Genomic DNA, 62,575 nt, shown 5'->3' on the forward strand with positions numbered 1-62,575 from the left:
AAAGCCTTGACCTTCCTAAGAAGCCAAGCTAATTCTCGGCCCCGATCTAATTCTGATTCATATTTTAAGCTTAGCATATCGGCTTGAACTGCTAGGGTTTGCAAATGGTCGGCTACTTCCCGTACTTGAGTCACAACTTCGCCCATGATGTGATCTCTATCTCTAATCTGACCTTAAGAGCGTTAGAATTGCTTTTTCCAGTGTTCATTGTTCGTTTCTAGAAGTTCAACTCGAAGTTCACAATTTTGCAGTGCGATCCCAAGCTCTTCTATCTTTCTCTTCAATCTTATTTACACTTAATTTCAACTCAATTGTAGTTGCGACTATGATATTGACGTAGTGACCTTTTTAGTTCTGCTACCCGGGCTCTTAATCCAACCTTTTCATTTCGACTTTCTAACAAATCCCTTTCTATAGCATCTTCTCGAACTTGAGCATCTTGGAATTCATTTTCCCACTAATCAGCTCTAATCTTTTCTTCTTTGATCTCTTGCCGCCATTGCTCCGATGTTTTACCCAACCCGTCAATCCTTATCGACAAGCGTAGCTTCTTATAATATGTTTTTAGACTGTCTAAGTCTTCCTCAGGCTTGTTCTTTCCTTTTTTCATTTTCTCGGCTTCTAACTTTGGGACGTTGACGTCTAAACCTAGCTGCATCTTTTTCTCTTCCAACTATTCTATCTTTTTCTCCAGCCCCGAACTCCTCTTTTCAAAGTATTGCTTTATGATTTCCAACTCAGACGGGATTACTTGTAAGTGTTCTTCCATTGGCCGAGTGTTTTCTTGATTTGACACAGGGTCACTGTCATTGACTCTTTTAGCTCACCACCAATCATTCGGGGGTCGTCATGGGATTTATGGCAAATCTTTTCATTCTATGAGTTTGGTTTCAAGCGTTTGATACTTTACGAACCTTCTTGTAATTATCACCTTTGTATGCAAACCCGCACTGAGCCAACCCTTGCGTTACCGGTATGAACTGCCTCGATCTACACTATCTTAATACAAGTAGAGGAGCGTATCTAGTAGCTCCCCATATCCCAAGTAGAAGGACCTAGTCGAAGTCTCCACATTGGTACAAAATCTCATTAGGGATCATCCAATGGGCTCTCCATTCAATGTCTTCGTCTTGGAGACATTGGAGAATTGCCATCCACTTTTGTCTCTTTGAAGTAGCCATGAATTCTTTCAATGGAGAGTAGGTCTCAGAGAATACTCGATAAGATACATTTTCTACCTTTCAAAAGTGTATGTGAAACCAGGCTAGCAAGAGTTGTGCACACCTAATAAACCTTCATTCACCCGCTCTTCGGGATGCACTTAAAGATCAAAAAGTTTCAGCCAAAATTATCAGGACGGTCGTGACCTTTTTTTCAAGCCGGTCAAATATATCTAAAACTGCATCATCAATATGCCCTAGTGCTTTGGGGAAAATAACCAACCCATAAATACTCAAAGTGAAGACATCGACCCTTTTCTTCATATCCAAATGTGCAATTATCAAATCCCGCAAACTTTTCTAAGGGATACATTTACTATCTTCCTTTTTGATTAATCCGGGCCGCGACCCATTGCTCACTCATCCCCGTTATGCTCATTAGCATCTTTAAGAAAGTAAGGACGTTGGTGGCTCTAGAATAAGCTTTGTCAGCTTGGATCCTCAGGCAACAAAGCAGAGTTGTGTACTCTTCTACGGTGGGCACCAAATCTACCTTCCCAAAAGTAAAGTAGCTATAGGCGGGATTTTAATACTAAGCAAGAGCTTGGAATAAATGCTTATCTACTTTGACATCGAGTAGATAAGGCAAATCACCATAGTTAAAGTATAATAGCTATTTGGTTTCGTCATCCCATTGGTCTCATACCTCTTTCAACTCTTGGAGATTATTCTGAGTCACACTGATGTGAGTGAAATCCCATAATTCTGACATATATCCCTCCGTCAGGCTATCACCCTTCTTTTGTTGTGTCTTCTCGGACCATATCCGAACAGCCACACTGTCTTCCACTTTATCAAGAAATCCTTTTTCCATGACAAGCTCTCTATTTAGCAACTGAACATGAATCAACGCCTTTTTCTATGATGAAAATGCAATGCAATCACAGCCAAAACAAAACAAGTCTGTACATTTCATACAAATCTAGAATTCAAAGCAAGAAATAATAAATAGAACACCTAATTGGGTGACCACTAGAGGTTCGGTATGGTTCTACCTAGGGTAGGCTCTTAGGGCTCATTATATGCGATTCGGTTCTAAAGTAAGGGTACCTGAACCGGTAGATTCCTCAATTCTCACCCATTATAGGCTCATACAGACCGAGTTCAGTTTAGGGAAATACATTTCCCTATGGCTATACGGAGATGAAGATCTCACGAGGACATAGGTACGGATATATCCCGAAAGCGATCCACTATCCTATACAAAGGTAAAGACCTCACGAAGGAATAGCTTCTCACTCCCACTTAAGACGAGCAAAATCAAACGAGTATGCAATGCAATATGCAGAAATCACACGCAAAAAAACTTCCGAACGGGTAAAATAGATATACTAGATCGCTATATAACCCGATAGATCAAAGACAAAACATGAAGGATGAAATGCAATAAAGTGATCGTAAATTTAAACCAAATTATCAATTTTCAACAAAAAGACCAAAAGTAATCAACTCGCAGCTTGACTCTTTTATTTTGTCCCCATTGGAGTCGCTAAGCTGTCGAAACCTTTTTTTTAAATCGACTTATATTTTGAAAACAAAAATAGAGTCACTACCAATCCTTTTTATGAGGTGTGATCGGATCACCTCGTAATTTGATCGTTTTAATAAAAGGTTTGATTTACTAAAACAACAATTTTTGGTCTACAAAATTCAGAAAATGGTTTCGAGAGTCAGTTACGTACGAGGAAGGATTAGCACCCTCGTGACGCCCAAAATTGGTACCTAGTTGATTACTTGATGTCTTTAGTGTCGAAAATTAAAATTTTGAAGAGAATTTAAAATACGATCCCTTATTAAGACATTACTTAACTAAATTAATTTTCACGAAAATGAGCTTATTTCAAGTTAATCGAGAAGGAAGGATCATGTCTCGTAAGTTAGGACACAATACCTTAAATCCTCAAAAACGAGAACAAATGCCAAAATCTTGTTTTTTTTATTTATTTTAAAGTAGATATACAACTATCTCGGTTTTAGAAAGAAGTCATATTCCGTAAGTTAAGAACATGACCTTTCTAATTCCAAAATAATGAACATTGCCTTGGTTTTGAATATTTTATATGCATTAGATAAAACGAGTGTAACTTTTAAAAGCGAAGTATATTTAATTTATTTGGGCATAATGCAAAAGCGGATAAATGTATTTTAACGAGAAGGCACGATGATTAGTAAAATAAGGTAAAATAATGGAGGTGAAGAAATGAAATAATGACATAAATAAATAGATGAATAAAGAAAATAAATAAAAATATAAAATAAAATGTCATACTCATGAGTAATAATAAAGCGAGATACAATGAAAGTGCAATATCAATTAATAACGAAGATATCATGTCGTGATTGAATAATGAAATAATAATCATGATAATAAGGGCATATATATATATATATATATATATATAAATGCTTAATGAAAAGGAAATATAAGTAATATCATATTTAAATATTTAAAAAGTAAAAGAATAATAAATAAATAGATAAAACAAATATAAATAATATTAAATTTAAGTCTTTAAAAAGTAAAAGAACAATATATAAATATAATAAATAAAACAAATATATATAATATTAAATTTAAGTATTTAAAAAAGTAAAAGAATAATAAAAAAATAAAAAAATAGATAAAACGAATATAAAAGGATGAAATTAATTGAATGAAGGACTAAATTGAAATTTAAATGAAATTAAAGGTATAAATTATAATAAATTAAATAATAAAATCGAATAAAGGACTAAAGTGAAATACGCGTAAAGGAGGAGGAACTAACTGGGAAATTATTCTCTGTCCCAAAATGCGTTGTTCCTTAAGGGACCGAATTGAAACAAAATCAAAATCATAGGGTAGAAATTAAAAAACAAAAAAGGACTGGATTGAAAAAAAATTAAAAAGCGGAAGGACAAAATGTGCTATTAGACCCCTTTTAAAAACACGCAGATCCTGCTGGGTCGGGTTGGGTCAGATCGGGTCGGTCTCCAAAAAGACGCCGTTTTGGGAGCCTATATAAACCAAAAATTTTAGAAAAATTTCATTTCCTTCATGCCTTTTTAAAAAAAGTCGTACCTTTTTGTTTTCTCTTTGAAAGCAACCGAGAATCCAGCCTAGGGTGAGTCCCACATCAGCCACCGATCACCGGCGAAGGACTCTGCCGTCCTCGGTGGTCGGAAAACACCAAAAAGCCTCCCTTTTAAAGCTCATTTTCTGTAGAATGTAGATCAGAGACCAAAATCCTTGAAAGCCTGATCAAACTCTGCGAAGAAATAGAGAAACGTTTCGTTTCTCTCCCTTTCCAGCGCGAAGGAGGTAAAAACCTTCCCTTTTTCTTTTTGTTTTATGTTTTTTATATATAAATAAATGATTCGGAAAAAAAAATCAATCCCTTTGAAATCTTGTGTTTTGTTGTTTTAAATTTTGATTGCTTTTTTTGGTATTTTCTCTTTTTTTTTATGGATTTTTAATTTCAAAAAAAATCTCCTTAACAATTTGTTCTTTTTTTAGGCTTTTATAGCCGATTACACTATTATTTATCTATTTCTCTACTGTTTCGTACTTGTTGTTGCGTGTTTCTTCTTCTTTGTAGGTGGTTGACGGTGGCAGAGAAATTGGTGCGGCGCTGACGTGGGAAGAAGTGTCGGGGCACAGGTTAGATTAGGGTTTCTAGTTCTGAACAGCTTAGGTGTTTGGGACATTTGGGCCGTTAGGTTTTTTTTATTTGGTCTTTTGGGTTTGTAATTTTGGGCCTGTAATTTGGGCAAGTATTGTAACTAGACTTTGGACTTTAATATTTTGTTTTATTTATTTTATTTTTGGTTTTTTTTTGCTTGGTTTGGGCCCAGGCAAAATTGGGCTTTCACATAATCAATTATTTCATGCAAACAGTGAAGATTACACATGGTATTTGTGCAGAAATTGAAAGAATTGCAAGGACTTTTATTTGGGGAAGATTGTTGTCAACCTCAGTCTAATGGAGGGATTGGAATTCGACGCCTAAAAGAACAAAATGACTCGTTCATACTTAAGTTGGGTTTTAATCTCCTTACAAACAAGCATGATTTATGGGTTAGAGTTCTCCAATCCAAATATAAGTTTTTTGAGACAATTATGGATGACGTTTCACGAAGTAACTGCTCGTTCATTTGGTATTCACTAACAAAGGTTTGGCCTCTGCTTCGCCAAAGCCTCCTCTGGTTTGTTGGAGATGGATCCATTGTGAAATTTTGGACAGACAACTGGTTAACGGATTTTGGACCTCTTCTTAATTACTGTTGTTTCCCTTCTCTCATTAACAATTCTATCACTTTGAATGAGATTTTTTCCACGTATGGAGAATGGAACTGGGATTATCTACGATGTTTTATTGATAAAAATTTTATTTCGCATATTGCGAAAATTCTAGCGTCTAATCCCTTGGTTGGATAGGATACACTTATTTCTAGGTGGTCTCTAAATGGTGTCTATACAGTAAAGTCAGCTTACAATATGCTCTTAAATAATTCTCTTAATCCTCAATATGACAAATGAAAGTCAGTATGGAAGCTTGACGGCCCCCAATGGATTCGTCAATTCTTTTGGCTAGTCTTGAAGGATTGCCTTTTAACTAATTTAGAGCGATATAAAAGAGATTTCTGAGGATCCTTCTTGCGTGATTTGCGGATTTGTTGAAGAGTCATGTATTCACGTCCTAAGAAATTGCCAACACGCTAAGGAAGTTTGGAAATAGATTCTCCCTTCGAACCTCTTTACCCAATTTTTCTCATACTTTTTGCATGATTGAATCTTGGAAAATTTAAGAAATGCACTCGGTCTAGATTTCCAAGACGTGTCCTAGTCATTCTATTTTGACATTGTTTGTTGGAGACTTTGGAAACAAAGAAATTTTAAGATTTTTCATGATGTTCCTTCGAATTCAGCCAATGTCATCCAATCTTCGTGGTGTTAGGCAAGGTGCATTAAGATGAGAATAGAGATGATCGAGATACCTTCTAGCAATAGTAGTCAGGATTGTAGATGGCTACCACTAGCTACTGGCTTTTTTAAATTGAATGTCGATGGCACACGCAACCCATCTTCGGGCCTAACTTATTTGGCAGCCGTCGCAAGAGATGAACATGGTAAATGGTTATGGGGATTTGGGAGAAATATTGGTAGGTACAGTGTTGAACAGGCTGAGCTTTGGGCCATTTATGATGGGTTACAAAATGCATGGAGTGTCAAATGGAAAGAAGTTATAGTACAGACTGACTGTCATACAGCTGTCAAAGATATCCTTGGTGGCCTTAAGAGATGTACGAATAGAGACTTGGTCTTGAGAATTCAAGAACTAAGCAAGCGTGATTGGTGTGCGATCATCAAACAAATTCTAAGAAATGCGAATTTTGCACTCCGCATATTGGCAAGCCTAATGAAGGAGTTCCCGTTTGATCCACGAGTATTTCATGCCCCTAGCTAAAGTTGCTGATCAAATTCATTTATATATAGACTCTTTATTTTCAACTTCAAATGTTATTTCTGTTAGATTGTAATTGATTTTATCATTTTCTTACCAAAAAAAATTGGAGTGAGAAAGAGAAAAAGGAAACAAAAATAGAGGTATTTAATCATTACCTATTTTTCAAATATTGAATTTTGTTTTAAAGAGATGCCACTTTGAAATGCAAATTGATATTTCTAAGGTAAACGGGTAAACTACGGAAATAGTCACATTTGTTTGTCTCTGGTCACATTTTAGTTACTCATGTTTGAAATGTTACATTTAGTCACTTAAGATATCGTGTTGTAATATTTTTCACTGAGGGTTAATTTTCGTTAACGATGTAACGATAAGCTGATGTGGCACGTTATCATTTCAAACGAAAATTTTAGGTTAAATTATACAATTGATCCCTCTATTTTTTTCGTTTTTAGCAATTTAATTTTTTTTTCTTTTATGTTCTTTGAGCTTTCATTTTTTCTTTATTTTCCATTCTCTTCTCCTTCTCCCTCTATTTTTCTCCCTTCTCCATTTCTTTTAACGTAGTTTTTCTATGTTTTCCATTTGTTAAAACTAGTCCCTATACTTTTATCTTTTTGAACAATTTAATTTTTTCTCTTTATTTCTTTATTTTTCTTTTCTTCTTCCTCTTTATTTTTCTCTCTTCTCGTATTTTTCCTTTGTAGAATTATAATCTTTGCCCACCAAATAAACCAAGTCCTTATTTCTTTCACATGATTCCTAAATTGAATTTCACTCAAAACCGAATATCAATCATTTTAATCAAATCTCGATTTGAATATAACCTAATTTTGAAACTAATATTGGATCTAACTAATGAATATAAAAACCACATCTTTAATCAAATCTAAACATAAATTGAATTCTTTATATTCAAAAAAATTTTTGTTTCCAAACTTTTACAGGATCGTGAAGATTATTCATTTTCTTTTATTTTATTTTTTGATGAATAAAATTAAGAAAATGATAAAATTAATCTAAACCTTCTTGGATATTCCCAAGCAAGCTTTATTGGAAACAGAACATGGATGAACCGAATGGAGAAAGGGAACATGGAACCAAACTGGTTTAGGTAAAATTGAGGGTAAGTTTCGTATGGTGGTTGTTTTAGTTATTGAAAGTGTAAAGTTTGTTTGAAGAATTCGTGAAACAACGTGGTTTCGAGAGGGCGAGAATGTTGTAGGTGAGATAGATAAGGTGGTTATGGGGGTTGGTTAGGAGGTTAAGGGAACGAGCTCGGGAAACTTTGTTGAGGGTGGACTACAATAAGCAAATTGGCGAGGTCTTCGAGTGAGGCAAGCTTGTGGACTAAGTCATTAAGAAATTCAAATTGGTTCGTTAATGTAACAACCTAATTTAGGACCTAGTCGAAACAGTGGTTTCGGGACCATAAATCCGAAGAGAAAAAATTTTATTATCATTATATTTTTATGGCCTACAATTTCACGAAAAGATTTTACGAAAATTTCTTTCGAAAATTTTGACGTTTGGGCACTCAATTTAGTCAAAAGGACTACATCGTAAAAAGTACAAAAGTTGAGTTCTACATATTAGAGGTGTCCAATTGTTATGAAATTTTAAATTGGAGGTCCTTAAATGGGAATTAGACCATTGGTTAAATTGTGGACAAAAATGGATATGAGATAAGTGAAATAGGATATTTTTAAGTGAAGGGTATTTTAGTCATTTAGTTATTAAAATGAATTAAAAACAAAATTAAAAGTCAATTTTTGTCCATCTTCAAGCTAGTGTTGGATCGCCTGCACCCCTACGGGGCAGCGAAAAAATTAAAAATTCGGCGATCCTAACCACGGATCCATGTGTGAGGAACGAATCGGGGTGATAAAGGTTACGAAATTACCGAATGTTTATTCTGAGTAGACAGCAACACCTCAACAACGAGTAGTCTGATCTGCTATCGAACCAAGCCGCAATCTATCGTGACCCCGGCATCTACGTAATCCACCCAGTTGATTATGAACGGAAGGAATCCCCAAAATAGTTTTTGGAAAGAATTTTCTTTGACGGCTGCTAGACCCAAGCAAAGAAAAAATGAGATTCTTATATATCTTTTTTTTAGTGTTTCTAGAAATTAAAATAAATATAATAATATTTTAAACTGAAAATTATAATTACATTAATTATAATATAATTTTGGTAAACCATATATTTATTTGAATTTATATACTAACAAAATTCATGTTCTCATAATGCGTACAACAACCTTGTACATAATGCGTTCGATATTTGATTACCTAATTAAATTAATTCTATAATTAATTTAATTCAAGCGACAACCAAACACAATACCAACTATGTTTTATTCCGTTCATTTCAATTATAGGGTGTGACCCTGTAGGTTCCTATAACGTTAGCAGTAATACTAGAAAGATTCCAATGTTACAAACAATGAGTGGCATCTAACAATGCATCATTGCTACCTAAGTCACAAGAAATCATGATTCGATATAACCTTTTTATGATTAACCTTTTATGCAATAATCCTTTGGTCCTTTATCTCTGGATTGGACACAAGTCATGGAATAGTCACACTTGCATAGTCCATTCCATGTTCCTTGATATCTTAAGCAGACTACGATATACAAATAAGCATGACATCTCATATCAACTTATTTGAGCATGGCCATGCATTTCTAATCTCACTTAATCAAGTGGCCTAAGATATTACTCCAATTATGTAGGAGGGGCTTATCCTATCTCGATCAACCATATCCCTCTACATAGATCGTGGTATATCCAACATCAACATTTATAGAACAACCAGTTATGGTGTACGTTTGATCGTATCAAAATATACAACTCACGATATTGGGATTATGATGATCTCAAGTCTAAGGATCATATACATACTAATCACTATGACTAATATTGTGACAATTACATAATAATCCAAGAAACATACTCATAATGGGTCAGTCCAATATGTTGTTCTCTAACACACATATTCATGCATCGATTCTGACATTCCATATCAATGATAACTCTTTATCATCAACCAACTACATGTTAGTCTTAATGCATTATCGTTGTCCTATCCAACAATAATACTTGACTAAGGAACTTTTAAGAATAATCATATTATTCTTAGGACATTATTATAAAACAGTTTATTTATACACATAGAAAAGAAACTGAAATAATAATGGTAACGCCTTATATTAATAAACATGATAAATCAAGTATGTTATTACAACCATCTCATGATTGATCTTTGGGCATACTCTAACAGCTAGGGCCGAATTTTACAAGGGGGGAAGCCATAGTTAGGGTTTTCAAGCTTCCAAGCTCCATAGTAAGTGATCCCAAGCCTCGTTTTTAATGTTCTTTACGTTTTTGGAGTCCCGGTAACTTGATTTAGCTTATTCTAGCAATAATTTAACCTAGGGTTCATATTTGGAAAAATACCCATAGGTGAAATGTGTTTATTTTTATGTTTTATGGTAGAATATGAAGCTTGGAATTATGTTGAACAACTTTTGCTAAGCGATTTTAAGTGAAAACGAGTAAAACGACATAATCGGTAAAAATACCTAATGTTCATAAGTAAGTGTTAGAGTGGGAATTTGATGTTACCATAGAGGGGAAAAATTTTCAGCATGTCATAAAACATAAGAATAAGGGATGAAGTTTAATTTCCGAGCTTTGGGACAAAAGTGGAAATATACAAAAGTTTAGGGGTAAAATCGTAATTTTGCAAAAATTGAGTCGAGGATTGTTTTGATAAATGTGAATATTAAACAAGGTAAATTTGATATTATAGATCAAGAAGAACGTGGAATCAATCTCAATCGGGGAAAGGAAAAGATTGTAGACTAAATTGCAAATTTACTATATTTTGCACCGAGGTAAGTTTGTATGTGAATAATGCATTGTTTTAATTTTATTTAATATATTGTTGAGATATGATTGAATATAGAATAAATATTTGATAAAGATTACAAAAAATGTGGTTAAATTTGAAAAAATTGGTAAAATGTTGTAAAATAAGGTTCCTGATTGAACACTCGGATTAGATCGGGATTCATTGAATGTAAGGGGTTGCTAAGTGCAGATTCCCCGAAACTCTGATCAAAAAGGGGTTGCTAAGTGCAGATTCCCCGAAACTCTAATCTAAAAAGGGTTGCTAAGTGTAGATTCCCTGAGAGGTTGCTAAGTGCTAATTCCCCGAATTGTTGATTCTAAAGGTGGTTGCTAAGTGTTGATTCCACTGTATCCTTGATTGTAAAAGGGGTTACTATGTGCTGATTCCCTATATCACTGAATATAAGGTGGTTGCTAAGTGTTGATTCCATCGAGTAACGGTTAATATTCCGAAGTGTTCATCGGGGAAATTGGACAAGTGAAAGTACATGTGAAATGGATAAGATTATGTGATGATTATTGGGTTCGATATTTAATCGACCTTTGAGTAAGATGATATGAAGTATTAAAACTATTAAAGAGTAAATTTAGAAATAAAACAGTTTTGAACAACAGCAATTGTGTAACTTTGAAAAATCACCAAAAATAGTGGAAATTGAATTAGGGGTTTGATAAGATATGAAATTAAAGCTGAATGAATATATTTTCACATAAAGGAAACAGAATAAGCAAAAGAGTTAAATATTTTGAGATATTTGAATTTTAGTGAGATAGGGTTAGAATGATTTCAAAATTTCCTATTCTAATTTTGGAAAATCACTAAAATTGTACAAAAATAATTATGGTTTGTAATTTACATTATTACATTTCTCAATGAATCTATTTTCAAGAGAAATAAACGGAAACATCATTTGAATTTTGTACAAAGAGATAATTAATTTTTAGTTAAGAGGGGTCAGAGCTGTTGAGCAGTGAAATAGGGGAAACTTTAAAGAATAAATTATACTAATTGGCTAAACCAAAAATTCTAAATATTTTATGGTAAGAATATATTGTGTCTAGTTTCAGGGAAAATTTACGGATCTTAATTTGGAGTTCTGTAGCTCCGGATAAAAATAATTTAGTGACTGTGACGCGAATAAACGACCTTCTGGAACTTGAATAAATAGTGAATTTATGTGTGATTAAGATTATATTATCTATGGAAACATGCTAGAAAGTTGTTTATTAATTACATACTTACTTACTAAGATATATGCTTACTCCTCTTTCTTTTCCCTTGTTTTATAGTGTTACCAATTCAGCTCGGAATTCAAAAATAGTCGAGAACTCATCTACACTATCCACAACTTTTGGTATTTTGTAATCAATATTTCTAAATTATGGCATGTATAGAAGACTTGATTTTGATGTTATATGTTACAAAGTATTTAGCCTAAATGTTAGTATATGTTATTTGATAAATTATTTTATACAATGCTAATGATGATAGTTAAAATGTTAAGTATGATTTAAATATATTTGAGAATATAAATGTTGGTTGAAACATTGGAATTGGCTGGGTTACGATCTGAAAATTTGCAGGTGAGGTTACATATTTATAAAGGAGATTATGTCAAATTTTCGTAAAAAAAATGTAGTGCCCGTGTTCCTCGCCAGAGCGGAGTATGAGGTATTACTAGAACACAAACACTTGTTATCGTTCAACTGAATTTTTTACGAAAATTTTGACATAATCCTTTATAAATAAATTTACAACATAAATCAATATTTAAACATTTAAGATCTATCATAAATACAATTTCAATTCTCACCATAAAATTTTAAAAATGTTTAGCCAATTAAAGTTTATTTTTTTCAAATTATAAAACAGGAATTATAAATTATTTTATTAAAATTAAAATGATGTTTCTATTCTATTTCTCTTGAAAATAGAACTCATTAATAAATTTAACCATGTAACTTCAAAACAAAACCATAATTATTTGATGTACAATTAAATGATTTTCAAAATCAAAAGATTTCAAAATTCGACCTGTTCAAATTCAAATTTTCAGATTACAATTCAATGATTCACATTTTTCAATCAATTCAAATCAGAATTCAATTTTTGAGAATTCAGCCTTGCCTTACATTCAATGAATCAGGTCTAATCAATGTTCAATTGAGACACATTTCAATTTATTCCATTGCTCATACATGAATCTATAATATCAAATTGTTTAATATTCAATATTTTACCTAATTGCATCATTTTTATTTTATGTTTTCAGAACAAAGGACTTTGAAAAGAATTTTGCAAAATTTAGATGTTGGGGTGACTCAAAGAACATTAAAAATGGGCTTGGGATCACTACTATGGGCTCCCCTTGTAAAATTCAGCCCTAACTTGAAGATGGACAAAATTGGCTTTTAACTTTGTTTTTAATTCATTTTAATCACTAAATGACTAAAATACCCTTCACTTAAAAATATCCTATTTCACTTATCTCATGTCCATTTTTGTCCACAATTTAACCAATGGTCTAATTCCCATTTAAGGACCTCCAATTTAAAATTTCATAACAATTGGACACCTCTAACATGTAGAACTCAACTTTTGTATTTTTTACAATTTAGTCCTTTTGACTAAATTGAGTGCCCAAACATCAAAAACTCAAACGAAATTTTCACGAAATCTTTCTGTGAAATTTTAGGCCAAAAAAATATAATGATAATAAATTTTTTCCTCGTCGGATTTGTGGTCCCGAAACCACTGTTCCGACTAGGCCCTAAATCGGGCTGTTACAGTTAAAGCGATGATGGATGACGAGGGTTTGTAATTGTGGGGTGAGAATATACAAAACAAGTTTTATTTTGGTTCTAGCTTTCGCATTTTCTTATTTCATAAACATAAAAAGGTTCCAACAAATGGAAATTATAGAAAAACTATGTTAAAAGATATAGAAAAGGGAGGAAAACAGAGGGAGAAACATAAGAGAATAGAAAATGAATGAAAAAAGGAATGTTAAAAGAACATAAAAGAAAAAAATCAGATTGCTCAAAACAATAAAATATTGGGGAGCAATTGTATAATTTAACCTAAAATTTTTGTTTGAAATGATGATTTAACATGCCACGTCAGCTTATCGTTACAATATTAACGACAATTAACGGCTCAGTGACTAAAATGTTACAACACGTTAACATAAGTGACAAAAATATAACATTTCAAACATATGTGACTAAAATGTAAATTGAGGTAAACAAAAATGACTATTTTAGTAGTTTACCCTAAGGTAAACTACTTAATTGGTCACTCAATTTTTAGAGTGTTTTCATATTGGTCATTCAAAATGAAATCCTTACAAATTGGTCATCCTACCTTTAAGGCACTTTCATTTTATTCTTGGAAAATATATTTTTAAGTATTGATTGGAGTGAAAAATCAAGGGTTAAAGTGAAAACGGTAGAAACTAAAATATAACAAAAATTTGTCAAAATTTAATTGTTTAAATTTAAATTTCAATATTAAAATTCAAAATTATTGTAACAAATAGAAATTTAAGTTTTGTAGACAAATATTAAATATGAGTTATTTGAGTTAATTTTAAAATTTAAAATTTTAAAAGAGATTAAAGTAATTCATTTTAATATTATTGTAACAAATTTTTGACATTATTAATAAATAAATTTTTTCAACTATTTTTCAATTTATTTTAATGGGATAAACAAGTACAAATTGATAATTTTGTATATTATTTTAATTTCTACTACTTTTCTCTTTAATCTTTAATTTTTTTAAAACTCAATCAATACTTAAAAAAGATATTTATTGGGTGACCAAAATGAATGCGACCTAAAAGTTGGATGACCAAAATAATAGTGTAAACATGATGTGGCGTGTAAAGTTATCCGCCGTTAAAGATTTAATGCTTGAGTGACTAAAACGAAAGTTCTCTAAAAGTTGAGTGACCAAATTGCAAGGATTTCATTTTAAATGACCAAAATAAAAGTACCATAAAAGTTGGGTGACCAACTAGATAATTTATCTTATTTTATAACATCCAAGTTTACTTTCGTTTAACTATTTACTTCTTTAAAAGAAATTACTTCTTCGCTTTAAAATTAAGGTCTAATTATGCTTTCAATCCTTGAATGTCTCATATATTTGAAATTTAATCGGGATTTCTCGGTTGGGATCGAAAAAACAATACCACTCATTCATTATCAAATTGACCTTGATTTTTTATTATATTTTATGGATTTATATAGTTTATTTTATAATGTTTTAAAATTTTAAATATATCTTTAGATTTTTATACATATTTTTATGGATTTTGTATTTTTCTTTTTTCTATAATTTCTAAAAATTATATATAATTGATAAAATGAAATTTATACGTATTCGAAAAAATTAGTTTTTTTTATTAAAATTACCCCAATTCAGTTGAACTAAATAAATAAAAATTCCACTATCAATATATCAATTATAAGACACATTACGATTTCTTCAACTCGTTTGTAGAATTCGTCAAATCACGATTTTTTTGTCTTTGTCAAGAAATGGTAGTTTTGTAATTCGCTCATCAGCATTGGTCTTCTGTCTCCTACAACTATTAACAAAGCATGTTTCAATCTGATAAAAACACGTGCCATTCTATCATTGGTTTGACTTGTAAAAAGTCAAATCACTTGGCCTGTCAGGTTTCAGCTCATCGTAAAAAACCACGTCTCCTTTGACCACCAAGATCCAATAAAAATCCAACAAACAAAATTCCGTTCTCGATGAGCGTGAGCGCACGGGATAATGACCTCGTAAAAGTTGTTCGACAGCGACGGTTACGTTGTTGGGGAGTCACACGTTCATTCGTTAAAATCTTCCAATGAACGACGGCTACGCGTCACAATATGATTCAGACACGTGGAGATCGCTTTGCTTTTCGCTCCCACTTTCCATTTTCCTCTTGTCTTCTTCTGAAACCTTTAAACTCCATCCAAAGGTCATTACTGTAGCATAGAATAGTGGTATGATTCTTTTCGTTGTCAGTTATGAATAATTGGTCTATTTTTTAATCCACTCCCTCCACTTTAATTTAATAAAATTTGGTTCTTCTACTTTACACCAATTGAGAAGTTTGTTGGCTTGTTGGTAAATATCTGAAATAAGACTGCTAGCTTTCGCTAATTTATTCCACATAAATGGTTAAATATTGATTTTTAGGTTGGAGATTTAACGGCAATGTTTAACAAAGTTACTCAACTAGGGGTGAGTTTGGATAGGTAGTGTATTTATCTGCGGTTAGTGTAAAATTAACGGTGGCGGTGAGATTAGATACTGTAGCAATATTATAGTGTGAGACAAAAAGTAGGCTAAACACACCACACCGTACCCAATCGCCCATCCAAACATCCTAAATTTTAACAAATTAAAGTTGAGGATCTACATCCTAAATTTTCACAGGTGAAATTTATAATTAAACCATCCCAATCTCCACTTATTATAATTCCTACTTCCCCTCTGTCTTTTCTTAAACCTCTAAACTCCATCGAAAGGTCAATTACTGTAGTATAGAATAGTGGTATTGTTCTTTTCGTCGTTAGTTATAAATAATTGGTTTAATCTTGAATTTCGGCCATCCACTTTGTGGAAATTGAAAAATTAGTCCCTCTATTTTATTTTGACAAAATTTGATCATCCTATTTTTTAAAGCTATTGCTAAGTATAGGAACACGATTGTTGATTTTTGCTAATTTATCTGGCAACCAAGATTACAATAAATTTATTTTTTAGTTTAAAAGTACAACTATAAATACAACAACAAAATACATGTTTGATCAATTAAAATTAGAATAAACTTAATACAAAACATAATTGACTAAAAATCGGATCATATCCAAATCTATACCATAATTAATTTAGACAGGGCTCACAAATTAAACCCGGGAGAAAACCTACACATGACATTTTTTCACATGAGGAACTTGAATCTAAACACTTAAAGTCTTTAAATCTCAACTTTTACCGAATTTTGTGGAGACTTTATTGGCAAATGTAACTTTGGTTAATCAACTGATTGGATAAATGCCCTTGGATGTTGTTTAAACTGTACTAAGCACGTGATAGTCACGCCCCCTTAGTAGGTGATCAGACGCCACTCTCGACTCCTAATCGATGAGGCGTTTCTATTTTGTGAAATTTCGTCTTCGACATTCGAACTCTTGACAAAATTGAGAAATAAAATCCCAACTTGACCAAGAAACAATATCAACTGATTGAAGAATTCATCAATTTTAAATAAAATGACACTTCGAAAATTTATCTAGAAGGAACCAATCTCCCTTAATTGTATGTATATAAGTGGAAAAAAGACTTTGAGATGTTGGAACATTTTCATATACAATAAATAAATGGGTGTAATTAATCAAAAGTTATATTATTTGATTTTTAAAAAGATTTACAACTATTTAAATAATATTATTTGAATAGTTATAATATTAAATAAATAATTATTTGTTTATCTTAAAGACATTATTATTCGAGAAAGACACATATTGAAAGATGTCTCTATGAAGAGATATGACAATTCCTATAAATAATAATGATATTTCATTTGGAAATCACACCAACAAATTCTAATATTCTTTATTTCCTTCATTTATTTTTTAATATTATTAGATTATTCTATAAATTCTTACTGCAAAAATCCTTTATAGAAATTGAATTTCTTGTCATACATTGCTCAGTGTGCAGTGGGTTATTATCGTCAGTACAAAACGTAAATAGCCGTTGGCTTCATTGTATTCTCGAGGTTAATTTGCTTTGAACTCATTTGCACACCGAAAATAAGTGGGGACGAATATAACCTTAAAGATAGTGACTTAATACACGCCTTAGAGTCTTTTCCTATTTTTTCTTTTTTTTGTTCAAGTTCTGTTTGTATATTCAATATTTTCTTCACCAAAAATTTGTACTAACATGAGTATCCAAATGTGCGTTCCAAAAGTTGATAATATTTAAACAAAAATTATAAATTAAAAGATTCTTGTAGTTTTAAGAAAAAAGAAAAGGAAAGAGGGGTTGGATGGTGGCCAACACATATGACATATCCAAAGTTGTCAACACGTGAGAGGGAGACGAAAGCATAAACTATAATAACTTAAACTTTATAATAATTGCCAAGTGTTTGCTAATAATAAAATAACGTTTGTAGAATATTGTTAAGATCGAAACAAAAAGGATTCCTTTACTTAGGTTTTTTTTTTTTTAATTTAAGAAAAGGTCAATTATAGTTTTAACCGTGTTTATAAGTAATGTTAAGATCGAATCAGACTGATCGATCAAATAAAAATTAATTTTTAATTTGACGTATTTTTATCTTTATTTTTTATTTTTTAATTCATTTGAAAATAATTTTTAAATCAATTCGGTTATAATTTATTGTTAAATTAAATAAATCAAAAACCAAATTTATTTATTTGATAAAAAAACCTCCAAAATTATTTATGTGATATTGAAAAAATCTGGACCGTAAAGTGTACGCTCGCGCACTCGAGACGTGGCAAAGCTACGGATACTTTATTACATAAAAATAATAATGAAACAGCCAACAGACTGGTTTTGGATTCCAGGAATCCCCCAATAATTGTTGGCTGGGCCAATGGGAGGATGCCAAGTGTATAGTTTGTTATAGTTCAGTTGGATGCGGTGAATTGGCAGGCAGCGGAGGAATAAGCTAAATTAGCCAGCCGAGATCAGCCGGCTATTTGACTTGGCTTGAGTCTGAAATGTGGCAAGTATTTACATATATTTAATTCAGATATTCTGGAATATTCAAATTCAGATATTTTAATTAAGTACGAGTAAATGTGAATACTGATAATCAGATATTCATTATTTTAATTCGTTTTATTTTTGTAGATAATTATCTAGATTTAAATTTGAATATTTGCATCCAATACTCGTGATATGTTTGGAAATTTACTTATTAATTTAATTTTGATGTAATTACTCGCAATGATATAATTGTGTCATATTCAAATAATTGTTATAATTAACAAGTTTCACCAAACACAATCCAATTCTTGCAGCGAGTTGATAATTTGAGGAATTCCATTGTCCATTAGCCACAATAGTATATTTTTTAAAGCTGTAATTACACACTGCAAGACAAACACAATTATAAAATTAGAATTTTTTTATAATTACAAGATAGGATAATTGTTACCTTAATAATTATAATTTCTCACAATTACCATAAGAGATCTAAATTAGATGTATTCATAAGGTAGGCCGACTCAATTTTTAAAAAATTCCAAGCCTAAACTTGACATTGACTTGCCAAAATAGAAAAATGAGCAGGATCATATAACATAGGTAGAAAAATTTAAATCTAAACCCGACAAAAATCGAGTTAGGCGGCATGAATACTTTTACTCCAAGCACACCCTAAAATTTAAAATATACACTTACTAAGGCTCCGTTTGTTTCACTGAAAATGACTTATGGAAAATGATGGAAAATGACTTACTTTTCTAGAAAAGCTAATATTTTCTGGTGTTTGGATGAATCTGTGTAAAATATTTTCTTTTGTTTGGCAGGTTCTTTAAAAATATTTCATAAAAGTCGTTTTTAATTAAACAAACATACATTTGAGATTTTTTTAAATTTTTTCATTGTTTAATTGAGTTTATTTTATATCTATAAATTTATATTTTACATTATTTTTACATATATTAAAAATATTTTGTTAAATTTAGGTTCATTGCAACGATTATTTTTAGTTACATGACTACCAACTGAGTATTTTTTATATAAAGATGTGACTTTAACAAATTTGACAAAAAAATCAACAATGTCAACAATTAGACTTAATTTTCAAATCGAAAAGTAGAGGACTAAATTCTTGAAAATAAAAGTACAAAACTAAATTGCAAATTTGTGAAGAGTATATAGACTTATGACATATTTTAACATTTATACTACAAAACATTTATTATTAATATATTTATAATTGTAATAAATATTTAGTATTAAAATATTAATATTGATATTTTCAATAATATGTGAATAATATTATTTAAAATTATTATTTTAAAATTTACTATTAAAATAAAATTTAAATATTAAATACTTTATTAAAAATAATAAATTATATTAATTATATTAATAATTTATTATATGACTAAATATAAATAATTAAATACGTATGTTAATAATATTAAAAATATAGTATTTTATATTAATATTTTAAATATTTTTAAAAGTAAAAATAAATTTTATTATCAATATAATAATATTAAACTTGATTTAAGTTGTTAATTTTTATATAAAAGTAGATTTATCTATTAATGAGCTCTTTTCCGAAAAATGACTTACGCTTTTTAAAAGGGTAAGTCATTTTACAAGGAAAAAAGCTTATTTTCCGTTGACCTGTAAGTCATTTTCAATTGACCAAGCTATTTTCTGTGAAACAAACACAGGAAAATGTAGAAAATATTTTCCGTAAAACCTTTTACATGTAAACAAACGGACCCTAAATATAGGTTAGAATATTCAGCAAATAATTTAATTAATTTAAATTTAAATAATAAACTAAGTGAAAATTTAAATCAAAATTTTTAAAAATCTCAAGCGGTATCCTCCCATGTGGCAAGGGGTCCCATTCAAAATTGTCATTTAATATGGAAAGTAAGCCGATATAACCGTCAGCTCAAGCGGGGCAGCTGCTCAACGAGAAGTAGAAACAGCGGAGCCGAAAACATTTTGGCGGCTTGCAAAAAGCTTTGAAAACGCCACACGCCACGGTAATCTTTTCGCCTCGGCCACTCGTTTTTTCCAGCTTAGCCGTCAAGGCCGAGGGGGGAGACTATTGAATTCACATTTTTACCCTCCAAAATTCGACTTTCAAGACAACGTCGCTTTCAACAAAAAGAGTGCATTGTCCAAATCAGGAAGTGTTCGAGTCCTTCAAGGCTCCACCAGTCGCTCCTTCACTAACTATTGAGGCTATTTTTGGGATTCCAATTTTTTCAACAAATTTTATTTATTTATTTATAATAATCTTATTCATAAAAGACAAAATATAATAATTAAAAATTAGGTCATCCTTTTTGGCAACGAGAAAAACTAGAGCCTGGCCCTGGCCCGAATCAAATAAAACTTTTCCCCTTTAATTGCTTTTTAATCCCAAATTATGATTTGGATTTTAAATTAATCATTAACTTTTAAAATATTTTAATTAAGTCCTCAATGTATTAATATTATCTCAATTAAGTTCTTCTGTATAAGGAACTGCTCAAATATGATGTTGAACATAGTTAAAAAAACGTGAGTAAACTTCTAGACATATTTATGCCTCTTTCATCGATATTTTTAAATATGACGTGTTTAAAAAATACAATTTTAGTAAAATTTAAAAGGTTATTTTTACTGCTGATATTAATAATTTTAATGACCTAATTAAAATATTTGAAAATTTGAAAATAATTTAGAATCTAAACCGAGACATCAAATGCAATTAACCCATATATTTACATAAATGTATCATATTGTTTTTCTTTTAATTTTATAAATTCTTCGTATTATTTTTAAGAATTATTATTTGACACACTAATATATACTAATTTTTTAATACACCGATTAAATAAATTTACTTATTTTTAATATTTTTGATAAAGCTTAATATTAATTACATAAATTTTATTTTTATTATATTATGCAAAATTACCAGATCCATGTTTCCTCGTCTCTGTCTCTCTCTCTCTCTTTATTTTTACAAAATTTTCAATTCATTTTTATCATTTTCATTTTCTCCATTTCGTCCCTCTTTTTTCTCATTATTCACGCTCTTGATAGACTTCTCTCCTTCCTTCCTACCAAACTTTTCGTTTTCTTTTTTTTTTCTGTTTCGAAGATACTCTCCAGTTTTCTCAACATGTCTTTAGTAGCAGCTTCTCAGATCCTTCAGTTTGCTCCAAATTTTGATTCCTTCACGGTATATCTACAGATTCCTCTTCCTTTCCTTCAGGTTTAATCCTTTTGCTGCTATTTTATTCACTGTTTATTGTTTTATTCCATTGAATTTTTCTCTCAATTTTGATTGTCTAACTTGTTACCTCTTTTTACACGGTAATTTTGCTTTCAGATTCCTTATTGTTTCAATTCTTTCAGGATATAATCATTCAAAGAAAGGAATATGGTTAATTTTCTTTGTTTTGGTCTTTTTGCGTAGTTTTAATCTTGATAGGAAGTTAATTATGCAAGCTGAACTGAAAACTAATCTGGGTTTTCTTTTTTCTTACAATTTATTCCGTTTACTTAACTATTTTCTAGTAGCTTGTTCTATTGGCAGCTGCTGTTTTGTTCTTACTGCTTTTTTGCAGGATCCCGGAATTTTTTTTTCTTATTTTTTTTCTTTTATTTGAGTGATTCCATTTGTTTTTTGAAGTTTAGTTCTTATGTTATTTGTGTAGTTTCAGATCTACTGTTTAAGATGAAAGTTTGGCTGTTGTTCTTGTGATGTAAATGGTCTTGAAAGATTTTTTCAATTAACTTTGTTCTTTTTCATCCTTGGTCTATATTTCTTGGTCTATGTCAGTGGCTTCTTTGTTCAGATACATCATACAAGTTCTTTGAAGGTATTATGGATATTAGATTAACTTTTATAGAGTATATGATGGTATTGATTTCTAATTTCAAGTGATATTGGGTTGTAATTGATAAAACATGTTGCTGGTCACCAAATTTTACCATCTAATGACGAAATCTATGATATTGGTTCTCAATTCTCAACCATGGTGTTGATTTCTTATTTACCACTTAGGACAGTTGTTAGTTGAGGTGATAGCCGCCTCGCTCCCATAAGGGTGAGGACACAAGTTTGGATCCCACTTGTTGAGAGGGTTTTACTTTAAACACTCCTGGCCTGTTTGGGATTAGTTTCAAGTCCAATGTAACTTGGGCATACCCAGAGTTCACACCAAAAAAAGGAGTTCCTATAATTTATAAGTCCTTACCTGTCCATGATTTCTGAGGGTCATTTTGGCAGTTTTGATAGGCACATAGATATTGAATTTGTTGTTAGTGCTGCTTAAAATGAACCGTTCGTTACTATGTTCAATCTATTTTGCTATGTACTAGACGTTGCGTTGCGTTGTGTTGACATTGCCTTGTATAACTTCCTCTGGTTTAAGCTTTGATGTTAAGACTGTCTAATTAACGCTATTGATTTGTTATTACTTGAGTGTGATATACTTAAATGGCTTTCAATTGGGACCTGATTGTGTTACTTCAATTGTTTTTGCTTGTCAGGGTTAATGAAGCTGATCTGTCTGTTGACCAGGAGCACAAGACGCTTCATATGTCTGTTTTCATCCACTTTGAATGTTCTTATAAAAGGATTTTATCCTAGAAACGTTGTCAGATACATCAGTTGCTACTAAGCTTTTACACGATTGAAGTCTGAACAGTTACAGTAGATACTTGATAAAATGGACCGTGCAGATACATCGGGGTTTGTAAGCGGAGGAGGAATGCCTTTGGAATTTCTTCTGTTTCTTAATCTGTTTATGATATGTATACCAGTTAGTAGTATGTACTAAAGACTTGTTTTCTGTAAGTTGTGCCTACGTCCTTTACCTTAGTGTTATAGTTCACAGCCTCTATGGATTTGAATACAAATGTACGGTTCTCTCATGTGTCTGAACTCTCGAAAAATGAAAATTTTGGGGATACCACTCTGCGCCTGAACTTTCTTGGTCATGGAGGAAGCAACAAGGCCGGATTTGGAAGTACTCAAAGCGATCTTCATGTTGATCTTTCAAGTGCACCTGATGATGGCTGCAGGTTGGTTCTGGGGTTGGGTCCAACTCCTAGTGTATACTGCAATGATTATCACAATGTTGGCCTCAACAAGAACAAATCGACAGCAGCTTTATTCACACCAGGTTTATCACCTGAGGATAACTCTATCCTAAAACTTGGTCTTTCTGGAGGGACGAAGGGAAGTATGAATCTGTTGGAACGTTCTTTGTCAACTGAGACTGATGTTAGTGTGCATTTTTCAAATCAGTTTTCTGCAGAAGGTAGTCAACTTTCAATACCTTTTGTTGATGAGGGTTCTACTTCGGCCAAGAAATCTGGTGGCTATATGCCATCACTCCTCTTGGCTCCAAGAATGGATAGTGGGAAAGCTTCGGTGCAGACACACGAACTATTCCAATTTGGAGCTAAATCTCATTCTCATCAGTTTCATCTGAGTTGTGAGCACTCTACTCAGACAGATTTCTCTGTAGACACAATCTCTGAGCAGACCACCACTATTACGTCTTCCGATTACCGAACTAGCAATTCGAAGAAATGCAAGTTTGCTGGTTGCTTTAAAGGAGCAAGAGGGGCAACTGGTCTTTGTATTGGTCATGGAGGCGGACAACGATGCCAAAAAGCAGGGTGTAACAAGGGTGCTGAGAGCCGAACTGTCTTCTGTAAGGCTCATGGTGGAGGGAGGAGGTGCCAGCACTTGGGTTGCACTAAAAGTGCTGAGGGGAAGACCGATTTTTGCATCGCACATGGTGGAGGCAGACGATGTGGGTTTTCTGGAGGTTGCACAAAGGCTGCACGAGGTAAATCAGGGCTTTGCATTAGGCATGGTGGGGGAAAAAGGTGTAAGGTGGAAGGTTGCACACGCAGCGCTGAAGGACAGGCTGGTTTGTGCATATCTCATGGTGGTGGTCGTCGTTGCCAGTTCCCTGCATGTACTAAGGGTGCTCAGGGGAGTACCATGTTTTGCAAGGCTCATGGCGGTGGAAAACGATGTATATTTGCTGGGTGTACCAAAGGGGCTGAAGGGAGCACACCATTGTGCAAAGGACATGGCGGGGGAAAGCGTTGCCTCTACAATGGTGGTGGCATTTGTCCCAAGAGTGTGCATGGAGGCACCAACTTTTGTGTTGCTCATGGAGGTGGGAAAAGGTGTGTAGTGCCAGGATGCACAAAGAGTGCACGCGGTCGCACCGACTGCTGTGTCAGGCATGGTGGTGGAAAACGGTGCAAGTTCGAGAATTGCGGCAAGAGTGCCCAAGGAAGCACGGATTTATGCAAGGCCCATGGTGGGGGCAAAAGATGCTCCTGGGGAGAAGGCAAATGCGAGAAATTTGCAAGGGGCAGGAGTGGTCTATGTGCAGCTCACAGTAGCATGTTGCAAGAGAGGCAGGCAAGCAAGGGAGGGCTCATTGCACCTGGAGTTTTCCATGGTCTTGTATCGGCAACATCAACCACAGGAAGCAGCTCCAACAACTATCACTCATCTTCAGGCAATAGTGTCATTTCTGATTGCATCGATTCACCAGACAAGCCAGTGGAAAGGCAACAACTCATACCTCCACAGGTATTGGTTCCACTATCTATGAAGTCATCAGCCTCATACTCAAGCTTCTTGAGTTCCGAGCAGCAAGATGAAGGAATAAACAGGCATGGCAATCACATTGCCGGGGGTGTTGGTAACACAAGCTTCGACTTCTTGATCCCAGAGGGGAGGGTCCATGGCGGGGGTCTCATGTCATTACTTGGTGGAAATCTGAAGAACCCCATTGATAGAATTTGAAGTCCAAATTTACTTTGGAATGAAGAAACCTATTGTGGATTTTAAGTTAATTATTCAACTGTGGAATTGTTTATAAGATCTGGTGGTTGTAGAGAGACTCGGTATATATAGTCGTGTGTTGATTAATAGTGGTATCATTGTCACGGTATTGGTTTACAGCATTGGCCAATGATGCATGGCTGCTGTACTCTTTTTTTTTTTAGTTCATAATTGTTGTAATTAGACCATGGTTATATTTTCTGTCATTCATCTATTGTTTGTGTTGTTGGTGGTGAGGTTATTCTCTTTGTCCCTGTAATTGTTTTCACTTGGCATGACGGCTATCCTATTGAAAGAAGATGAGTGCAATAAGGGTCTGCTAATAATACCATGTATTATCTGATAATCGAATAGGTTCTTTATTTTGGTTTAAATTCTGTGAAGATTCGTTTAATTGTTGGATTTATAATTAAAAAAATGTTATATTTAAAATAAAGGTATCCAACCATCACCTTCTTTTGTCACTCAGTTATGAAAAGTTACGGAATAATCACTTAATTATTAGTATTTTTTATCACTTAACTATAAAAGTTACAAAATTGTCCTCAACTATTCAATTTTGTCTTTTTTATCACCAGCTAACATAAAAATGAAAACACCCAAAAATCTAAAATACTTGACCAAAAGACAAAATTGAATAGTTGAGTGACTATTTTGTAACTTTTCATAGTTAGTGACTAAAAAGAAAATTACTAATAGTTAGATGACCATTTAGTAATTTTTAGAATTGGATGACAAAAAAAATCATAATTGAATGACTACTAAAATTATTTACCCTTCAAATAATTTGAAATGCTGTAATCTTAAATGAAATTTTCAAATGATTTTAGTGAAGAGAAAATTATCTCATATAGACTAATCAAGTATTGGATTGTGGATACATATAATAAGAATTATCCTTTTATTGTGAGGACAATATTCACTCTCTAAGCGAAAATATAGACTAATGATTGAATTAATTTTTAAATAAGAAAAAAATTAAGTTTCAACTTTTTTTGCAAGGGTTTAAATCTTAAATTTTAAAATAAATATAGGCATAATAATAAATTTAGCATAATATTTATTTATTTGATGATTTTGACTTCAACATTTAAAATTTAGTCAAACTATTTTGTTTTGGAAGAAAAATTTACTGAATTGTTAAAATTTTAATAGTACCAATGTGATAATCAACGTAAATTTCAATATCGAAATGGATAATGTTTTTAAAATTTGTTGAATTATTTAATAAATTTTATTTTTTTAATTTTTATAAAGTACACTTGCACAATTAGTAGGTATGAGAAAATTAATGTCAAATCCCCAAGGACAAATGATTTATTTACCCATTCAAAATAGTTTACGCGACGAACTGTTTTTAACAGTATATATCATTTCTTCTTACGAAGTCCGAAAAGAGATTGTTGAAGTCGTCCAACACATTGCCAATTGAATTATCATTAAAATTTTTACAGTCAATCAAAAGGCAATTAGACTAAATTAAAAAAAAACAAAAAAAATTCAATCCAAAGGCAATATGAGATGTTTTGTACTTTTTGCTGAGTTGGACTGTGGCACTTGTTTTCGCTCCTTCCTTCTCCTAACACATAACAGTATATAAAGGGAAAACACAGCATTCAATTCTCAGGTCACTCACTCTGCGAAACTCTCTTTGTTCTCTTAAATTTCCAAAAATGAATTTCAAAAAATGAGAGTTAAAAAAAAAAAAAACACTCCATATGATTAGCGCTTTGCATTCAGCCATTCAAGATTAATCCTATTTCACTCTTTGCCACGTTCTCTTGCAACATCTTCTCCTTTTAGGTAATTTTCTTTTTACTTCGATTTTTCTTTCAATTTTCGTTTCTTATAATGCGGATTCTTTTGTTTGATATATAAATTCTTCTGCTGATGTTTTAGTTTCGAAATCGAATCGGTCAGAGTTGCTTTCGTTTTTTTTTTTTGAATATTTGAAGTTTGATCATTAATTTCACTTTGATTTTCTGTATTATAGAATGTTCTTGATCGTTTGCTCATTTTCTTTTCTCTGTTTTGAGATCGTCGAGTTTTTATCCTTTGTTGTTATTTTCCTTCATTTTTTACAATTTTTTATGAAGAATTTTTAATTTCAGCGAGGAGTATTATTCAATTCAACCGATGGATTCCACTTTGTAGCGTAAAACAGAACACAGATCATAAACTCTTTTGGCAGGAATTTGAAATTAAAAATCTGTTTCGAAAAAAAATAAAGTAGTATCTTACCATCGGTATCCATGAGAAATGAAAATTAGAATGCAATTAGTTATTTATATAGGGATAATCTTTATCTCGGTCCGTTCAGTAGTACCAAGACCTTGGAATGTAAAATGTTTTTAAATGGTTTTGAATTGAAGAAACCAATTAGAAAATTTGTTAGGAGGATAGCAATTTCTAGTAGCAGAGAATTCTAAATTTCCATAATAATCTACATTTTGTTTTTGCTGATAGTTGATGACCGATCAATACAAAAAACGCAGGGATTGAAACTCAATGGACTCATTCTACAAGGAAAGCAACAAACTTAACGTACTAAACAGCAATATTCCTAAGCTGATGCTTCCAGCAAGAAGCCGCACCAACTACTATTCGTCACCGGAGAACCTCATTAAGTACCTGCGTTCTAATTCTCTGTCCAGTAGCGGGAACAACAGCTCCTCGGGAAAAAGCAGCTTCAGATCATCGGTTTCGCCACAGTCGGAGAAGACACCGGTGAAGGTGGTGGAGGAGGATGTGCTCGTCATGGACGGAGTTCTCGTTGCTTCTGATACTAACATTGCAGGATCCGGCTCCTCTTCTTCTCCGGGAAGTGTTGGCTTCTACAAATCAGAGATTTGCAGGACTTGGGAGGAGTTTGGCCATTGCCGATATGGATCCAAGTGTCAGGTATATTTCTCTCTGCATTGTCTAATTTGTTTGGAATTCGGATTGATCAAATTGTGATTTTAGTCACTCTACTGTGATCAAATTTGATATTTAGTCTTATTACTCATTAGTAGCTTAAATGGTTAATACTTTTTTCAACTCAATCTGTTGATATAAAATTTTTTTGTGTTGGAAGGGGTATTTTTTTTTAAAAAAAAATATCTTCATTTAACTAATGTAGTTTTTAGTGTTAACTACTTGGATTAAGTTATGCAAAAGTAAATTCTTTTAAAAATAGAGATTAAATTTTAAAATTGAATATAGTATAGGATAAAATTATAATTTTACGTGTTTGTAGCAAGGTATTTGTTTAATAGCTGTGTCTTCATTTTGGAACATAAGGTCGTTAGCCTTGTGATGTTTATAGATTCTAATAGTGTCAATATTTTCTTTTAACTCGTTAATGTGGAACCTTTATGCAAATGAAGAGGTTAAATGTCCCAGACTTTCAGCATAATTTTTAGGATAGAAGGATGAGAATAGGGATCATAAAACTTAAATTATTCAATGAATTTTGAATTAATTTATTTCGAAAGGATAATTATTTTATACATAGTTAATAGAGTAAAAAACTTCACAAGTGAGTTTAGGTTGATTTATAGTATAATAAAATAATTATTTTAGACTTGTTTGTAGAGTTTTTTTAACCCCGTAGGCAATGGATTATCCTATTTGAATATGATGAATATTTGGTAGATTTGCAGGATATTTTTTATTTCACAAGTAGATGTGTCTTTTTTAATATTTATTTTCTTAATATTTTACTATATACAAATGTTAATTCTTTGGTCTTGCTTATGGAGTCTAAAACTCCACTAAGAATGTACCAACTATTTTTCCTTTCGAATATAGTGATTTTTTAACTAGTGAATTTTTTTACTAGTTGATGTTAAGCAATTTTGGTAATCATTTGTCTTACCCTACTTTATTATACAATATTACTATTTTAACTTTATATATGTGCAACTATTAAAAGATAAAATTGTTACAAAAAAATCTTATATTTATGTTTAAATATTTGTTTTCTTTTGTAAAAATATTAAAAATAATTATCAAGAAGCAATATTAGGTGAGATCAAATTGAAGGGGATGAATGTACATTCATGAAAGAGAGTGATTTCACTATTAAACCTCTATAGTGGAACGGGAAAGAAGAGCGTTGGATTTGGTGCATAGCTCTTAATATTCGTTGTCATTGTCTAGGTAAAAGTAATCGATAATTTAGTGTATTTGAAATGTAAGAATCTATCTGTGGCAACGGTTTCGGGGAGACTGAAGTACTACAGTTTTTTGTTTCCATTTTTGAGTGGTGATAAATTTGGTCGATTTTCATTTGTTGACTTTGGTTACTGATCTCTGTCTCTAGTGTTCTTTTCGTGAAAAAATAGATTGAGAAAGCTATAAGTCAAAGCTAATGTGCATGTAGTTTGGAACTAGCACAGCTTTAAAGTCATTAGATGCCAACAGAATAAGAGGCGCCATCTTCTAGTACTAGCTGCAGCAAAGGAATCGACTTTAAAAACCTTCTATTTCAGTTCCCATGTTCTTGCTGAGAAAATACAAGCTAGTGAGCTGTACAATTCTCACTTATATTGTGAGTATTGACCTCTTCCAGTTGAAGATGTTATCAAAACTGACTTTTCATAAGCTGATCCAACGACCCCAAATTTCTGTTTCAGATTTATCCCTTCTTAAAAAGTATTTCATTTTGGTCTAATTATGCTCTCTGTCCCTTTCTTTCTACTCTTTTGATTTATTTATTGAAGTCCTGTGGATATCATTGTCAAAAGACTTCTGGGATAATGTGTGTTCTTTTTTTAAAAAAAGTTATTCATGCAGCCAATTTAAAGGAAAAAAAATCAACTTCCCCTCTTTCATTTTGAATTAGTGTTAAAAAACTTTACAGCCCAAAATTCAGAATTAAAAACTTTAGAATTTTATATTCAACATTTTCTTTACATGATGAAGGTCTCTCAAGTGTAATGTATTGTTCCATTACACTTAACAATTGTTGATTCTATATTCAATATTTTATTTACTTATTTGATTTTCTACGAGTATAAGATTTAATCAAAAATGCCACATGATCCAATTTAATAGAAGTCTTTGACAATCTTATCAATGAGTTTAACTAAATTCCTAGGATTAAAATAGAGTGACTGAAGTTTAAATATGGAAGATTAGAGGGATTGGCTGCATAGTTTGGCCTTCATTTTTCAATAATTTACGAAGGAAGCCTTTTATTTTATTTTATTTTATTTTGTAGTTTGCACATGGAAAAGAAGAGGTACGCCCCAGTTGTTTCTCATTCAGAAGCAAACCCGAGGTTAGCATCTATGAAATATCATGTTAAATATTCTTATACCAAATCGTTGATAGTGCTCTAAACTAGTACAAGCTCTTTGTGTATTTATGTGTTTCTCACTGAGTTGTTTAGGCACAAATGTACAAGTCATATGCAAGCACATATGGCTCGATATCCCGTCCTTTGAATCCGATCCGGGAAACTGCAGCAACCATAGCCCAAAAGGAATCATCTACCAGACCTGATTACACAAACCAGAGATCCAGCTCCACCATGAAACCTGGAAACACCCCCTTGACCACCAACATCGCAATGAAACCGAAAACCGAAAAGGCCTCCGCCTCCACAATCGGACCTTATACAAGTGCCACTAATGGATCTTATTGGTCACCGCAAGATGATGGCATTAATGTTACCTTGCCATCATCCTCCCCTGGCAAAACCCTGTCCAGAGCGGACATCGATGCATACATTGACAGTGTTCTCTATGGTCCTACTACAAGGAGGAGATTGCCAGTGTTTTCTGCCTTTAGCCCACAGTAATGTTTCTCAACTTCGGATCAATAAGGTTAGCCAAACTCAAACATTTTCTTCTTGTTTGTACCAAGCATTAGAGGCAAGAGGCTTTTCATATATAATGGATAAGGTAGAATTTACAAAACCAATTTAGTCCACATATAATTTCACATGGCTTGAAAGGTCTATTTAGTTTTTGGGTTAATTGTACTAGATGTCCCTAACTATTAAACTTCAAAACATTCAAATTGAATCATCGAATTACACAGTATAATTCTAATTAGAATATTCATTGAATCTTCAAATTAAAATATAATTCTAATCAAAATATTCCATTATCAGTTTAGTTGTCAACTTTGACGTTTAAAGTCGACTTGAACCTAATGTGTTTAAAAATATTTATTAATTTATGTGTATTTATAAAAGGAATCCGTAAATCCAAATTCACATTTAATATCAAAATTGATTGTTAAAATGATAGAAAAACTTGATTGAAATGATATGTTAATATGATAACTTATGTTTTAAAGTTTTTGATTAATACAAAATAATGTGCTTAGAATTATTTACTAAAATAATATGAATTTTAGTAAATTTAATTCCAATTTGTCACAATTGGTGGCAATTTGAGAATCTTGAGCCCCAGATTGTCATCTCGAGGTGGTATCAGACATCTCTAGGTGGTATCTAACAAGATAAAGAATCTTTATCACATTGGGACCTCAAATTGCCTCCATTTCAACATAAAAAATATAAAAATTCAAGCTACTATTAAAAGTATAATATTTTGGTAAAAAATTTGAACTTCATATTATTTTGGTAAATAATAATTACTTACATAATATTTTAATAAAAAAACCCTCTTTATTCATTTTAGTTGATAGTATATATTCAATTTTCTGCTCATTGTCACCTAATAGCTCAGTATTCAAAACTCATTAAATCTTTTAAAATAATCCACATTTCACTAATTATAATAGCAATGGTTAAGCACTGATTTATCCGTCCAAGTTTGAAGGTTTGTTTGAAACATAAGAGGATTTAGATAAAAACGTGAGGATTGAAAATGGAATAGGACAAAAAATTTGACCTGTTTAAAATATAAATCAAGTTTCAACTCCAATATTTAAGGTCATGACCCGACCCTGTATGTTTTATGCCTTTATAGTCTATAGTTTTATTTTATTTTTATATACTATGAAATTTATATAATACAAAATTAAATATATAATAATAGGTGGAAGTACTTGTCAAGTCCCTATATTATATAGGGGCCGAATTACATTAGTCCATCTAGTATTAAATGGATCAATTTAATCTTTGTACTATAAAAAAGAATCAAATATGACCAAATTTTAATAGAGTTAAATATTGGTTGTTTAGCTGATTGAGTCTTAGCTCGATTGGCATGGGCATTATTGCCAATGCAAGAGGATGTGAGTTTGAGTGTACTGAAGCGCATTATCCTCCTATTTATGGGTTAGAGAGGGGCTATGGGTAATTCTAGGTATTGTGTAAAAAAAATTAAAACCTATAATGAAATTGTTCAGAAAAAAAATTAGTTGTTTAAAAATACCATTTCTTGTTTAGCGAGTTAATGTTTTAAAAGTTTTATGGTTTTGTGTATAAAATCTTTTGCTTGGAGTTGAACTATAAATGAAAAATATAATTTCCTTGTCAATTTTCAAACAGTAAATGTTAATTCTGTTACAATTTGGTCTTAATTAATTCTTTTTAATAGTTTAGAGATTAAATTGATCCATTTAATAGTAAAAGGACTAATTTAATCGATCACTATAATAGGAGAACTTAGCAAGTACTTTCACCTATAATAGTATATAATAAATATGGGTTGACTAGAACAAAATTTTGAGCCTATATTTTAGGCCAAATAAGGATAAAAAATATAAAATGTGCTAATATCATATATATATATATATATATATGACCAATCCGAACCTATCTTGATCTGACTCATAAATACCTTTAATTCTAACTATCTTATAATTAACTTGATTTGGAGATCTTTTTGAGTTATAAACTGGAGGTCTTACTCTTTGCAATTTACATATTTAATTTAGGAATAAATTATATTAGAATCAACCTAAAACAAATAAAATAAAGTCATGTAACACCCCACACCCGACTCGGTTGTTGGATTCGAATGTATGATATCATGTTACATTAAAGAAGTAACTCAAGCTATCTTATTACAAAATTACAAAATTCGATTCAATTAAATTACCAATCATATTCATACATAAACATTCACAACATTTAATATTCAAATTCATCATTTACAGAGTTATACAATGTCAAATTTAGAATTAGGGCTCAAATTCAAACTCAATTATCAAATTTCAGTGTTACTTCTCGAGACAAAAGCTCATCATGTCTCGAGACTTGGTCTCGAGGCAAACCTCTCCTGTATTCTTATTTTAATTTTGATGTTTGAATGTCTCGAGACAAAGGGTTTAGGGCAAAAATAATTTAACTTCAATGTGCCATTATATCGTGACAAATGCTACTCTACCTCGAGACATAAGTCAAGTTGTCTTAAGACCTATAAAGTTGATCTTGAGACCAAGACTAATGTAACATCTCATATGATAAACTTTATTCTTAGAATCTCGATACATATTCTTCCTAAAATTGGCTTAGAATGAATGTTTCAAAGTGACTAAATCATAACCAAAACTTCTTCAAACATACCTAAACATTAAACAAACTCAAATCAACCAATTGACATATGCAAAATGCAATTCAACATCATCAAACCATAGCAATTCCAAGCATAAAAGCATAACCAATTAAATTGCATATTCAAGCCTACAAGAACAAGCATAATTAACTTTCAAATTTGAGAATGAAATTCAACTAAAAGACCTTATAAACCAAATTACCACATATATCGAAACATTAACTTAACACCAAGCCATAAACAACTTAGGTACATATAACTAAAATACATATATACATACAAAAGAGGCCATATATAGAACAATATCAGATTAAATTAATATCAGCTAGGTAACAAGATGTTGCTCGAGTTGAGTTCTTGAGTTGGATGCTTGACCGCTCCTAATTATGTCAACTCTCGTCTGAGACCTGTGCACGAAAATAAACATGAGTATTGAATACTCAATAATACTAATATAATTCAAATACAATGTAATAAGGTTAAACTAAAGCACATATATAGAACAATATCAAATACATTATTGTATACTACTTTTAACTCATCACATCATTTTTCAACTTTCTTATTCATTTCTTATTTCAATATCAATTTCAATTCTTACTCATTTTGGCCTTTATTAACTGATAATAGACATTAGGACAGATACTCGAATCAATGTAACGATTAGTCCACGGCCCTCTGGGAATTAAGACTATTTGATTTTGCCATCCCGGGTTGCCTGACAACAATGACTTTTAGTATTTACCCCATGACCCTTTAAGAATTGGGACTGCTCATGACCCTTTGGGAATGGGAGCCAGTAAATCACTGTACTGATAACCCTATGGCATGCCAACTACATCCGAACTATATTTAACATCGTTTAACGGGACAATAACATCACAATCACCATTGTAATACATGTCATCATAATATCAATGTCTCACCATTGTAAACTTAAAACGTGCATAAATTAAATCATCTTGATATCTAAGTTTTTCCAAGGTTTCCAACAATGAAACTTAATTAAAATTTCATCAATTACAAAATCTAAAATATGGTTCACTAATACCTAACATCCTTTATCAAGAATCTACTAAAATTTCAAAGGAAGGCTTACCCAATTCTTGTATATAGCTCACGGCAAGGTTGAAAACTTCAACAATATTTCTTTCTTTTCTTTCTTTGTGTAGCCGTGTGAAGAAGAAGATGAAAATGGTTTTTTTATCTTTCATCTTTGCTTTTCTAATTATAAAATATTTAATTCAATAATATAACATCTAACGGCCATGTTTGTTTTGGTAATAATTAGTGGTGATCAATGGTGGAGATCATATCTATCTACTAACTCCATTTAATTATGGGTTAATTATATTCAAGGACTTGAATAATTTCCTAATTCAATTCTCATTCATTTTGACCACTATGCAATGTAGTCCCTGTACTTTTATAAACAACTTAATTTATTTAGTTACTATTTGCTTCTATTTGTTTTATAGCTAAATCCATTAAATTTTAGCTAATTTCATTTCTTAATCCGTATTCGACTCGTAACTTTCTAAATTCAGTCCAAAATTTTTTTCTACACTAACGGAAATCAGGCTGTAACAAATCATGTCATTAAAGTTTAAACACATAAAAATTTTATTATAATCCATATACAATTTTCTCTTAAATTATATTATTTATAAAATAAATTACTAAAAGGAACTTTCTCTTAATATGAAATTTCAAAGAATTATCCATATATTTGGATTAGAATATCTATTATCCGAATCTACTTTGATTTTACAAGTAATAAATTCGAATTCAAATATAAAAATATATTGTGAAATTAAATTAAATATTTAATGAATTTTACGGATATTCAATCTACTACCCTACTTTAATCACTTATGGTAAGATTTGAAACTTTAGAGCTTTGATTTTCCCTTTTTTTCTTTTTTCTTTTTAAATTAAACCAATGTGTAATTGAGTTGGATTCAGTTTCAGCTCAAAGGTTTCATCTTTTAACTCTATACTTCAACATCACTTCTTTTTTAATGGCTTAAAAGAGAAATTGATTAGTAACTTAACAGCGCATGCTATTCAATTTAATCATGCATTCACGTTGACTATATATATAGGAATGATGATGATTTTAACCCTCTCTTTTTTTCATTGAGTTTTAGTTCGATTAGGATGGGTATTGTTATCAATACAAGAGTATGTGAGAAATGCATTATCCTCCTATTTATATATTGTGTCGAAAAAAAAACAAATACGATCAGAACCTATAATGAAATTGTTCAAAAAAATTTTATAACATTATTTGCTGTTGTATGAAATTGCATATTTAACAAATAATTGTGACAAAATTATTACCCTCGCTTTAAAAAGTGGAACAATATTACTTTGTTTGTGAAGCCAGGAAACAAACGTAGTCGTCTAATTTGAACATCTTTTTCAATCTTTTAAACTCATTATGGCTGGGAGCAGTTCTCCTTCATTATACATATTGAATATGATAAAATGAAAAATTTTATCTGATTCAAATCCAAATATTCGACTTGATTTTATTAAATTCGTTCCGATTATTACTTAAATATATTCACTATCACAATTATCGAATTTTTATTTAATTTCTAGTTTTTATAGTATAAAAATAAATTTTGACCTTTAAATTAGTAAATAAACTTCAAAATGCTATATAAAAATATTTTTAAAAGAATTTAAAACCAATAAATCAACAATATTTTTATAACTAGACTAATGTTAAGACAAGTCAGTCACCAGTTCTCAATTTGGTCGGACCAATTAATCAACTAATTTAATTAAATAAATTATTAAAAGTTCATTAAAATAAATCTATTAAAAAATCTAATTTAATTAAATTTTTTTAATTTGCAATCGATTCATATCGATTCACAGTTTAATTCTATTTTCTAGATTAATATATTTACTGATTTTTTATTTGATCTACCAATCCGATTCTAACAATCTTGTAAACGGAACGGATTTAAACCAATAAAATTCGATTAGATTATTTTTGATATTTTATTCCATTTAAAAAAGAAATCAAAATACTACAAAATAAACCATAAATTTAGCTCAAAACCAATTCAAATCACATCCACCAGTGAAAGCAGGAAAAAGTGGCATCTCCACAATCCACAGCCCACATTAATTTGTTGTGAGTGAGTGAAAGAGAGATGATGCATGACATCAGATATGCAGTCATCAATAAATATATATCTTTCACTAAATAATATTTTAAGAATTTTTAAATTATTTTCACTAATTTAAAAATAAAATATTTATTTCTATATCATAAAATTACAATTAATTATATATTAAATAAAAAATAGAATTTTGTTCAGTTTCGATTAATAGCTATTTTTAAACTTGCATTCCATAAACTGTTCAACCATCTCGGTTTTGGTTAAACTTTATTTTTTCGATTTTCTTACTCAACCCAAAGCTACGCCTTTGTATTCAAGATGATAAATTATGGGTTAAATTATGCTATTGGTACTTGTACTATACGTAAGTTCTGGATTTAATCTCTATACTTTAATTTGATCATTTTTGCCTATATCTTTATAATTTTTAAAGGATTAAATCAAAATTTTATCATTTTGGAAGGGCAAAATGCAATTTTATAATTATTAATTTAAAATTTTATAAATTATAAAAAGACGTAAATAGAAAATTTTTCATTTTAAAAGGTCGAGGTACCTCCTAACCTCCTGAATTCCCCACTGCACTATTGTTGTAGTAAAAAGATGACTCACTAACCAATAAGGGTTTACAAACAATAATTGCATTTTCTCCAGCCACTTGAGGCCAAGGAACGTAGCCTATGCTTCTTTATCAAAAACCATTACTGTCACTAAACATGAAGCACTAATTCTTTTACTATGGGTTTGAATTTTCATTTAGTTATTATTATTTATAATTCTCTTGGTGGGTAAAAGAGCAAGCTTGAGGGACCTAGTAGTGGCATGTAAATGATGTAATGAAAAGAATAATTTATGGATGTAATTTAATTGAGGCTATTCAATGTAGTCAAGATGTGGAAAGCTCATCAAGTAATGGAAGTGGTTTGATATGCATCTAATGTAACAGTACCTGACTTTAAGGCTCATCATACAATTTCATGTTATATGTATTGATGTTCTCTTTGAAATTAGTATAGATTTTGTTATACTTCTAATCCAAGTATAACATGTTGTAATATGAGAATTGATTAGAGAGACACCCGCAAATAATTTTATGTTTTTGCACTATTCGAATAGTCACTTAATAATCGACTATCATTGTGCCTTGTACACCCTACGAGAATTAGCATTCATCCTTAACTACCCAAGAGGATCCTCTGCTAAGCCATCCTCTATTAACGGATACACTCTCCTTAAAGAGGAAATCACCCAGAAATCATTGTACCCTAAATTGAATACCTTAACTTGGTCCCAATTGGGCCCTCCAAAGCCTGCTAAGTCGCATAATTGGATAAGAACCCTCACTTCTTCTATAAATACTCTAAGATACTACTCAATAGAAAGACTCATCCCCACTTAAACACCTTCAACCATCTCTACACATTTAATAATAAGAGAAAATCTTGAATTAGATCAATCATGAATCACATGTAGGGTTGATTTTATAAATTTTGGACGATGGATTGACTCCTAATCTTTTAATACCGACTTTAAGTATAAATATACTGTCTCATGCAATCTAACACCAACAATATATAGTTAGAAAGCACGGTTTGTCCTTTTCTAGTCTAACTACAAAAAGGAAGCTTGCTAGACAACTAGTTAATTAATTATAAATATAAAACTTAGTCTTCGATTTTAAAATGGCCCTCCAAATTACGTGTGTGGAGATGTATCACTCATTAGGGCTATTCAAGTTCCTATATGATTTTGTCTTCTTTTGAGTCTGGACTCTACACCCACCATTTTGATATAAATATATATGAAAATTTAATTATATACCATCATCATCATCATCCTCGTCAGCTAATCATTAAAAGCAGCTTATCTCTCCATTACAGTAAATGGAAAACCATAAAACATTTGATTTTCCTTCATTATCAAGTTAACCAGCTACATTTATAGATTGAGCTAGGCTTAACTTCAATAATTTTTTCCCCCGAAGCCCGAGTTGACTCAACTAGAGTCTTAAAACCCAAATTCTATCGTATGAAAAAAAGTAAATACATGTCATTGCCTAAATAATCAATTCTACCTTCTATATCCCAAATCTGGCCGAATCTAAAATGTTACATTAATAAATTAAAATTTTTTATAATATTTATTTTTTTTAAAATGATCTAGTTCCGAAATCGAAAAACCAAAGACTTAATAAAAATTTGTCACGACTTATTAGTTGGAGAAATTTGACATACAAGAACGTACAAAACCATCTTGAAATTGACTTTAGTTACTTGCTTTGCAAAATGCATAATCTTATTTAGAACCTTGCAACGGAAAACTTACAGATTTGTTTAATTTTACAACTTGCTCGTTTAATTCAAATTATCAGAAAATCATACCAACTTTAAATAACTAATTAAAAATATTTAGTAAAGCTCAAATACCAAAGTTAAAGTCCAAAAATAGTCCAACAGTCTATAAAATCCAGAAAAAAAGTTTTCATAAAGTTTAATTCTATAAACCGAACCAAGCTCCTGAGCGTCGCTAAATTTTAAGTCTGAGGATCATCTGAAAAATGTTAAACAAACAAAGTGAGGTAAAAAGCCTATTGTGTGACTTGGCCCACAAACACAAATCACATCAAAACATGCTTTAATGAATATATCAAAATAGACATATAAGAAATTTCACATGTGTAAATGCATATATCAGAACAGAGCATATTCTACCCCCATCCGCTACACACCACTCCGACCAACCAGTCACACCAATTAGGGCTATAAGAACCCATCCATCCATTACACCGCAATGTGGTCGTATGTCACTCAGAAAGTTTACAGCTGTGCTACCAGAATATATATTGCGGGTATACCGCAAGAATTGCAGTAAAACTGTCAAATACGCACTTCCTCCATCACATATCCATAACCCACCCTAATGCATGTGCATAGTCATAAACGGATTCAGGTATATTAGAGTGTCATACTCAGAGGTATTGTGCTTATTTAGGAGTAATACAGATCATAACATGCCAATATCGTATACAATAATACAGATCAGATATGCCAATATAACTAAGCATGCTTTCCAAAATTATACAAACATCATTAACATACTAGAAAATCCTAATCGGATGCTTTGTTACCTTCTTTTCGAACCTACAACCTAAAGCACAGCCCAAACAAATTTGCTGGGAATAGGCCCACACGATCTAAACCATTGGGCCCGTGTGGATCACACGGCAAACCACACGCCCGTGTCCCTTACACAGCCGTGTGACGCTATTTTTCAATTTTAAATTTTCATAAAAAATTCAAATTTTTGTGACTGTTTTGGTGTTTTCGGGTTAGAAACACACACCTTAATGCTCTTGGGATGTCGACACTAAAGTAGCAACAGGAACCTGTACACGAAAACCACACCAAACCTGATTAGCAACCTATTATCAAAACTGGTCTTGAATTCGTTATTTAATACTTATCAAGACCAGCCCCAAAGCCAACATTAAGCTACTTACTCCGAAGAAAACAGAAATTAACAGCACCTAAGTCACTGATGGATCACGTATCTCACACACTTCACCTAACAAAGGTTATAAAAACGTTCAAAATGAGAATTATTGACCAAAACACAACCAACTACCTTTCACGTGAAAAAGTGAAAAGCAAAGGTATCCTTACTACATGGGAAAAACACCAAGAAAACTTACATAGGAACGACATTACCAACTACATGTCCAAATGCTCGACACAAAAATTAGCATGAGAGAATCAATAGCAAAATAAGGGTATAAGTGATGCTAGAAAAATAGCAAATGGGCGGTTACAATAGAAGACAATAGGGTTGATTATGGGGAAGTATGGTAGCAAAGGAAAGAATGAAGAAACAAAGAAAAGAAAACGACAAAACAAAACTTACAGAAACCAAAAAGAGCAAACAGAGAGTGACAACAATTTGAGAATGATTGTTTGACTTATCATTTATCTAGAAATCAAAGTTTCACCCAAACTCCCCATGCTTTGAACAACACAACAAGAAGGAATAAAAATTAATTTCATTTACAACCACATCAAGATTCAAACTAGGGACCTATGGGTAAGTTAAGGTCTTGCCACTGAACTAGCAGGCTCATTCTTGTTAGTAATTTTACAAAAAGTAAATATAATCCTTATGAACCAAGTTAGACATAGTTTCGAAATTAATGGGGACCTAAAACACACATCCAAAACACTTCATCACTGAAACAAATTAGACCACTTGACATAATTTGGCAATTTAAACTTTAGAAAATTAAGGTGTTACATACATACTATCGTAAAATCTATCATCAAATCACATTTTATCATATCTTAATGAGGCTCTCCATGACTCTACAACCAATCCTATTTTGTGAGAAATCATGTTCATTGAAGCGAAGCTTTCTTTTTCAAAAAGCCCAAATCTTATTGTATTATCTAAACTCTTCAAGACCTTTTTTTTATGACTCTTAACACTATGTTGTGACACTAGCACTGTCAATGAGAATAAAAAAAAAGAAGCATGCCAAAGTGTTACAGGCCGCGGATTAAAACCCGTGACAAATGCACAAAGAGTGTCCTATAGAGGTCAATTGATTAAGTGAGGCTTATTTGGCTTACTTGAACTGGTCCGACTTGTGGAACATATGGAGAAAACATTTACTTGAAGCCTTGGTGGCTCAATGAAACACTCCGATAAAACTAGAGTTACCAGGGTAATTATTATAAATCCTAAGGGATAAAGATGTATAGAGTTAAAATCCTTTAGGACTCTTATCTTGTAGATAGGCTCTAATCTTGACCATTAATGTAACTCAATTTGTACCGTTGGATTTCGGGAAGATGAATTGTAAATAGAGACATTCCCCGTCATTTGTGATCACTCAGTTGTAATCTTTCATAGTAATTTAATACTATTGAGAGAATTTACTCAAACACCTTGCGTGCGTTGTTTTCTTATGACATTTTTTATTCTTTCATTGCTCTTTTAGTTTGAACTGCTTCCACTTTATTTTCGATACCTTAGAGAATTTCTATCAAAAATTCTCACTTTTTGAGAGTTAGGCTAACTTAGACGAATTCGAAACCAAGAAATCGCCTAAGGCAATACGGATTGCGAGACAAAAGTTCTAGCCCTATAACAAATGAACATAGATCAAGGAAAATTCAAAGAACATCATCAAATGCGTTCCAACTTGGGGCGAAATAAAAATGTTTCTCTCAATTATATCAAGAGAGATTCGACAAATCTCACCTGAATTTATCTAAAGAAATACTTCTTCTAAGTTTCCAAGTATTTCTTGAGTTAGTTTGTATTGGGTCTAATATATGTTTTCTAATCTTAATCTGCATTAAAAAAAATCATATAATTATCCAACCCAATTACTACTATTTTCTATACATAAATAAATATTTTTAATATTAATTAATTTAATTAAATAATTTATACAATCCAATTCTAATTTTGTTGAAGTCATAATGCCTTTACCATGATAGAATCTATGCATAAACTCAATAAAATATAACTACGATGGCAAATTAATTTAATTTTCACTTTGAACTCTATTATCTAATTTCATACCATTAATTAATACCCCAATAAATCAAAATAATTTCTAATTCATTTCTTATCTTCTCGAGAAAATGTATTTACTTCAAATAGTAATTCATACAATTTATTTCTTATTTGCCATTTTGTCTAATCATTCATACAGTTCTTATTATGCAATCCATACAAAATTGCGTTGAGCTAGCGGAAGGACTGATTAGACATATTTAATTAGGTCTTAAATAATTTTTACTAAATTCCAACTTTTTGGTTATTAATCAAAAATTAATTAGTCACGAAATAATCCACTAAAAGCACAACATTTAAATTGCCTATTATATACTATTAGACAGTTAGTTTGTTCAACTGTTCAACTGAATTTGTTAGTTGTTAGTAGCAGTTGCTTCCTCTTGTATGTGTATATATTCACTTATCATCTACTCTATGAAATCAATCAATAATTCAGAAGTTCTTTCACTAAGATAGTATAGTTGAGTTTTTATATTCTTTATTGTTCTTGTATACAATTCTTTCATGGTATCAATCGTTGGTTCCTTCTGGGTTCCAGTTTGTATTTGATGGCTACTTCTTCATTTGATGAGTCTTTAGCTCCGGTTCACAACTCCTCATCGCCTTGTCCTTCAGATGGTGCTCGCCCTGTTCGTGTGGTGCAGTCTTTTTCTAGGCATGAAATGGTAAAGCTTAGAGAGGAAACATACGTTCAATGGTAGCATCAAATTAAGCTTATCATTGAAGGGTATGATCTTACCAGTTACATTCTTGGTAACTTCTGATCCCGTCTAGATTTGTGGCTGATAGTGAAGGGAAGTTGGTTCCCAATCCCGATTTTGTAACGTATCATTAGTAAGATAAGCTTCTTGCTTCTTGGCTTTTATCTAATATTAGTACTAATCTTCTATTGTGTTTTACAAGAACCACCTCTGCTCGTGAAGTCTAGACTAAGGCTTGTCAACTGTTTGCTGCAGTTTCCAGTGGTAAAGTCTCTCACCTGAAACATGATTTACACTTGATCAAGAAAGGGCATTTATCTGTCAAAGAGTATCTGGCAAAAATTAAAGTTACCTGTGATTTGCTTCACACCTCTAGTCATCTCATTTCCATCAAGGAGCAAGTTGAGATTGTTCTAGCCGATTTTTTAACTAAATTCGAGTCTATGCTCACCATTGTATCTTTCTCATCAGAGCCTCTAGCTATAGACCACATTTTGGATATACTGTTAAAGTGTGAATGACGACAACATCGATTTATCTCAAAGATCCCTATTCAGGTAAATATGGCCAACTTTAGGCCCAGTGGCCAATCAGGTCACCTATTTGGCTCACTCAAATGTCATTGGTTTTGGGTTGTCTCAATCCGCGCATGATAGGTTGTCTAGTCTTCAGTCTGCTATGTTTTCACTTAGGTGTGTCTTATTTAGTGCTTCAGTTAGGACATCGTGTGGGAGTGCTCCGTATAATAATATTGTGGTGTTGTTTCAGGCTGGGTATGCGCCGCATCAAATTGATACTTTATCAGTGTTTCAGTCTATTAGGCCATCGAATACTTCCAGGCTTGGGACTATTTTTGAGCCACTAAAGGTAACTCCACTAAGTCTGGTTTCCCTATTGCATTTTCTATTGGGCCAAATGCTTCATTGCCCCATACATCTGCTGAGTCATCTACTTGGTACCCTGACTCAGGTGCCACCAATCACGTGTATCAAGAGGCCTCAGTATTAAATTTTTCAAGTGAATATTTTGGTAATATTCCTTTTCTTGTGGGTGATGGTACGAGTGCCAATATTGAGCATTTGGGTCATAGGACAATTTCTGCTTCATATAAATTATTTCATTTAACAAATGTGTTACATGTACCTAAGATTTAGAAAAATTTGCTCCCTGTTTCTCAATTTTCTCAGGATAATAATGTCTTTTTTGAGTTTCACCCGTTTCATTGTCTTGTAAATGATATACAAACTCAGGAAATTTTACTCCGAGGCCACACACATGAGGGGTTGTATCGGTTCTCTCCGACAATGTCTTTTGTCAACATGGGGTCTATTCAAGGTACTGAGATGTCTCTTCAAAATACAGAGTTGGGCACCAAGCAAAAAGCGTTTGAGCTGTGGCATCGTCAACTTGGACATCTGTCGTCGAATGTTGTAAGTTCGGTTTTAAAAAGTTGTAATACTATTGTTGATGCTAATAAATTACAGTATATTTGTTCTGCTTGTCAACAAAGGAAGTCACATAAGCTACCTTTTTGGATTCCACCACGATGTATCATCATCTTTTTGATTTGGTTGTTTCCGATTTATAGGGACCCGCTTCTATTAATTGTGGGCCTAGTTGGTGTTATATTTATTTTGTTGATGTTTGTAACCGGTTTACATGGTTGTTTTTTATTCAAAAGAATTCTCAAGCTATTGACTGTTTTGTTTAGTTTTAGAAAATGGTTCAAGTTCAGTTTGATAAAGATATCAAGCAATTTCAGAGTGACTGAGGTAGTAAATTTTGCGTGTTCTCATCTTTGTTGGCTTAGCATGAAATCCTTCATCGTGTTATATGCCTACACACATCCCAAAAAAAATAGGATTGTCGAAAGGAAACATCGTCATATAGTGGAAATTGGGTTCACATTACTTGCTCAAGCCCATTTGCCGATGAAATATTGGGGTTATGCTTTTTCATGTGTTGTACATTTAATAAATCGATTGCCCACTCCGGTTCTTCAACATCAGTCTTCGTACTTGATTCTTTAGGGTACTCCTCTGACATATGACCATCTTCGAGTTTTTTGGTGTTGTTGCTACTTGTATCTCAGGTCGTTTAATCACAAATTGGAGTTCTGATTTCAACCATGTATTTTCTTTGGTTATAGTTCCCAACACAAAGGTTACCAATGTCTTACTCCGGATGGCTGGGTGTTTGTTTCTCAACATATAGTATTTGATGAGGATCGATTTTTGTTCTCTTTTAGTGCCCCGTCTGTCTCTTTGACATCCAAGCGAGTCACCACCTCTCTTCTTCTAGTGCACTCCACTCTGTTACACACGATGCCCTCGAGATTGATCAGTCTCATATGTATGTATTAGTTTATATTGATGGCATTATTATTACAGGTGACTCACTTGTCAAGATTGATACACTTGTTCACTGACTTTACACTGATTTTTCACTCAAAGACATGGGGCCCCTTCATTATTTTTTGGATGTTGAGGTGACCCGTTCATCAACTGGTGCTCTTCATCTTTGTCAACAAAAGTACATTCTTGATCTCTTGGAACGTTGTTATATGGATAAGGCTAGAGGCGTCCATAAACTCATGATTAGCTCGTGCTCTCTCTCTAAACATATGAGAACTCCGTTTAATGATCCTCGTAAATACCGGAGTATTAATAAAGCGTTACAATATGTAGTTCTCACTCGACCCGACATCACATATGTTGTTAACCGTATCTGTTAGTTTATGCACGCCCCAACCGATATCTATTTCATGGAAAGCAAGCAGTTCATAGAAATCAAGCAAATCTTGCGCTACCTCGATGCCACCATTGACTACAAGTTACATATTCGGCTTTTTGAAAGGTTATCTCTAGTCGGATATGCTGATGCAAATTGGGGATTAGACTTTGATGATCATCGATCCACCACCAGGCATTATGTGTATTTTGGTGGGAATTTCATCTCGTGGTGCTCTAAAAAACAACAAGTTGTTTCCTGGTCGACAGCTGAGGCATAGTATCAAGGTTTAGCTACTGCAACTGCTAGCATCACATGGTTAGAGTCATTATTACAGGAACTTTGATTTTTCTCTAACGATACCCCGACCATCTGGTGCAATAACTCTAGTGTCGTGGCAGTTGCAACCAATCCCGTCCTTCATTCAAAATTTAAGCATGTTGAGCTTGACTTGTTTTTTGTTCGAGAGAAAGTTGCTAATGGATCTTTCGCTGTTGGTGAGGCACCCGCTTGTGATCAGGTTGCCGATATCCTTACCAAATTGTTGTCTTCTTCTTATTTTTTTCGTTTTCGAGAGAAACTCTGGGTTTCAATAGATGGGTGAATATTAGATGGTTAGTTTGTTCAACTGTTCAACTGAATTTGTTAGTTGTTAGAAGCAATTTCTTCCTCTTGTATATGTATATATTCTCCTATCATCTACTCTATGAAATCAAGAAATAATTCACAAATTCTTTCACTAAGATAGTATAGTTGAGTTTTTCTATTATTTACTGTTCTTCTATACAATTTTTTTCATATACCATTATGGAAGCTACAAACATTTAGCTTTTATCCAATGATCTTGTCATATGTGCTACTCTCATAGGATATCTTTAATCTTATTAGATTAAATTTTTCACCTAATTTAGACCATTTTATCTCTTGGTTACCATTGTATCTTTTGTGATGAAAATGATCATTACTTACAAAGAGTAATGATAGCCATTTGTCTCAGACGAATGACTTATGGTCACGTTTTATTTCCATAATCCATACAATGTCAGTGAGAGGATACCATTTACTCTTTATTTGAGCTATGAATTCTAATATTATAGGTGATTTCATGCCATACATAAGTCATGTACCCCATATAATCAACTTACAACCCACTACCATGATAACTCAAATTTTCAATACATCAAAGTACATCAGTATACATGCATGGTCATGCACTTACTAGAGATTTAATAAGTCATAGCATGAACATCACAAGTAAATAAATCCATAAATGAATCTAGGATAAATTCAACTTAAGTCCTAGATGATGCAACGTTAGTCTAGACAATCATATCCATGTCTTTGTTTCTAGGAGTCATTCACTTGATAGCCAAGACAAGCTATTTCTCCATTTAGACTTATAGACAACATGATAGTCCCCTATTTATTTGAATTATTTGCTTAATCTAATCTTGTGGAATATGAACAATTTAGATTATCTACTAATAAAAGTTGTCTATTGCTTTATAATTCGTTCTTATAATTAAATTTATTATTATCAAGGAGCATATATTTGCTTATTCATTTCGCTTGTCATGCAAAAACTGTTGAGGACAAACATATAATGATTTATCAATGAAGCATAGAGTAATTTTATTTATTCAATCAATCAAAAAATTACTAGTATGATAAAATCATTGCTTTAAAAGTACAAATATTAACAATTGTTACTCAAATCAACAACCATTTCCACCTCCACTTGAGTCATCTTTATCCCACTCTTAAGCAAAAATCCAAAATCCTAACTCATATTCCTTGAAATATAATGAATTGTAAGAATGAGTAAAAACATTACAAGACCAACTATCGTAACAACAACTATATCAATAGCAGCAGAAGATTTAATAGAATACCCAAATTATTCAGGAATTATGGGCAAACCAAAATCCACCCCCCAAAAAAAAACCCAACAATCACCATAACAAAACAAGGCAGACTCTTCACATCAAGATCAACAATGACATCCTGATAAACATGATGAGTCCAACGCTTAGGTAGTATTGTTATAATAACAAAATACACCTCTAAAAAACCATATGCAAGCCTTAAGGAGAGAGAGGCAATCTTTATGCAAAATTAGGTTTAATTATGATGTGGAGTGAACTTCTTTCTCCAATAATCTTCTAGCTCCACACATAGTTGTAGAATACATGCCACCAAATTTTTAACCACTGAAAGAGAAAATTAAACTAGAGATCCTACTAATCATATTTTATAGTATAAGAATTATATGGAGACTCAATGCCACTTATGCACTCAAATGAAGAGTTTCCCCATTATGTTGTGAAATTATGCAAGAACGTGGTATTTGTCTTTACCAGAAGGTTCCATTCAGAGTTTTGATAAACTAGCACACCAATCTACAGCCTATTCCTAGTAAATAAAGCAACCTATAAAAACCCTACCGACACGCTAGGCTCACTAACTCTCAAAAAAGTCACATTCGATCCACTTTCAAACTTATCAACCCTCAAGAAGATCATAGCTTACCTACACCCTAAACCGGGACTAGAGTTAGACTCTACAAAAAAATCATCATGAGATGAAGGCCCACTCCAAACCCTTCATTGCTTAAATAAGGACTCCCTCTTCTAGAAAGAAGAACAAAAAAAAAAAAAAGAGCGAAACTCTACTCCTTTGCTACCTTGACTTTCTCTACCCATTCAATCTAGTGGCTTTTTGCATCATTCCATAGTGTGAACCACCACATTCCAACGACTCTCGGCACTCTATACAATGTGAATCGCCCTTGTTGTGGCTTCTAAAATCTTATATAACTTTAGTGTTATAACATAGGTAAAACCTAAACATTGACAATCATTTTCTTATCCCTTTAACAAAATAACAAAAAATAAATGTTAACTTCTACTATTAGTCCTTATACTTAAGAAAGTTGTGGATCTAGTCCGTGTATTTTAATTTGAGCATTTTTAGTCCATTACTTTTCAATTTTAAAATTTCAATCCTTACCATATGATAATTGTTAAATTCGTGAAATTCTACTATTTCCAAAATCCAAAAAGCAAACATATTATCAAATGCCTAATGCAATGTTAGCTTCTTATTTTCAAATTTTACTCACTAAAAATCCAATAAATGGAATAATCATTATCATTCGTGTCAAGATTGAAATTTTGAATTTTGAAAAGTATAGTGACTTAAAATGATCCAACTGGAGAATAATGACTAAATATACAATCTGACGCATAGTATACTACTAGTAATTGAATTTAATCGACAAATTTAACTGTTATTATTTGGGTCTAGACTAAAATTTCAAAATTCAAAAAGAGTAAAGACTAAATCTGACCAATTCAAAAAGTCTAGAATTAAAATTGATTAAATTAAAGTACAGGACCTAAATTCATAACTTTTACAAAGTAGACGAACTAATAGTGAATTTAACCAGAAATAAACTTCATGCGACCCACGTATATGACAGCAAATGCATGATATAAGCATGAGTTTGATGATGACACACATGAGCATATTTTTTAAATTTATGAAACTAATTATAATGTTTGTGTTTTTTTACAAGGAAAAGGCCTGAATGTGCCACCTATCACATAACTCAATCTCACTTTTTTTTTTTTTTTTTTTGCTTTCTGTTTTTTCAGTTCCTCCGTTTTTAAGTTTATCTTATAATAATTAATTCACTTCAATTACTTTCCTTCTTATTATAATAATATTGATTTTGAATTTTTTATTTTTATTTTTTGCTTTTAAAGCATTTTGTGTTCTAAAAGTATTTTTAAAAGTAATGTTAAACTGGTGCTAAGTCATATTTAAGTACATAATATCTTTTAATTTAAGACTTAGAAAATTTATAAATAGTTTAAAATTATATATAAAAGAAAAAATGTTACAATAATAGCTAAAATAAGTATATATAAAAGAAAAAATTATTTGTTCAAAAAAAAGTATATGTATACTATTATTTAATTCTCTTATTGAATTAGTGCTGGATTTACTTGTGACACATATTGAATTAAAAATAAGTAAAAATAATTTCTAATACAAAATAACAAATATTATTATTAAGCTATTTTTATATTTTTATATAAAATCTACAAAACTAAAATAAATTTTAAAAATTACCCTCCTATAGTAGGATTTACCATTGGGAGCTACGATACCATAATTTTAAAACTTTAACTTTACATATTTTTCAATCAAAATTCTATTTGATGTTTATATAATTTTTTTATAAATACGTATTTTACATAAATTTTCTACTCACATATAGAGAGTATGTCACAGTTTTATATATATATATATATATAAGGAACAGTAAATGTTTGTATAAAAACAAAGAAAAAGTACATGTTATAATAATAGCTAAAAGACATAATGATTTTCTTTATATTCCAACTTTAAAAAATAATCATTTTAGTTATATATTTAATTTTTCGTCTTTTAATCTTTGAATTCACATTTTTGTCAAAACAGTTCAAAATGAAGGAAAAACGTTACATACTCGTGGATGACACATCAACATTTAATTAATTTTATAAATATTAAAAAGTATTTTTTATAGTTTTTAATAATTTTAATGATTTCTAATTTTAAATTTTTTCAAAAGTTAATTAAATGTTGACATGCCATTTACCTGAATAACGTTAATTATTCAATCCATTTTGAATTAATTTGACAAAAGAAAAATTTTAATAACTAAAAAATTAAATAAATAACTAAAATGAATTTGATTATGCCTAGCTAAAATAAGATACCTTACTTGGGAATTATGCAATGCAAAAGCATTCCATAATCCGTTACGTGCCATCGTGGGGAAGTTTCAGTGAGCACCCAATACCTTCAACTAATTGATTTTTCTTTATAAATATTATATAGGTAGGAGGTTGAGTTAGTGTAATAAGTTAAATTTAATATTAATTTAATTAAAAATAATTAAAAATTTTATCTTTTATATTTATTATGTATTTGATCAAGTTGATATTACGAGTTAATTAAATTGATTAAAATCTTAAATTTATTGAGCAAACCAAACTCTTATTTATTTTATTATAAATTTTTTATAAATATATTTGTTGTAAATCAAGGATGCACTATGATCCACTATACAATAAAATTGTTTTACTTCCTCTCCCACACTATAAATATCACCCACTACACAAATCCTTCTCCTTCACTATCCTTCTCCTCCTTAGTTTGTTGCATTTCTACTGCTATATAGAGAGAGAGAGATGGGAGATAATAATAGCATTAATAAAGTGCCTCCAGGATTCAGATTCCATCCCACAGATGAAGAGCTAGTGGTTCATTTCCTTCAACGTAAGGCCGCCCTCTTGCCTTGCCACCCTGACGTTATCCCTGATCTTCACCTCTATCCCTATGATCCCTGGGAACTTGATGGTATTTATATAATAATATTCTTATTTTTATTCAACTTATCATGCTAGTTGGACACTATTAATTGAAGTTTAAGTCTCGAGTCTTGTGTATAGAAAAAATAGTGTTACAAGAGTTTTGCTTTTTATTTGACTTGATTTTGAATTTAGTTGAGATTTAATGTGAATATTATATAGATATGGTAGAAAGTTGAATAATAATAATATTATAATGTATGTTTGTTTTGGTAAATAGGTAAAGCATTGGGGGAGGGAAAGCAGTGGTACTATTACAGCAGGAGGAGTGAAAATAGGAATACAAGGAATGGGTATTGGAAGGCAATGGGAATGGAAGAAAGTGTAGTGAATAGGAGTAGTAGCAGGAGAGTTGGCATTAAAAAATACTTGGTTTTCTTCATTGGTGAAGCTGAAGAAGGAGGAGGAGGAGGTGTCAAGACAGATTGGATAATGCATGAATATCGTCTCTCGGATTCGGATTCCAGCAGCGGTACCTCTAGATCATCCAAACGTAGAGGACATAATTCCAAAATAGTTAGTATCCTTTTATATACAATTCTTCATTTGTAACTCGTTCTAAATAAATGTCAATTTTGACCTAAATTCGATTTATTCATCACGAAATTTAAATCTGATCTAATTTGATTGATTCATAAAAAAATTAAATAATTAAATAAAACGAAACTTGAAAGTGGATCCAAAAGGGGAAGGCAACAACTTTGTTAGAATGAGAAAATTACATTTTGATTTCTTTAAAAAATTAATTATTCAAATTAGATTTTTTTAGGACAAAATTGAAAAATTTTAGCCAGACCTTCAAAAGTTTTCTAATTTAACACAAAATTCTTGACTTCGCCCCTTTCATAAAACTTGAACCTTCAAATCAGAATGACTCGAACATAAAATTATCAAAATAAGTAACCATAAATAACCTTAACTGAAATTAGCCAGTCAAAAAAACTCAACTAACAATTTGAACTGATCGAGATTCAAAATGGATCAAACTTAAAATGATCTTTAACTCTAAATGACTTTGAATGTTCAAAACCTCAATTAAAATCAATCCAACCTGTCTATTTATTATCCTGTTTTGGTTATTTTTCAGGACTATAGCAAATGGGTTATCTGTCGAGTTTATGAAAGAAGGTGTAGTACAAGTGATGAGGAGGATGGTGGAATGGAACTATCGTGCTTGGACGAAGTGTTTTTATCCTTGGATGATGATGATGAAATCAGCAATTGCCATTAATGCTAGATGCATGCATTACCAGCAAACTTTTTTGAATGTACTTTCAAAGAGAAATTAAATTTAAATTGTTAGATTATTAATAGTTTTATCCAGGTTAAAGATAGGAGATTGCATAGGGACATGGAATTGTTATTGTAGCAAATATAGTATTATTTTTATTCTAGTAAATGAAAATAGAAACATGGAGAAATCCATGCCTATTACTCACTCTGTGTGTGTGTAGTGATGTTGTGTGGGATGGTGGACCAAAGATTCCTCAACCACACCCACCATTTGTGTTGGAAAAGATTAGATAAATCCAAATGCAATGTGCTCATAATATACATTGATGAAACGTGTGTATCTGAGAGAATAGGAGGGAATTAGAGGAGAGTAAGTGTCTTGATTTTTTATTTTGATGCTAGACATATGTCGTTTATGTATTGATTGCGAATTTTTTGAAATTTAGTTAATAAATTAATAACTTATCATTATAGATATAAATTATTATATTAAAAGAATAGATATACGCGACGTGTGAATACCGAATACTCTATCAAGATTAAATGTGTGATCCCAATAATTCGGAATACCAATATTTTAACCAAATCCTAAACCTATAAGATATTAGGACTTACAATGTGCAAGTATGGCATTGGGTGAGATTCTCACGTACAAAGGACAATAAGGATAGGGGACAGGTGGAGCCCTAAGAACACTGTCCGTAAGGCTTTGCTTGAAATTTTTTATTTATTCGATTAAATTTATATAAAAAATTATTTACAAGAGACATCCATGTTTTTACCCTTCTAAACTCCAACTTTGATGGTATTTGGAGAAGGTATGGTATGGGTTGGTGGAATTGCTTAGAGAAGCATTGAGTCAGTTATGATGTAAGGCATCGCACGCTTTTTGCCTTTCTCGCACGTGTTAATACATTACATAATCAACCACCAAAATCTCAAATTCATGCATAACCCACCTTAATCATTAGTCTTAACCTTTCTATAAAACACAATTTCGTAATTTTGATTAGGGATCACAACCGCTCATATGTTTGTAACTTTTGTTAAATATGATTTCTGTAAGGGTAAAATATCAAAATAGTCACTTTTTTTTTTGTCTCAAGTTATATTTTAGTCACTTATATTTGAAATGTTATATTTTAGTCACTTACGTTATCGTGTTGTAACATTTTAGTCACTGAGTCATTAATTACCTTTAACGGTGTAACGGTAAGCTGGCATGGGAAGTTAATTTATTTTGTTTCTTTTACCTTCTTTTAACTTTCCTTTCTTTTTCTTCTTATTTTCCATTCTCTTTTCAGGAAGTCTAAACAGAAAGATTAACTTGCCACTAAGAAGTGGATTATTGAGTTAAATACGAGGGTGAATAGTTTTTTTTCTTAAAAAAAAAGAAAGAAAAGATGATGACAAGTGTAGTGCCATAGCAAAATCTTGAAAAGCAAATAAGGAAACAAATGGGATGCATGATTGATTTCCTTCAAATCTTTTATCGTCACCAGCTTCTTTCTGGAAAATGCCTTTACTCCCCTAAGCACCTTCCTCCCGTGGAAACATCAATTGGTTTTTATTTTTTGATCTTCGTCTTTTTTTTTATGTTGGTTTGTATTGTTTTATGGATGTTTTTTTTTTTAAAATTTGTTTTAGGCGAGTGAAAAGAAAATGAAGCAAGTGAAGACTGTTGAGACACCAGCAATATCGAGAGAATTAAAGAAGCAGCCACAATGACGAGCAGTAGCATCACTGGACTATTCGAAACAATCTCCGGTTACATTGGAGCTCTAGTATCCAGTATCAGAACTTTCCACACCTACTGGTAATTAGACCAAGTCACCTCTCCTCCTCATTTTTTAGTACAAAGAAGGTAGCTCGAGGTCACCATGAAAATTCTTCAAGGAAGCTTCGAGACTCTATCAGGATGACAGAGTTGTCATTGATGCCAAAGGAAGCCTTAAGCCTTGGAGATTCGTACGAATGCCTCTATATTATCTACAAACCAATGCGAAGATGAGGTGGATGATAACGATAAACAACGACGGTCACCAAGCGTAATTGCAAGGCTCATGGGACTGGAACCGTTACTGGTTTCGAATCTTGAACCAAACGGAAAATCTCAAAACGAAAAAATATAAGGAGCAATTGTATAATTTAACCTAAAATTTTCATTTAAAATGATCATTTAATGTGCCATGTCAACTTACTGTTACACCGTTAACGACAATTAACGGCTCAGTGACTAATATGTTACAACACGATAACATAAATGATTAAAACGTAACATTTCAAACATAAGTGACTAACATGTAACCTGAGACAAAAAAGAGTAACTATTTTGATAGTTTACCCTTTCTGTAAATTTGCTTTGAAATTTTAATTTTTTTATAATTCATAGTAAATTCGAGTATTATCATCTAAATTTAAGTTCAAATTAATTAAATTATTTATCAATTAAATAAATGCTTTGAAATACTATAACAACCCGTTTTCAGTGAAATCAGAATAGTGGTTTCAGGACCACAAATTCGAGTCCGTAAGAAAAAAAAATTTAATATTATTTTATGGTTTGAATTATGAAAGAAATATCGTATGAAAATTTCGTTAGGAAAATTTTACCGATTACATGTTTAATTGATAAAAGGACCAAATTGCATTAAATGCAAAAGTTAAGTTCTAGTAGCTATAAGTATCAAATAGCTATGGAATTCAAAATTTGAGGTCCTTATATGGCAACTATACCATTTAGAAGAGTTAGTAGATAAGGATGATTAGCCATCAATCGAAAATTAAGAAAAGAAAAGGATAAAATTGGAAAGATGAAAAATAAAGATGATAAATAATAAAATAAAGCAAAATATCATCATTTATCATCTTTCCTAAAATCAAAAGACATGGAAACCCTAGTTTGAAGCTTAAGGATAGACGAGCTTACTTTGGCTCAATTAGGTGAGTATTCAAGTCCCGTTTTTAATGATTTTTATATTTCTAAGATCGTAATAGCTTAATCTAGTTATCTCGGGGATTAATTTGTAAAGTTATTGTTAGAATTAAGTGACCCGATTCCTTATTTAAATAAAATACTATGACAAAATAAAATAAAATTAAAATCCCTATAGAATTGTACTTCTTTTATTTTATTTTAGAATAAGGTTTTTTAAACCTTATTAAACTCTATCTATTTGATATTTATTAGAATAAGATGTTTCACTCCTATTAGAATATGGTTTTACAAGCCTATAAATAGACATATTCTACTCCTCTTGTAATTAATTCGAATTCGACATAGTGAATTTTCTTCTCATCTGCCTGTGGTTTTTTCTCGAAAAGGTTTCCACGTAAAATCTGTGTGTTCTTTATTTTTATTTCTCTTTTCTTTGTGATATATTGTCATTACCGATATTCTATTTTTATAAATTGGTATCAGAGCTTCCGAGTTGTTCATCTCAATTATGGTAATGGTGTCTTTGAAGTATGAAATTCTGCTGTTGGATCACAACACCAGATTCGCGTTGTGGCAGATAAAGATGCAGGCAGTTCTGCACAGATGGACTTAGAGAAAGCCCTGCTAGGGGTAGATAAGATGCCTTCAACATTGACAGAAGAAGAGAAGAAGCGCAAGTATCGAAAGGCGCTAACACAATTACATCTGCATTTGTCTAACAAAATTTTGTAGGATGTGATGAAGGAGAAGATCGCCGCTGGATTATGGAAGAGGTTGAAACAAATATGCATGTCGAAAACTCTAACTAGTAAGTTGCATATGAAGCAGCGTATTTATACTCATCGTTTGGAGGAAGGTGCGTCTGTGCACGAACACTTGACAGTGTTTAAAGAAATCCTCTTAAATTTGGAGGCCATGGAGGTTAAGTATGATAAGGAAGATCTAGGATTGATTCTTTAACCTCATCAATTTTATATAGCCGAGAGTCTCTCACAGTTGATGAGGTTTATGATTCTTTAACCTCGTATAATAAGATGAAGCATCTTGTGGTTAAAACTAACTCTCAAGGAGAGGGTCTCATTGCTCGTGGGAGACAAGATCGGAATGCTGATGATGATCGTGAAAAGACACAGGAACGGAATCCTCGCGATAAATCTAAGGGTAGACCGAAGTCTTTAAACAAAGGTAAAACTTGTAACTTCTACAAGAAGAAAGAGCACATTAAATCTGAGTGCTATAAGCTACAGAACAAGATAAAAAGGGAGGCTGCGAATCAAAATGGAAAACGACTAGAAAATTCTGGTAAGGCTGATGTTGTAGAAAAGTACAGCGATGGTGAACTTCTAGTCGCTTCTGTCAACTATTTTAAAGTGAGCGAGAAGTGGATCCTTGATTCGGGCTGCACCTTCCACATGAGTCCCAATCGGGATTGGTTTACAACTTACGAAATAGTGTCTGAAGGTGTTGTTTTGATGGGAAATAATGTTTCATGTAGAATTGCAAGTGTTTTTCTTGATTATAAAACTGGTGTAAAAGTGTATAAATTATGGTGTCCTGAAAATAGAAAAGTTATTATTAGCAGTGATGTTATTTTTTATGAAACTGTTATGCTACTTAACTTATCTCTTAAAGACTCTTCCAATAAAGAAAATCAAAAGCAGGTGGAGCATCAGATTAATACAGAATCTATAACAGAATCGACTATTGAAGCCAGCACAAAAATTCAAAATAAAGTTGTTTCTTCACCACAATACCCTATCGCCAAAAACAGAACTAGAAGAGAAATTAAACCTCCAAAGAAGTATGCTGAGGCTGATCTAGTTGTTTATGCTTTAAATGTGGATGAAGATATAGATGCAAACCAAGAGCCATCTAATTATTCTGAGCGGTTAGTTGTGAAGACTCGGAAAAGTGGATGTTTACTATGCAAGAAGAGATGAAATCACTACACAAAAATAAAACATGGGATCTTGTGAAACTTTCTAAAGGTAAAAAGATTGTTCGTTGTAAATGGGTGTTTAAGAAGAAAGAGTGGACTCCAAGAGTTGAAGACCCAGATATAAAACAAGGCTTGTTGTAAAGGGTTACAGTCAAATTCCAAGAGTAGACTTCACAAATGTGTTCTATCCACTTGTGAAGTATAGTTCGATTTGAGCTTTGCTTGGTATTGTAGTCATGGATGATTTGGAGCTTGAGCAGTTAGATGTAAAAACTGTATTTTTGCAAGGAAAACTTGAAGAGAATATTTACATGCAACAACCAGAGGGTTTTACAGTCTCAGAAAAAGAAGACTATGTTTGCTTGCTGAAAAAGTCTCTTTACGGTTTGAAACAGTCACCAAGACAGTGGTATAAGAGGTTTGATTCCTTTATGACTTCTCATGATCTTAAAAGAAGTAGCTTTGACAGTTGTGTTTACTTTAAGAAAAACAGTGGTGGTTTTTTTGTGTATCTACTCATTTATGTTGATGACATGTTGATAACAGTGAAAGATAAAGGAGAGATAAGAAAGGTCAAAGCCCAACTAAAGGAAGAATTTGAGATGAAAGATTTGGGACCAGCAAAGAAGATACTTGGTATGGAGATTTTCAGAGATAGAAAAGCAAGTAAATTGTACCTAAGTCAGAAGGGGTACATTGAGAAAGTTTTTTGCAGATTCAATATGCAGAATGCTAAGCATGTTAGTACTCCTTTAGCAACCCATTTCAGACTTTCATCGGCTTTGTCTCCACAATCAGATGATGAGATTGAGTACATGCCACATGTTCCATACTCTAGTACAATGGGATCTCTCATGTATGCCATGGTTTGTTCACGTCTAGATTTATCATATGCAGTTAGTGCAGTTAGCAGATACATGGTGAATCCCGGTAAAGAACATTGGAAAGCAGTTCAGTGGGTTTTAAGATACTTACGAGGTACTACTGATGTTTGCTTACAGTTTGGAAGAACTAGAGATGGAGTCATTGGGTATATTGATGCTGATTTTGCTAGAGACCTCGATAGAAGAAGATCTCTCACAGGTTATGTCTTTACAATCGGAGGTTGTGCAATCAATTGGAAAGCCACTTTGCAAACTACAGTCTCTTTGTCTACCACTAAAGCTGAGTACATGACGATTACTGAGGCTTGTAAAGAAGCTATTTGGTTGAAGGGACTCTTTAGTGAACTCAATGAAAACCTTCAAATCAATACAATATTTTGTGACAGTCAGAATAACATCTTTCTTACAAAAGATCAAATGTTTCATGAGAGAACAAAACACATTGATGTTCGGTATCATTTTGTTCGTGATATTATTGCTCGTGGTGATATTGTTGTCAGCAAAATTAGTACTCATGAAAATCCTGTAGATATGATGACTAAGTCACTTCCTATAACCAAGTTTGAGCATTGCTTAGACTTGGTTGGTGTTCATTGTTGAAGATAAACCCTTAAGGGGTTTTATGGAAGAGGTGGAGAACTTGTTCGTTGAGAGTTCGCGATGAAGAACTTGTTCATTAAGAATTCTTGTCAAGGTGGAGATTGTTAGAATCAAGTGACCTGAATCCTTATTTAAATAAAATACTGTGGTAAAATAAAATAAAAGTAAAATCCCTATAGAATTATACTTCTTTTATTTTATTTTAGAATAAGGTTTTTTAAACCTTATTAAACTCCATCTATTTGATATTTATTAGAATAAGGTGTTTCACTCCTATTAGAATATGGTTTTACAAGCCTATAAATAGACATAGTCTACTCCTCTTATAATTAATTCGAATTCGACATAGTGAATTTTCTTCTCCTCTGCCTTGGTTTTTTTCCCGAAAGGGTTTTCACGTAAAATTTGTGTGTCCTTTATTTTTATTTCTCTTTTCTTTGTGATATATTGTCATTATCGATATTATATTTTTACAGTTATCAAAGTACAAGGGTTTTTCCATGACTGAATATAGTTGAATTATGAATTTTTATGGTAGAAAATGAAAGGTTGTTTATAGATAAACAACTTTTGTAAAGGGAATTTTGATGAAATTATGATTTAGGGACTAAATTGAAAAGTTGTAAAATTCATGGAAAAATTCTAAATTTTATGAAATACATGAACTGCTATTGTTATATATAAAAATCAGCTAGGCTTGGAATAAGGATTAAATTGTATGGATTTTATTTTCCGAGCCTGGGGATAAAATCATAATTAATTAAAAGTATAGGGGCAAAATGGTAATTTTTCCAAAGAAGTAAATTGTATTGAAATGAATATAAATTAATGTTAAATCAATTCGTATAGATCCGGATAGATAAAATATGAAGTCAGATCGTGAAAAAGAAAAAGGGTCGGATTAGTAGATTTTTCATACACGAACAATTGTTAAGGTTAGTTCGTGTAATTGAATTGTATATTTATATGTTTTAAATTGAATGTTGTGTATATGTGTTGTATAATTGACATGTATGAAAATCGATCACCTATCCGATAATGCTCGATAAGTATTAAGTCTCGATTGAATAAATAAAATTCGATGGATACAGGGTTCCCGAATTGGTTGTGGTCCTGCATGTGTTGCGGACACACCACAGCTCGAAAAAAAGCGTCTAGCTCTCATGAGCATCCCGATATATGGCCCTCTCGAGCTTCTTATTATATGGTTCTTGCAAGCTTCCTATTAATAGCTCTTCGGAGCATCCCAATTGGTTGTGATTCTGTATGTGTTGTAGACACACCACAGCTCTTATGAGCGTCCCGATATTGGCTCGCTTAAACTTCTCGATATATGGCTATCTGGAGCTTCCTTATTAGTGGCTCTTCAGAGCTACCCGTTATTGGCTCGCATGAACTTCCTGATTATGGATCTTATGAGCTTCCCGTTATACAGCCCGGATAAGCTTCCCGTTATGTGGCTCTAGAGAGAGCTTCCCGTTTATGTACTTATATGAGCATTCTCCAATATGAATTGACGGTTTGCAGTTTTGTGCACTTTATGTGTACTACCCTTGTATCCATCGATATTTTAAATGATTTAACGGGTAAAGTTCTGATATGAGATTATATTAATTCAAGATGAATTACTATGAGAAATACTTGAAATACAAAGATATGATATGTACATGTTCATGGACACTTGAAATGATAAATACATGTATGTGGAAATTGAATATTGATGAGCTCATTCATGTTTCTTGGTATTTATGTGAATTACATGACTGACATGCTTGATGAGGATATGTGTTTAGGCAAATGGCCAAATTGGCTTGAGCATGTTTATTTGCTTACCTTAAATGTGAATTAAATGGTAAGTTAATTTCTTGTTATATGAACTTACTAAGTATTAAATGCTTACTCTGTTTTATTTCCTCCGTTTTATAGTACTTCGGAAGCTCATTGGGTTGGAAGTTTGGCGGAGATATCTCACACTATCCATCAGCTCGTTTCGGTATAAAAAAGTAAACTAAATTTTGGGTTATAATGGCATGTATAAGCTAAATGTGGCCAATGATGGCATCTATATGTTTGGTTGTGATTAGCTATTGGAATGGCTAGTGTTGGACATATTTTGATATATATATATATGGTGTGGTCTTATCATGCTTGACATATATAATTAGTGTAGTTGAATGATGGATAGTTTATAGGCATGTTGGTGGATGAGTTGAGATAGTATGTTTGGTATAAGTAAGAAAATATGTGTTTTGATCAACATGGAAAATTTGAATGCTAAGATATATGTGATAATATGACTTGTTTAAGACTTGGTTTTTGATTGATTTGAATGTCTTATATTGGTTTGTGAATGTGTTAAAGTGTTCATGTAGGTGGAAGACAAATTTGGGTGAGAAATGTGGCATAGAAATGGCCTATTTTCATCCACACGGGTAGAGACACGGACGTGTGTCTCAACCGTGTGTGACACACGGCCTAGCACATGGGTGTGTGGTTTGACCGTATGTTCCCTGCATCTTTAAAATTGCAAAACAGAATGCTCAAAATATCCACATGGGCGTGTGACCCAAGTTAAACAGTTACATGGGTACTAACACAAGCTGGGACACAACCGTGTGCCCTATTTTGAATGCCCACACAGGCGTGTGTCCCCTGCATCTTGGAAAAATTTTGAAATTTTGCGAAAAATTTTCTGAGTACCCGGTTTAGTCCTGACTTGTTTCTAATGTGTATTTTGGACCTTGAGGGTTCATATAATGGACTTTATGAATAATTTCTGATATGAATGTTAAGTAATATGAATTGTCTGTATTTGATCTATATATTCCGGTAATGCTCCGTAACTCTGTTCTGGCGACGGATATGGGTTAGGGGTGTTACAAATACACATTTAATAAGTCCAAAAATATTAAAATTTTGAAAAGCAAAGTAGATAATAGATTTAGATATTTGAATATGTTATCTGTAAAATTAAAATGTATTCGGATATTAAATATGGGAGAATTAATATTTGCATCCATCCCGAAGCATATGATAATTAGAAGGGTAAACTACATAGATAGTCACCCAACGACAAATTTTTTTTATTTTAAACACTCAAAAGAAAAAAATTGTAATTTAAGCATTCACGTTACATAGTTCGATCATTTTGGTCACTCCCGTCAAAACCACAAACTGCAAGAAAACCGGTATAATAACCCTCACTTTTACGTATTATATTAATTTAGCTATAATTTTAAAAAATTAATCCTCAAAATTTACAAATGGCCTTAATTTAATCCTAGTTCTAAAACATCAAAGAAATATACAAATATTTTCAAAATATTTTACAATATTTTTATAGTTAAATGATTATTTACAATATTCAATTAAAATATTTGAATCCTAATATTATCTAAATTCATACAATTTATTATCATTCCTAATTTGATGGAAAAGAAAATCCAACAAAGAAATCAATTTTATGAATTTTACAATCAATTGTATGCAAATTTTATCGCCAAAAATAGTTATCATATACTAGACCCAATGTCATCGTATCGCTTTTATTTCAAGATTGGTATGTTTTGTGTAACATCTTAAATTTATTTATATATGTTTTAAATACTTTTCATATATGTAAAAATAATTTTAAAATAATTAATCAAATTAATAATCTTAATTTAATGATTATTTTATTTTTAATATATTTATAAAAATAAAAATGTTTAAGATAAAAAATTAAGATTTCAAAATC

At 31.9% G+C, this 62,575-nt stretch overlaps 3 protein-coding genes and 1 long non-coding RNA gene across 5 annotated transcripts; all 4 read left to right on the plus strand.

The window, feature by feature from the left end:
- Positions 1-21,394: 21,394 nt before the first annotated feature.
- On the plus strand, positions 21,395-25,586 carry LOC105782634 (uncharacterized). Of its 2 annotated transcripts, none has more exons than XM_012607496.2 (2): positions 21,395-21,600; positions 22,884-25,586. In XM_012607496.2, the coding sequence occupies exon 2, from the start codon at positions 23,236-23,238 to the stop codon at positions 25,171-25,173; it is 1,938 nt and encodes a 645-aa protein (XP_012462950.1). In that variant the 5' UTR covers positions 21,395-21,600; positions 22,884-23,235; the 3' UTR covers positions 25,174-25,586. The 2 variants fall into 2 exon arrangements, with proteins under 2 accessions (XP_012462950.1, XP_012462951.1); XM_012607497.2 differs by having other exon boundaries at positions 21,395-21,567.
- Positions 25,587-26,895: 1,309 nt separating this feature from the next.
- LOC105781232 (uncharacterized) lies at positions 26,896-31,122 on the plus strand. Its single transcript, XM_012605775.2, has 4 exons — positions 26,896-27,015; positions 27,708-28,113; positions 30,419-30,478; positions 30,590-31,122. The coding sequence occupies exons 2-4, from the start codon at positions 27,721-27,723 to the stop codon at positions 30,998-31,000; spliced, it is 864 nt and encodes a 287-aa protein (XP_012461229.1). The 5' UTR covers positions 26,896-27,015; positions 27,708-27,720; the 3' UTR covers positions 31,001-31,122.
- Positions 31,123-43,337: 12,215 nt separating this feature from the next.
- On the plus strand, positions 43,338-44,628 carry LOC128035934 (uncharacterized). The gene is made up of 3 exons (XR_008192594.1): positions 43,338-43,649; positions 43,861-43,959; positions 44,343-44,628. It is a non-coding gene; the product is annotated as an uncharacterized LOC128035934 (long non-coding RNA).
- A 6,383-nt stretch (positions 44,629-51,011) lies between these two features.
- On the plus strand, positions 51,012-52,683 carry LOC105781181 (NAC domain-containing protein 104). Its single transcript, XM_012605732.2, has 3 exons — positions 51,012-51,234; positions 51,466-51,761; positions 52,333-52,683. Exons 1-3 carry the CDS (start codon positions 51,066-51,068, stop codon positions 52,474-52,476), a joined length of 609 nt encoding a protein of 202 aa, XP_012461186.1. The 5' UTR covers positions 51,012-51,065; the 3' UTR covers positions 52,477-52,683.
- The last annotated feature ends 9,892 nt before the right edge of the window (positions 52,684-62,575 follow it).

Source organism: Gossypium raimondii, chromosome 13, assembly GCF_025698545.1.
Source record: "Gossypium raimondii isolate GPD5lz chromosome 13, ASM2569854v1, whole genome shotgun sequence".
In the NCBI taxonomy this organism is placed as follows: domain Eukaryota; kingdom Viridiplantae; phylum Streptophyta; class Magnoliopsida; order Malvales; family Malvaceae; genus Gossypium; species Gossypium raimondii.

Coding starts and splice junctions, on each gene's coding strand:
- LOC105782634 (XM_012607496.2), top strand. CDS start 23,236: ATGGATTTGAATACAAATGTACGGTTCTCTCATGTGTCTGAACTCTCG.
- LOC105781232 (XM_012605775.2), top strand. CDS start 27,721: ATGGACTCATTCTACAAGGAAAGCAACAAACTTAACGTACTAAACAGC. Junction 28,114..30,418: donor GATATGGATCCAAGTGTCAG/GTATATTTCTCT, acceptor TTTATTTTGTAG/TTTGCACATGGAAAAGAAGA. Junction 30,479..30,589: donor CATTCAGAAGCAAACCCGAG/GTTAGCATCTAT, acceptor TGAGTTGTTTAG/GCACAAATGTACAAGTCATA.
- LOC105781181 (XM_012605732.2), top strand. CDS start 51,066: ATGGGAGATAATAATAGCATTAATAAAGTGCCTCCAGGATTCAGATTC. Junction 51,235..51,465: donor TGATCCCTGGGAACTTGATG/GTATTTATATAA, acceptor TTTGGTAAATAG/GTAAAGCATTGGGGGAGGGA. Junction 51,762..52,332: donor GAGGACATAATTCCAAAATA/GTTAGTATCCTT, acceptor GTTATTTTTCAG/GACTATAGCAAATGGGTTAT.